This window comes from Bubalus bubalis, chromosome 2 (genome assembly GCF_019923935.1).
Source record: "Bubalus bubalis isolate 160015118507 breed Murrah chromosome 2, NDDB_SH_1, whole genome shotgun sequence".
Taxonomy (NCBI): domain Eukaryota; kingdom Metazoa; phylum Chordata; class Mammalia; order Artiodactyla; family Bovidae; genus Bubalus; species Bubalus bubalis.
The window spans coordinates 9512450-9580011 of NC_059158.1; the positions used below are offsets into that span (position 1 = coordinate 9512450).

Genomic DNA, 67562 nt, shown 5'->3' on the forward strand with positions numbered 1-67562 from the left:
TATAAATTTTTTTATTGTAGTAAAATATATATAATACAGAAGTTACCATTTTAGCTATTTTTAAGTGTATAGTTCTATGGCATTAAGTATATTCACATTGTTGTTTTAGAAATTCACATGAAGTACCATATATCACCACCATGAAAAAAGATGAACTTTTTCATTTTCCTCAACTGAAACTCAATGATCATTAAACAGACTTCCCATTCCCCTGGTTGGTGTATAAGTGACTTAAAATAAAACTCATTTTAAGTGTATATTTTGTTGGATTCTGACAAATGTATACTCTTGGGTATTCTACCATAATCAAAATATTCTCTCAAGGTCCTTTGCAGTCAGTTCCCAAATTCCACCTCTGACCTCTGATGTAGATTTGTGCTTTGTTCAAGCACACACTTTGGATATCCTGAAGATTGAAAAAACCATACCTCACTGTGGTTTTACTTTGCCTTTTAAAAACTGTGCATGAGCTTGAGAATGTTTCTGTCATGGTAGGTTCCCTTCTTCTTTTCTAGAACTTCATAAATGGGATCTTAGAGTGTATACACTTTGGTATCTGTTTTCTCTCATTCAGTGTAATGTTTTTGAAATTCACCCATGTCGGGTATTCCAACAGTTTGCTCTTTTTTATTGCTGAGTAGTGTTCAGTACTGCCTGGAAAATCCCATGGATGGAGGAGCCTGGTAGGCTGCAGTCCATGGGGTCACTAAGAGTCGGACACGACTGAGCGACTTCCCTTTCATTTTTCACTTTCATGCACTGGAGAAGGAAATGGCACCCCACTCCAGTGTTCTTGCCTGGAGAATCCCAGGGACGGGGGAGCCTGGTGGGCTGCCATCTATGGGGCTGCACAGAGTCGGACACGACTGAAGCGACTTAGCAGCAGCAGCAGTGTTCTATTATGGGCTTCCCTGGTGGCTCAGCGGTAAAGAATCCACCTGCCAAGCAGTAGACGCAGTTTCAATTCCTGGGTGAAGGAAATCCCCTGGAGGAGGGCATGGCAACCCACTCCAGTATTCTTGCCGGAAAAATCCCATGGAGAGAGGAGCCTGGAGGGCTACAGTCCATAGGGTCACAAAGAGCTGGACATGACTTAGCAGTCAAACAATCTAGTGAAACAAGTATTTCATTATATTTGGTAGAATATACCAAAACACATTTATTGATTCACTTGCTGACAGACATTTTGGTTAATTTCAGTTTTGCTTTTGATATTATGAATATAGCTTCTGTAAACACTCATGTGCAAGTCTTTGGGTGAACATATTCTTCATTTCTCTTGGGTACAATGAAAGGAGTAGAATAGCTGGGTCATGTGATTAGTGTAACTTTAAGAAGCAGTCCAGCTGTTTCCCGGTGTGCTTGTTCCATTTTGTATCTCCACCAGCTCTACATCCTTCCCAATACTTACTTGGTGGTGGTGTCAATTTTAAAATTTTGGTCATTCTAGTGAATTTAATTTGCATTTCTCTGATGAATAAAAATGCTGAGCATTTTTCAAGTGCTTAATCCAAGATTATGAAAACCTTTTCCTATCATTTCTTTTAGAAGTATCATCGTTTTTAGCTTTTAGGTCTTTGGTTATTTCAAGTTAATCTTGGGGTTTGGGGTCAATAAAAGCCAAGGCTCATTTTTTTTTCCATGCAATTATCCAGTTTTTGCAGGACATTTTGTTGAAAAGATATCCTCAGCTCATTGAATTACATTGGTACTTCTGTCAAAAATCAATTGGCTATATATGTGAAGATCTGTTTCTAGACTGTTTACCATATTCTATTAATTTGTATGCTTGTTCTTATATCAAAACCACACTGTCTTAATTACTGTAGCTTTATAGCTAGTATTGAAATCAGTTACTGTCATTCCTTCAACTTTGTTCTTCTATTTCAAAATTTTTTGGCTCTGCAATTCCATATAAATTTTAAAATGAGTTTGTCACTGTTTTCAAAAAACGTGCTGAGATTGTGAAAGAGATTTCAGTGAATCTATGGATTAATATTTTTTTCATTTAAAAAATTTCATTGTGATCTTAGGGTCTCTTGAGCATGAAGACTTGAATCCTTGTGTGTTCTGAGATAGTTTTATTGTGACTTTTTTTCACAACTATCTATCTCAGGAAAACTATCTCTGATAATTCATTGAGGCCTGTATTGAAAACATGTTTATCAGAGATTTTGCATTCATTTTTTCCAGGCCTCATTTACTGCTCTGGCCTACATTAAACACAAATTCCACATAGGATTTTTTGGAGAACAATGTATGTGAATTTCAATCTTAAACCCATGTAAAAATGAATTTATGACTGTAATTTATTCTCTTATCTTAGGTCTGGTTTCCTTGGAAACAGACCCTGAGACCTGATCTGAGTGCAAGTAGTTAATTTTAGAGGTGATATCTTGGGTAGCAGTAGGGCAGTGGAGAATTAGACAAAAAAAGGAATTGGATACGGTGTATTAATGAGATTGAAGTTACCATTGGACAACCGGGACTCAGTTTCACTAAGCTCCTGTTGCAGATGGTACACAGGTACATTAGATGTGCCTGACATGAGAGGTGAGGAAGCTGGGGTATTTCTCTACCCATTTGCAATCATCATTGGTTGCTCCCTGCAGGCAGTAGCTCCCTGGCTTCCAGACATTCAGATGAAAAGTGCTCGGGCAGTCAGTGAAAGCTCTCAGCGGAACACTTATACTCTTTTGTCCAAAAGGAGGATTTCTTTCTTAGGTTCCTTTTCATTAGGAAAACTCAAGTAGGAAGTATCTCCAACACAAACACGCTTCTTTGCTTCATCATTAGTCTGTTCTCTTATGATGATTAATTTTGTGGGTCAGCTTGACTGGGCCACGGGGACCCATATATTTGGTCAAACATTATTCTAAGTGTGTGGCTGTAAGAGTGTTTTTGGATGGGATTAGAACACCTTCAACAAGAAAGTCCTTTACTCCTGAAAAACTATTTTAGCTAAATCTCATTGTACATTACAGAAACATTCAACAGGAGGAACTGAAAAGGAGTAGTTCCCTGATGGCTCAGCGGTAAAGAATCCGTCTGCCAATGCAGGAGACGCAGGAGACGCAGGAGACATGGGATCAATCCCTGGGTCAGGAAGATCCCCTGGAGGAGGAAATGGCAACCCATATCAGTATTCTAGCCTGGGAAACCCCATGTACCGAGGAGCTTGGTAGGCTGTAGCACATGGGGTTGCAAACTCGGACATGACTAAGTGACTGAGCGTGAAAGCACAGTTATGTAACACTGAACTGCAGTGCCATTGGCATATAAAAGATAGTAGTTCCTATTATTTGGTTTCTGAATCTATGATCTAGGAATTTTAGGTCTTAGGAGGAGCACAAGGTTGAAAGTATAACAATGACATAATAAGGATATTGTATTGAGCTATTACCATGTGCCAGCTGCTGTGCCCATGTATTACCTGCTGTCGTGTCCAATCACAATTAGTCTCTGAAACAGCCTTGCAGTGGGTCACCTTCCTTTCCTCATTTACATATAGGGATGCTGCTGCCGCTGCTGAGTCACTTCAGTCGTATCCGACTCTGTGCGACCCCATAGACGGCAGCCCACCAGGCTCCCCCATCCCTGAGATTCTCCAGGCAAGAACACTGGAGTGGGTTGCCATTTCCTTCTCCAATGTGTGAAAGTGAAAAGTGAAAGTGAAGTCGCTCAGTCGTGTCCGACCCTCAGCGACCCCATGGACTGCAGCCTACCAGGCTCCTCTGTCCATGGGATTTTCCAGGCAAGAGTACTGGAGAGGGGTGCCATTGCCTTCTCCAACATATAGGGATACTGACGCTTAAAGAAGTTCCATAAATTTCCTAAGGTTACTCAGGTTGTAGGTTGCAGTCTTGTCACTAAAGACCATTCTGAAAATTTCACTCGCTCGTTAAACAAATGTTTATTTGATCTCTGTATACCTGGCACTCTGCTAGGTGCTGGATGTTCAACAATGGATAAAGAGAGTTTGTGTCCTCTTCCTAGGCTCATGCAGAAAAATGTCCAGTGCTTATTAAATGGCACTGCACTGGGGGCCTTTGGTAAGGAGGCTTCTGACATCTGCTTGTGTAAAGATGCAGCCACAGAGCCTGAGTGGGACTTCTTAATCCCTCAATGATTGCAAAGCCCTCTTTACCTGTTTTAATATCTGTGGATGACATTGCTTTCAAGGAGTAAACAAAGAAAGGCTTGGTGGCAGCTGGCATTTTGTGGCTGAGCCCTGATACCTAAAGTGGTAACAAGCAACAGCTTGTGGTCTCAGTGGGTGAAGGCAGTTGGTGGCTCCCTGGCCTTTTAGGAAGAAGCCTCAGGACCGCAAACCAAAGCCATCGAAAGTCCTTGGCTGCTAGGGTCTGAAGGGTCTCAGGCATGTTTGTGTCTGGGGGAGAAGGAAGACCTGGCAGAAATTCAGCAGGGCTAGGAGAGCTGGGTGCCCTGGCTTTGTTTCAGGAGCAGGGCATCCTAATACAGGCTCACGGTCCGTGTCCTGTCCTAATTATGGTGAGGGAGAGTCAGTTCCGCTGAGTGGCAGCCTCAGAAGATAACCCCCTCACCTCATCTCTCGTTCTTCCCCTTTCTAGCTGAATATTTGAAACAGCAAATGACGTGGGACCTCGTGAAGTTTCTTCCCACAGGTTTGTTCTCTGCTGGTGCTTTGGTCAGAATTTCTTCAAAATTCCACACAGGAAGGTGGTCATGAAGCAATGGGAGGTTTTAGGGGCGACCTCAACACAGATCAAAGTGCCTCTCAGCGATTTTTGGAATGTTTACCTGCAGGAAAGCCTTTGGTGATCACTATCTAGCCAGGAGACTGAGGGGCTTCCTTGTGATGTTTTCCCCAGCATGACTAGCAGACAGGTGGGCATCTTTTCAGGAACTGGATAGGGCGTTGCTGAGATGCTTTGTCCCACGGAACAGGTGGGACTGACCTCGGACAGGCAGCTGGAGCCAGAGGGAAAGAGCATCGCGTGAACAAGATGCCAGAGCCTTGCTTTAATCCCAGTGTGCTAGTCACTCGGTCATGTCCAACTCTTTGTGACCCCATGGACTGTAGCCCACCAGGCTCCTCTGCCCATGGAATTCTCCAGGCAAGAATACTGGAGTGGGTTGCCATTTCTTGCTCCAGAGGATCTTCCCGACTCAGGGATCGAACCTAGATCTCCTGCCTTGCAGACAGTTTCTTTACCGTCTGGGCCACCAGGAAAGTCAATTAATCCCAGAGGAGACAGAAAATCAGGGCCAGGACAGGTGAGACTCAAACCAAGAAACGGAGGAGAATCCAGGGGACCACAGACCACCTTCTACTGCAGAAAAAGCAACAAAAGGAAATGAGGGGAAGTCTGGAAGCTTCCTCACCTGGAGCCTGGGGGCTGGGGCCTGAGGTGTGATGGGCTGAACAGTGCCCGGGCAGCCTGTTCTCCCTGTCGTCTGACATTGATTAATCCTCTTATTCATTCAACAAATATTTATTAAGCTCTTATTCCTCGCCAGGCCCTGGGGACACAACGGCAAACGATACATGCCCTGCCCTCATGGAAAGGAGGAAGTTGGTCAATAAACAGACATGTGAAAATGCCAGCAGAGGCAGTGGAGAACCACAAAGGGAGCTTAGAGGGATGGAGATGGGGTGGCCTGGGTACATCTGCTATTTTTAGAGAAAGAATTCAGGAATGCTGGCTCTGATGATGCTCAGCAGACTCAGAAGGGGCAGGCTCTCTAGACCTCTGCAGGAGGAGAGCTCCATTGTTGTTGCGTTAGTAGCTCAGTCGTATCCGACTCTCTGACACCCCATGGACTCTAGCCCACCAGGCTCCTCTGTCCATGGAATTCTCCAGGCAAGAATACTAGAGTGGGTTGCCATTCCCTTCTCCAGGGGATCCTCTCGACCCAGGGATGGAACCTGGGTCTCCTGCATTGCAGGCAGATTCTTTACTGTCTGAACCACCAGGGAAGCAGGAAGAGCGCGTTGGGCAGAAACGTTACGGACCTCAATCCCAGGAGATGTGGAAGGGCCCAGAAACTTATACTGGCCTCCAGCATCTACACAATTGGCCCAGCTCACAAAGCATTGGTTCTGCCCTCAATGATACCTGATTAGAATGACATGCTTGCCTTCTTTAAAATTTGGATTTTCATTAAATTGCACAGAAAAAAATATTGGTAGCTTTCAAATTCATTGGCCTCACAACTGGATTTGGGTGGAAGGAGGCTGGCTGAGGTAAAAGGCTTTCCTGACCTCATAACATTTCAGATGAGACCTGAAGGATGGAGAGTCACCCAGAGCTTCAGGGAAGGGCAGGTGGGCCATGTTCAGAGGTTACAGTGCATCAAAGGCCCTGAGGAGGTCTGCTAATTTTGAGGTTCTCATTTCCAGGGTGGTACTCTACTGCCCTGAGTCTCTAAGCATGGGATGGGCATCCTCTCCTTAGTGCAAACCGAAGCCATCAGCCCATCTGCCCTGCAGCCATTCTAGGGTGTCTTCTGTTCCTATGCCCCAGGCTGCTATCCAAGATCCTGTTTATATATTTGATGCTGGTCCTTAAATTTTTAAAGACAGCCCACCAGCCCAGCGTTGAAACTATTCCATATGTCTCCTAAGGTGCCTTTTATCTCCCCTGGGTCCTGGGGTGGACTGGCCTTTTGGTCCTGAACGCCTGTTCTCTTGCTTCAATGCCAGGCTTGGCTAGGTTTGCTCAGTGACATCTGGAAAATGACTTTCCTGCCCCATGTTTCAGCTTTTTTCTAACTACATGCCATTCTATCATCTTTATACTTGTAGCTCCATAAGGGCAAGGACTATTTTGTTCATGGCTATTTCCGTAGCAACTAGAAGACTGCCTGCCATCCAGCAGCCCAGAGTTGCTCTTGCTGGTTCTGGTCACTGGCCGCTCATATCAATGAATGGCCAATGTCGTGCTCTCTGTGGGTTTCCATCTTGGCTCCTTTGATCCTTTTGATTCTGAGTCAATGCCTTCCTGGTTTATATTCTCTGTGACTCAGGGGCCGCCTTGTGATCTCCTCCTTAGTCTTTCTAGAGAGTGCAATCCTGCCTCTATGATCCACTCTCTATATATTTGCTATTTGAAGAGCAGGAATCTCACCTCTCACTCTCCAGATGTCATTGTATTAGCAATTCATGGACACCCTCCTAAAAAAAAAAAAAAATCCAAGTTCTCTTTCTCACCAATGTCCCATCCATGGTCTGGGAAGCCTTCCTGAAAGTCACGTCCAAACTGTGAGCAGACCTTACCCTTCGGCCTCAAAGAAGCATTGGAGGGCCATGTCACTGCTGTAGGGAAAGAAGTTTGCATTTAGACAAGGATGACCTGGGTGTGCGGCATCCCAGCTCTGTCACTTACAGTGGGGCACGCTCGGGCAAGCCCCTCCCTTCCCTGTGCTCCGCCTTCTGCTCTCGGAGGGCAGTCAGTGATGTCAGCCTTGCAGAGAAGCTGTCAACAATACATGCAGACCTGAAAAACGCAGAAGGGTCTAGCACGTGGCTGGCAGTCAGCAAAATTCCTCCCAACTGTACGAAATCCTCTGAAACATCTGCTCCCTCGTGTTCAGTGGAGTAGCACAGTGTCCCCAGCAGGGGACTCTCAGACCGGGTGGCTCTGTGTGCAAAATAAGGTATTTCCCGTGGGAAAACGTTCAGCATTCCGTGAAGATTCATGATCACTTCAAGCATATTGGAACAACACAACAATAACCTGTGCGGCAAAACTATGTTGTCAGTTATGTTTACGAGGTCCAGGCATTGTCTCAGGTACAGGAAAGCACAGCTTTACCCCCAGAGCATAGCCCTTAATGAACAAGTGGCACTAAAGCATGATGAATAGACGTGTTTCCCTCTGCCAGCCTCACCTTTGCCAGAGGGACTGGAAACATTTATCCTAACCCTTGCCAAATTCACAGAAGCTTTTCTAGTTCCCACCACTTTGCTACTCAAAAGGAAGGGAATGATCGCTTCCGTGGTAGGGTGTGGTATATTTAGCAGAGTGCTGAAAGCAAGTTCAACACAAATGACCGATGTTGGCAGATTGCACAATTCTCGAGTTATTTTTGTGATAGGCAATGTTTTCCTCCCTCTTGAGCTGGCTGATGATTTCCAGTGAATAGAAACGCGTCCAGCGCAATCCAGTTAGCCCACACTGAATGTCAAGCATCCATGGGAGGTGCTGTGTTGACACTATTTTCATGGACTCCCAGTCTAGTGAAGATGGAAAATGACATGCGGTTGGGATGTTTGTAATTTGCGCTCTTGGTTTGGAAGTGGGTCGTCCGCTCAGCACAGAGAATATAAAAATACACCGTAAGGTCACCACAGCTTCTGAAGTTGGAGCCATCACCTCTTGCGGAATCAAAACATGTGTAGACACATCATGAAAGTGTTTAATATTCTTCTACGTGACCAGGTGTGGGGCTTTCCTGTCCAGCCTGGATGAGCTATCTCGCTTTGGCTTGACAGAAACTCAGGTGTATGCCCGGCTCCCTGCAGTCAGTAGGTTGCTACATTCACCACCAGCTGCACTTTCTTTGTGATACAGCCAGCAAGAATGTGTTGAATGGTATTATTGACTACTATTGAATCTAACAGATATCCTATCTCCACTCAACAACCTTTATCCGCCCCAATGGATAGGGCTGAGGACAGTATCCTTGATGATGAGTCACGTGCACCCAAGAAGGCAGTCAGATTCCATCTTCGTATTCACTTGATGATTGTTCAGAGATTCCCAGATTCTTTCTGGGAAGCTGAGTGCAGGAGTCAAGGGGAGTTTTTTTTTTCAACAGTAGTATATTAAAAATATTTATTTACTTTTGGCTGTGCTGGGTCTTCGTTGCTGTGCACGGGCTTTTCTCTAGTGTGGCAAGCTGGGGCTACTCTCCAGTTGAGGTGCGAGGGCTTCTCATTGCAGTGGTTTCTCTTGCTGTGGAGCACAGGTTCTAGGGTACAGGGGGCTTCTGTAGTTGTGGTTTCTGGGCTCAACAGTTTTGCCTCCTGCTCTAGAGGACAGCTTCAGTAGTTGTGCGTGGGCTTAGTTGCTCTGAGGCATGTGGGATCTTCCTAGGCCAGGGATCGAACTCATGTTTTCTGCATTGGCAGGCGGACTCTTTAACCACTGAGCCACCAGGGAAGCCCCCCCAAGAGGAATATCTGAGTCAGTGAATATTTTCCAAGAGAAGCCTTGGCCCTGAATCTCCAGATTTCATTTTTAGAAAGGATTACATGCTTATGGTAAAAAAATAAAATAAAATAAACAATACACATTGAAGAATGAGTGTCCCTTAACCACTGAACCCCTAGTTCTCTCCCCCAGAGACAAGCACTGTTACCATTTTTCATGTGTCCTTCCAGACAGAAGCTACGCACAGAAGAGGAGCTTTGATTTCTAAAACGCAGTTTCATACATCAGCTGAAGTGGTTCACAAGACACCTTTTCCAAATAACTCTCCATGGTAACGCAACTTGGGAACACACACAACACAGACTCGCACGCACACAGGCAAAGTACACACACAAGCTCATTCTCTTAAGCATAAAATGGAGAGGAAATGATGCAACAGAAAGTGGCTAGGAAATATATTACCATAAACCGCAGTGGTTAGTGATTCTCAGATGGTTCCAGACAGCTTTTAGTACAGAAATAGCCCAGCGAGAACACGCCAGCCCACTCAGACTACAGACTGAACCCCAGGAACTTGCTTTTTGTGCGACCTTCCCTGTGAAGTTCAAGTCTAAACACATCAGAGCTTGGCAGGGCTGCAGGCGTACATTAGCTGACAGAGGAAACACTCTAGGTCCTCAGGCTCCCCTGGTTTCTTCCCGGTGAACTGGTAGATTCTTCTCGATGGCAGCTGCTCTTCCCCCATCCCCAGCAACATGCAGAAACCGAGAACCCCTCAAGTTACTCTGGGTCACAGAGTTGGATAAAAACCCACTTGACTCTCACACTCGGAAGGAAAGGGAGAAAACAACCCGGGAAGTAGCAAGTTAGGATATATATGTACATGTTTGGCAGAAATAAGAAAAACCGTTCTATCCACCAGACTATTCTGAAGCTAAGTGATAGGTACTCGGTGGTGGTTTAGTCGCTAAGGCATCTCCAACTCTTGTGACCCCATGGACTGTAGCCTGTCAGGCTCCTCTGTCCATGGGATTCTCCAGGCAAGAATACTGGGGTGGGTAGCCCTTCTCTTCTTCAGGGGATCTTCCCCACCCAGGGATCAAACCCACACCTCCTGCACTGCTGGCAGAGTCTTTACCCCTGGAGCCACCTGGGAAGCCCCAAGGGATGGGTAATGTTGTTCAGATTGGGAAGGTGTATTTGTCTTCAGAGTGGAGATGCCTGACTGGTACCTTGATGAGCTGTGGTTCTAGAGACTTGCCATAACTGAAATGTGAATGAGGACATTGGTGGACTAGCTTTTACCTAAGTACTATGCAGAATTAAAAGAGTCTTCATAATTATTAGTAAAATCAGTCAATCTATAGGAGCTTCATCAAAAGCCAGCATTCTAATACAGGAGCCACATGGAAGCCAATAGAAAGGATACCTTTCCATTATATCTTGGAAATACTCATGAGTGCAGGTCTTACTCCCAGTTAAGGAAATAGTTACTTATAGGTAGGGCTTTGAGGGACTCTGGCAAGATCACTTTCTGAGAAAATGCTGCCTCACTTGCTGACTAGGACCTGAAAATTGTTTACTAGTTGAGAGAGTCTTAAATTCCTCAATAACAGATCAAGTGTAATAAGCAAAGTTCCCTGCAAAGAATAGTGATAGTAATAATACTCATTTCCTGAGCACTGAATTATGGTAAGTTCTTCACTTACATTCATACTCAAGACTTTATATTTTATTTTAAAAATATCCCCTTAAAAAAAAAGATTTTGAACTTCTGATTATATGGGTCAATACATTTCCTTATGGGTTGACTTTTTGGTTACTTGGTGCTAAAAGCACACTCAGGTATGGTGAGTGTTATGACCTGTATGGCTCCTTGTGGCTCAGACGGTAAAGAGTCTGCCTGCAATGCAGGAGAGTCGGGTTTGATCCCTGGGTCAGAAAGATCCTCTGAAGAAGGAAATGGCAACCTACTCCAGTATTCTTGCCTGGGAAATCCCATGGACGGAGGAGCCTGGAGGGCTAAGGTCGAGTCGGACACAACAGAGTGACTAACACACACACACACACATGACCTATATTTTTCATCCGGGAGGGAAGGTAGTTTGCAATCGTTCAGACAGCTAGGAAGCAGAAGAGTGAGAATTTGAACTCAGCTCTCCTTGTTGGGTTTCCCAGGTGGAGCTACTTGCTAATGGAGGAGATGATGCAAGTTCAACCCCTCGGTTGGGAAGATCCCCTGGAGGAGGGCATGGCAACCCACTCTCGTGTTCTTGCTTGGAGAATCCCATGGGCAGAGGATCCTGATGGTTAGGTCCGTGGGGTTGCAAGAGTCGGACACGACTGAGCGACTAAGCGCGCACGCTCCGTGTGAAGTCCCACCCTCATAAGGCTGCCTCCAAAGGGTGAGATGTGCACTGTTCCTGAGAGTAGGTGGTTTGTGGTTTGGTTTTGGTGGGTTGGGGTCCTGAGAAAACATGAAAGGAGTGGGCATCTGGAGACCATGGAACGAAGAGAAGGCCCGGAGAGTGGGCGGTGGGAGGCTGGCAGAGGTGATACATAAAAGACAGTTCTCACTGAGTTCTGTTCAGGACTGGCCTGGGCTCCGGTATTTCTTCATGTCTCTGAGTTGGAAGATGCCCTCTCTCTCCTCCTTTCTTCCCAAACAGATCGGCACAGTATGTTGTTTTGCAAGAACAATCCTGGAAGACGGGAAGGCGCGTGTTCCTTCGAGGAGCAGGCTGATTGGTCCAGGCAGTTCTATTAATATAAACGGCAACCGCCCACAGCACACTACTCCAGAGACAGTTTATAATCACACAGGGAACAAGCTGCAGGATTCCAGCTGTCAATGCTGCTGAGACGTAGCAGCAGCAGATCTTGCAAAGACACTCGAGCCACGACATGAAGTCAGGATTTTTATAACCCGGGATCTCTGGGCTCCCTGCCCCCTCAGTGGATGCCAACATCTGAGGGGGATGCTCGCCTCTATTCCCACTATGCCACCCACTCCCACCACATTCCTGCCTCCTCTGAAGAGAGGGAGGAGGCCAATTTTAACCTGTAATCTGAAGCCCTGTTTAGGGCAGTCCCGAGGTGGCACAGCTAAAGGACACTTTCAGGCTTCAGGGGAGCAAGGCAAATGAGAAGGTAACAGCTCGTCTCTGCAACAAATATCCAGAGTTTACAACGTGTGCTCAGTCGCTCAGTCGTATCTGACTCTTTGCGATCCAATGGACTGTAGCCCACCAGACTCCTCTGTCCATGGGATTCTCCAGGCCAGAATACTGGAGTGGGTTGCCATTTCCTCCTCCAGGGGATTTTCCTGACCCAGGGATGGAACCCTATCTCCTGTGTCTCCTGCATTGGTAGGCGAATTCTTTACTGATAGCGCCACCTGGGAATAGGGGCAGATCACCCTTGATAAAAATTTCAGTGGTGAGTCGCTTTGCCTAAATTCATTTTCTCACTTCAATTTGTTCCTGTGTCTCTGCTGGAAAAGGAAGTTCGCAAGGTACTGTGACATTATGGAAATACTACAGGCTGGCGGTCAAAGGAAGGGGATTCTAATTCTGGCTTTTATCATTAACTAGCTGAGTAACTTCAGTAAGTCACTTAACCTCTCTGGTTCTCATTAAAACCAAAGGATCTCTTTCAGTAAAAAAAAAAAAAAAAAAAAATCCAGTGTTGGACTTTCTCCTAATTTTAAACTGATTCCTGTAGGAAACAGCACACGCATTTAACTGAAGACTCTCTGTGGGCTTCCCTCGGTGGCTCAGTGGCAAAGAATTTCTGCCTGTCAGTTCAATCCCTGGGTTGGGAAGATCTCCTGGAGAAGGAAATGGCAACCCACTCCGGTATTCTTGCTGGGAAATCCCATGGACAGAGGAGCCTGGCGGGCTACAGTCCCTGGGGGCACAGAGAGTCCAACACGACTGAGTGACTAAGCAACAACTGGGCAGTGCTGGGCATTATTTTGACACCAGGAAAGGACACCAGTTAGGGACCAGTTCTTCCGAAGATGTTTCTAAAAGGTCGCTGTGAGTCTGGAAAGGACAATAAACCACCAGCTTCCCTCTCCTTATTTTACAGACAAAGAAACTAAAGCTGAAAGCGATTCTGTGGCGCCCAGGCCAGCATGCCCCGGCCTCCTGATTCCCTGGGGAATTATGAAACGTTGATCTTGCCAACCCAGGCCTGGGTTAGTCCAGATTTGGAGGCGTGAGGATGCAATCACCGAATTCCTGTTAGAGCCAAGTGGTGGGGTCCACGAATGGTGGACGTCTCAGCCTTCCTGGCTGGTACTGCGCCCCCTTCTGGCCACACGCTGATTCGCTCCCTAGAAGAGGCCTCTGCGGTCAGCATGGGCCGCCTCTCCACCCTCGCCACCCACGTGGGTACCCTTTCTCCTGCCATCCTGGGGATGAGAGACCAGCAAGTCCTGACGCTGACTTTGGAGTACCCGGGCCAGGGGGTGGGTCCAGTGCCCTTGAGGAGACAAACTCACAAATGGCCGTGTTCCCGCTTCTCTCCCTGTACTGACCAGGAGTTGACTTTGCCCCTTGTAAAACATTACAAATAGAAGAAGGATGACTATATTATGGCATCTATGAAACCTGATAAAAAGTAATTTAGGACTTAACAGCAACCAAAGCATCACCTCAGGAGACTAGTCAGGAGTCATGAGGCCACAGGAGGAGCTGGCCTCTCAGATCCCAGCCAGGCCGCCAGTCAAGGCTGTGTGACTCACACAGTCAAAGGGACAAGTCTCAGGCCTCAGGGCTTAATCTGTAAACCGGAGGTGTAGAATGGACATTAAAAAAGACCAAAAAGCAAACCAACAACACAGCTTTAATGGAGCTAGCATGCAACTTACAAGTGACCCATTTAAAATGTGCCATTCAGTGGTTCTCCGTACCTTCACTGAGGTGCACAACCATCACCAAAATTGGTTTTTTTTTGTTTTTGCTTTTCCAACTTAATTTAGAAAAACAAATCCAGGTCTCAGTGCACTTGTGCCCCCTGTCCCCCACCCCTAGCCTCTGAAAATTTTTTTTTCAAAATTGGATTTTAGAATATTTTCATCAGTCCAGAAAGAAAGCCTGTAGAATTAGCTCTCACATGTCATCTCCCCCCATCCTCAGCCTCCAGCCCTCTGCAACAATCAGTCTACTTTCTGTCTTTATAGATTTGCCTATTCTTGTGAGGTTGTGTATATGTCTGTACAATACATATATATTATTTACAAAATTTAATATATATAATTACATATATATAATTTTTTTTAATGCACAAGAGATTGGGGTGAAAGCATAGTGTGACCTATAAGGGTACCAATTCTTCCTCCCTCCTCTTGGAGATCTGAAATCTTGCTTGGCTTGAGAAGAGGAGGAGACCCTCAGTTTCCATGGAAAGCTGAGAGCAAGCAAGAAGGGCCTTATACAAATAAAATAGAATTCAGATGAGATGTGAATGTTCCCAAGGGGCCTGGGTCAGGATCTGGGGAGCCCAGTTTTCTGGGAAATTTTTGAAAAGAGGCTGAAATTTGTTTTATTTTCTCATGTAGTGGTTGATGTTGGAGAAGGCAATGGCACCCCACTCAAGTACTCTTGCCTGGAAAATCCCATGGATGGAGGAGCCTGGTAGGTTGTAGTCCATGGTGTCACTAAGAGTCAGACATGACTGATCGACTTCCCTTTCACTTTTCACTTTCACGCATTGGAGAAGGAAATGGCAACCCACTCCAGTGTTCTTGCCTGGAGAATCCCAGGGACGGGGGAGCCTGGTGGGCTGCCGTCTATGGGGTCGCACAGAGTCGGACATGACTGAGCAACTTAGCAGCAGCAGTAGCAAATTGATTAAGAATGAAATATCCTAGTTAATGATCGGGTCACAGATAAAAGGGTGAACTAAGCAGGAGGGAATTACCTAAGGCCTAAACTTCAGATGAAGCTAAGGCTTGGACAGTGAGCTCCATGCCAACACCAATTCTTTGGTAGGAAGACCTCCAAAGAGAAGTATGGACAGTCACAATTACCCTGGGATTTATATGAAGGGCTGGTGTAGTATAATACTTATTTCCTCTACATTCCTCTAATATCTACTGCAATCTCTATACCAGCCATTCAAAGGATGATGATGTTCTTTTGCTGGGATATGGTATCGTCTGTCTTGGTGCTCTGGGGTGGTTGCTAGGGAGCATACTAAGGGGAATTTACTTGTTTGGGTGGTGGTGTAACTAATATGCCTAGCAATTACTAGTAAGTGATTCCAGTTACTACACATGGACTGCATTATATTTTCCATGAATGTATGGTTTTACAGTTTGCAGAACGTGTCCATGTGTTTGGCCTCACTTGATCCTCACCAAGTGCTCTCAGTTGGGTGGGGTCTCTATTCCTTGGAGTCGGGAGGCTTAGGCTTGAATCTGGAATAACCACTTAGTAGCTGGGTGCTCTCAGACAAGTTTTTCCACTCTCTCATTCTTGATTCCCTCAACATAAAACAGAGATCATTATAATACTTACTTCCTAGGGATGCGATGAAGATAAATGGCAACCCACTCCAGTGTTCTTGCCTGTAGAATCCCATGGACAGAGGAGCCTCGTGGGCTACAGTTAATAGGGTCGCAAAGAGTTGGACATGACTGAAGCAACAGAGCACGCCAAGGTTTTAGAACTGTGCCTCTAAGACAGTAAATGGACGCCCTATAATTATTCCCATTATCATTATTGTTGTTGATACTATGATTTTAGAAATGTGGGACTGAGGATCGGCAATGTTAGATGGCTTCGCCAGAGCAAAGCAAGTGGCAAGGCTGGAGGCTGAAACCAGGGCTCCTGACTCATTCTACCCGTGGTTGTGAAATCATCTGCCTGTAAAAACTGGTGTGTAGCGACCAGATCAAGATCTTGTGCTGCCCTGACAAAATAATCATGGTTTTATTCATTGGAAGGAAGACGTTAGTAGACTTTTGTCTGTCTCTCACTTTTTCCCTTAGAGTTTTCTTAAACTTTGTGGAACTGCAACTGCTTTGCTTCTCCCACTTGCTAGTGTTCATAGCCAAGTCAAGGCATTCACATAAATATTTATGCAGAAAACCGAGAATTCACTGTCCATTCTTGGTTCAACAGCCACTTTTTTTTTCGTTCCATGAGCCCCTGACCTTGTGATTTCATTTCATACATGCGTCAGTAGACTTTCTGCAGGTACACCTATCCTGGGTCGCAAGAAGGAATTACAGATACACCAATAATTTGCAGTATTTCACAAAGAACATATTGTTCTGTAGAGAGCAAGATGCCTTCTAAGTCCACCCACCCTGAACAAGCCTGAGGGCTGTTGTCTCAGTCATCCTTCCCTGACCTTGAATTCTACCAAATGTAGACTTATTTTTCACACTTCCTACGACCACTCAAATTTCAGATCAAGCAGTCCTATGGCTGTCTTTACTGTAGCCTGTGTTTTATTAAATTTTCACGAACATTGTAAACAACACTGTTGAATGCCAATCCAACAACCATTTCCAAACTCCTTCTTCCTTGCCCACCTCCTACCAGAGGGGCTGGAAAGCTAAACATTCCCTTTGGTAACTTTTCTTGCTACAGATGGCCATGTGACCTAGTCCTGGCCTACAAGACAGGAGAGAATTTCTGTGGGAGGGGCGGAAAACCTTCTTCCCTGATTAAAAGGAGAGAGACCTTTTATGAGAAGAATGCTCTTATGCATCTCTCTCTTTTTGTCTTGGATGCTTTGTGAGGATGTGATGCCTGGAGCTGTGGCAGTCATGTTGTGATCAGCAATCCATGGCTGAAGTTGAAAGCTAATGTACAGAGACCCTGATGCTGGGAAAGATTGAAGGCAGGAGGAGACAGGGACAACAGAGGGTGAGATGGTTGGATGGCATCACCGACTCGATGGACATGAGTTTGAGCAAGCTCCAGGCTTGGTTTTGGACAGGGAAGCCTGGCATTCTGCATTCCATGGGGTCGCAAAGAATCAGACATGACTGAGCGACGGAACTAAACTGTACAGAGGAAGGTAAGAGTGGAAAGGTGAAGGGTTAAACTGCCACCCAGTCCTGAGGATCACTTATTTCTAGACTTGAGTAGTAAAAGTCATGAGGTATAAATCACTGTTAGTTTTATGCTACTTACAGTTGAAAGCATCCAACTGATACAAATGTGAAAAAAAAAACAACAAACCAATTCTAAGTGCTCTCACTAAGTGCTCTTCTAAGTGCACCCCACTCCAGTACTCTTGCCTGGAAAATCCCATGGACAGAGGAGCTTGGAAGGCTGCAGTCCATGGGGTCGCTGAGGGTCGGACATGACTGAGCGACTTGACTTTCACTTTTCACTTTCATGCATTGGAGAAGGAAATGGCAACCCACTCCAGTGTTCTTGCCTGGAGAATCCCAGGGACGGGGGAGCCTGGTGGGCTGCCGTCTGTGGGATGGCACAGAGTCGGACACGACTGAAGTCACTTAGCAGCAAGTGCTCTCATGGGATCACTGAGTATTTTGATTCCCCCAAGCTTCCATCTTTTCCCCACCAAGTTTTACCACTGTTTTCACAGGTAGCAGTTCTTGAGGTCTGAGCTAGACACTGCCTGATCCAGCACTTCAGGTTCATGCAGGCCATAACTAGTATCAAAGATCAGAGAACTAGTGAAAAATATCTCTGTGCTAGGTAGACACTAGCTTTCATGCTGAGGGACAAGAGGCTGCTAAGCAGCAGTTTTTCTCCTAAGGGAATGGGTGTTGAGGAGTTGGAGATGGCCGAAAAGTTTTTTAAAAAGCCTTCCCCGAGAAGGTGTAAGTGCAGAAACACCATGCTGACCTGAAGCTGTTGTGTGCAGCTCTTGGGCTTTATGTTAAGCTGACTTGGAACTTCAGAATCATGAGCAATAGATCAGGGTTTACTGAAACACATATTGTGTGCAAAAAGAAAGAAATAGAACTGAAAGGAATAGTTAGGACCTTGTAAGATGTGAGCATGTATCAACTTCTTACCCCTGAGTGTTGGCCTAAAAAGTTCCCCACGTACCTGTGACATGCAAAACAGTGGAAGCTCACTGCTCTCTATTTAAAATTTAGAGATGCCGGAGCTCACATCCTGTAGCTGACAGCGGCCACCACAACCCCTTGATGGGGTCCTGGTCTGGTCCTCCGTGGAAACTGCAGAACTAGAGTAGAAACACGGCTGCCAGCAGAACGAACAGCGAGACTCTGCTGTGGAGTGCCAGGGCTTTAGAGTCCAGCGACAACGCTGTTTTTAGAAAATGCCTTTCTTTAAAACAATAATCAAAGAGCCGTGGTAAAAAGCAGGTTTTTAGTTTGTCTACGCGCCACACAAGTGGAAGGGGGACTGAGGTGAGAAGGCAGACAGAAGACTGACGTCTGGAACTTCAGTGGCACGGTTTTCACAGGAAGGCTGCGTTTGTGGATCATTTAGGGGCTTTGAGAAACCGGATGCCCGCCCCCGCCGCCCCTCGAATCTAGTCAGTTCTTGGTGACTCTCTAACTTGAGGAAAAGGTTTCTGGTTGGAGAAAATGAAAGGGGCCCAAAATTAGTTTCCAGGTGCTCGCTCATTTATTCGCTCCCTCAAGCCATTCCTCTGCTTCCCTCTCGAGCAGGCGTCTGTCACACAGAAGCTAAGCCTGTGCAGGTGACCCAGAAAAGCCCCACCTTTCAGGGGTGGCATTTGTGTCGAACAGGTGGGTCCTGGGGAAGGAGCGTGGAGACCCTCTCAGGACCCCTCCTCCCGTTGCTCCTGCAGCGCTTGCTTCGGTTTCTTCCAGGCCCTTTCGCGGTGGAACTCTCCCAGGCTAAGTCGCAGGGCGTGTGCTGGCAACTTCACCACCGTGAAGCTGGTCTGAGAGAACTACCCACCCCAGTAAGAAGTGGAAGTGTGAGGTGCCGGCGGGTGAGTTCCCATGGTACCTTCGTCTTGCTCTTCCTGAATTTTGATCATGTAGGCCAAGAAAAGCAAACTCGTTGCTCAAGCTCATCTGATTTGGATTTCTATCACTTGTAACTTGACCTTCAGCTTTTGTAGAAACTTGTATATAAACCACATTTTCCTTCAAACAAGGAGTTAAAACACTTCACCACAAGCATGCTATTAAGTCTTTTGAATATGAATTTATTTTTTAAATCAAATAACCACTTTCAAATGTATCCTGTATGCAAATCCAAATGTTTAGGTTTTAGATTTTTAAAATAATACATCATTGTTATCATATACAACTGGAAGGAAAAAAACAGTATAAACAGAGTGTAGGCAGAAGTTGTTCTAGTTTTTCATATTCAATGTGAACTAACAGAAGAGTATTCTAATCACATAAAATTAAATATTTTATTTTAGATCATAAGAATATTAGGCCCCCTCTGTCATACAGTACAATGTAACCAAACATTTGCTTAAGTAATAAAAGGGTTAAGGAACGATCTGGGTTATAATGAGAGCAACATAAGTTATAAATCTGCAGGAAGGTTGGTATTTTCCAAATGAAACCCTGATAAAAGGCTAAACAGGCTCAAACATTTTCTATAAAGAATAAATCACTCCCGATTAACATGTTTTTGCTCCAGTGTCAGAAAAGTCACAACACATGTGATGAACGTATGTTAAGAGCCAGTTTTCGAGACGTGAGTTCCATAGTGCCGTCTATATGACATTTGTTCAGGAATGACGCCAAAATTCTCAGAACACGGCATATCGGGGGGAGAGAGGTCCCTGCCAACGCTGACACAGCTAGTTGTTAGCAGGAGGAGAGGCTGCGGAGGAGCGTGGGACAGGAGGAAGAGCTCGTCACTCTGTGCGGCAGCAAAGGGCCGCAGCCCAGGCGGGCCACAGACCCTATGGCTCAGGAGGCTGCGTTTCAAAGAGCTCAGAGCAAGATGGCTGGCTTGAGTCAAGCCTTTCTTCCTGAACCAGAGACTTCTCGACTGGTACTTGACATCCTTAAGCGGAAAGACGAAGACCTTCGGATGTAGTTTTGTTAGCTACCGAGCTGGAAAAGTACTTAGTGGAGGGCTGAGACCAGCAAGGAAGTCAGAATTCACGTTTCCTCTAAAGAACCATACACACAAACAGGCTTGCTTATGAAGGGAACAGGAGAGGAGTCGGGCTGCAGCTTAAGCTCTTTTAAAAAGACAAAAAGCAGGGGAGTGTAGAGAAGGTACGGAGGAACCTTCTGAGCGGTTCGTGCATGAACAGGAAATAAGGACTCAGGCCACTTGACATTCACGGTTAGGAACCTGTGCCTGGAAGGGTGATCTTCAGGACCTCACTATGCCCAATTCCCCCACGTGCTAGATGCACGGAGTTTCGTCAGGCATCTTTTCCCTTCTGAGTGCTAATGCTGAATTTCCTCCAAGCCAGCTGAGCTCAGGAACGGTCACACGGAATCCAGCCCCAGCCACTTACAGGCTCACAGACGGCCGGGCGAGCACTGGGAAGGGTATACTTGCATTTCTGGCTCCTGTGCTTTCAAATAGAATGTATCTGACTAAATAGAGAACGCGGTCCCGAACCGGCAGTCCGGGCCACCAAGAGGAGAGTTCGTTGTTCCCCGAGGCTGGGGAGGTGCGGGCTGGTACTTCGGAGGACTCCACTGCAGTCAGTGATGGCCTGGAACAAGTGACAGGTGGTGCTGCCCGCCCTCACTAGGAGGAATGTCACATGGAATATTGGTGGAGGACAGAAAGTCATCCAGCTGAGTGTTATCTAAAAAATATTTTATCAGAATATAAGGTCACTTTGCGAACACATTGGTATTTGCTTTGAAACAGAAGTGCGGACAGTGCTTTTCCTCCTGGGACTTTATTTTGTTGGAGGGTGTGTGCTCCAGCCTCCTTCTGGCTCTCCCTAATCAAAGTTATGTTGCAAAGGTGGGCTTAATGGGAAGTCACTTACTTCACTCTTTAATACTTAGGGCAATTGTTAAATGAACAGGATTTTCTGGAGCACCTTCTCTGAAAGGGAGAGAATATAGTGATAAAGTACCTTTTGTGGCAGTTAAGGGAACTTTGGATCTAGCTGAAAAAAGATTATTTTTCACTTTGAAACTGACACCACGAATGCCAAAGCATTTGATTTTCATACTTCTCTGGAGCTCAGACTCTTTAGGTTACACAAATATTCTCAAACAAGGCAATGACTTACAAAGTTTAGAAATGGCATCCAAAGGACAGAGGACAACATTGTTACCACTGTGGATGGAAGAGTAATGATGGGTACTTTATTCTACCAGTGTGATCCATTTTTCCACTGGACCAGGTATGCATAGATATGCACACGCACGTGTGAGAAAGACAGGAAGGAGACATCTGATGTCATCATTTCTTGAATGCTTATTCTCTTTACAGGCAGGTCATTCAAGTTAGACGAGAATGTGCATTTCCATGCCCCTCCCAGTTGTATCTAGTAATCTGTTTTAAATGCAGAGGTAAGGTCACTATGAGGATGTCTTTAACAACCAAAGAAATCAACCCATATTAGGCTGATACCTGGCAGGACAGTTCTCTAATTTTCAAAGCCTATGACCTGAGCTTGTAATTGGCAAAGGCATCTTCATTAAAGATATTTCTGAGCAGTACCTACACTAGCTAACTATCTCAGTATTGCTACAGACATTGTGCCTTGTGCTTTCCTTGTATCGTGTACAAAGCTGAAGAAGGCCAATAGGGTGATGATCAAATACACTGAAGTTGACTTCCATGCTGAGAGTGAGCACGTTTTCTAGGGAGACAGTGTCATCCCTGGAGCATTATGATAGCTCTTAAATCAAGAGGGAGAGGAGGAGGGACCGAGTAAGGGGGAAGAAGGCAGAAGAAGTCTACACACCAGGAAGCTGGGACAGTCTCCATCCTAATCATAATACTTCATTAGGCAATAAGATTTTCCAGCTGGAAGGTGCATAAACAATAAGCAGAATAATAACGAAGATAATGGAAACCAAAAGAAAAAAAAATCTCTCTCTGGTGTCAAGTACAGTGTAGCATGAGGCTACCAACTGACTGGACTTGAAACACAACCTCTAACACAGGGACCGGCTGATGTCAGGTCTGGGTCAGCAGGTGAAGAAGATTTGATCGATGCTCTTGGTTTGGTTACCGTGATTCTTCAGCACTTAGTAAAGTTCCTGGGCCTCTACACGGAGACCCCAAATCCTTGATGAGACAGAAGATTTAAAATTGCAGAGTTATACACATATTTACTGTTGCTATGTCCTGCAAGTTAGACTGAGTTCACTGGTCCAGGGGAGTGGAGTCCTCCTTGCTTTGTCCACCACTCAGAGTTATAAAGTTAACTAAATAGAAGAGATGAAAGAAGCAGTTATGAAATTTCTTACTTCTTTGCCTTGGTTATATGTCCATCATTTGCATAAAATAAATAATATGCATTAAATTTAAAAATCAGCATTATAATTAGAAATGAGAAAAAAAAAAGTACAGCAAGAATCTGGTGTTCTTAAGGCAGAACAATAGAATGCTCTTTAAATAGACACTTTATTATATCCACAGGCGATAAAATCCCAGAGCTACTGTTAGGCACGTAAATACAGATCCTGGAAGAAAAAGAACAAATGTGCACAGTATTAGTTCTATTAAAAGTTACTTGCAGGAGCATCATTTTACTAAAAAAAAAAAAAAAACAAAAAAAAACAACAACAGGCATTTATCCTCCAAGAAAGTAAAACCAAACCCAAGAAACCTGGCTTGTTCACTGATGTGCCACACTCCATGAAACACCTTCCTATTAAAAAACCCGACATCTAATATCGTCATCTCCAAACTACAAATAATATCCAAGGAAACTTCTCAATAAACGTATAGAATCCCAAGAATTCTGTGGTCACAAAGTAAATGCATTGGAGAAGGAAATGGCAACCCACTCCAGTGTTCTTGCCTGGAGAGTCCCAGGGACAGGGGAGCCTGGTGGGCTGCCGTCTACGGGGTCACAGAGTTGGACACGACTGAAGCGCCTTAGCAGCAGCAGAGTAAACGCACATGTACCACAGAGGGACACACCCTTTAACTCTGTGAGCAAAATTCTGCTTTTAAATACTATTCTACTTCAAAATATTGATCTAGAATGTTAAATTTGGTTAAAATAATGGTTAAGTAATTTTGGTTTTGGTACGTGAATCTTTTTCCCTCTTTTGGCTCAAAAATTTCAACAGCAAAATAACTCCTTATAAGACGTGTCAGCCACTGAAGTAGAAAGATCACGACTCAACTGTGTGTGAAACATTCCATCTTGAATGTCACTAAAAGTAATTACCAATAACTACAGTTTGATGATAGCATCTCATCACATTTAAGATGCCATGAGTAGTAGTAAAGTCAGGTACTTCACAAAGAAAGAAAAAAAAATGACATTAATAGTATGATACTTTATCTACTGGAAACTGTAAGATGCCTTATGATTTCAGAGATGTTAATGCATGAAAAAAATGTGCTAGAATCAATGAAATGCAATATCTGTCTGTGACTCAATTTATACATTTATCTTGGGAGTTCCCTAGCAGTCCAGTGGTCAGGACTCTGCACTTCCACTGCAGAGCACACGGGTTTAATCCCTCGTCAGGGAACTAAGATCGTGTGTGGCTTGGCCAAAAAACTTTAAAATTTTATTTATTTTCAGTTCATTTTAACTATCTAAATGTAAGACGGCTTACCTGCTAAATATTTAATATTATCAAGCTTGTGAGACTCAAGCATGGTTTTCAGGCCAGCAACCTCAGTGTCTATCTTTCTGTCTGTCTGTGTGACGGCCCGATCCTGCTGGGCGTGCTTTTAAAACAAAGAGATTCACAGCATTAAACCACACTGGATTTGTCCCTGAGTCCCTTCCCGACAGGGTGCAGTCAAGGTACACCCATGGTCAGATTAAGGAGACCTGGGCAGCCTTGAGTTCTAGCTTCATGCTATATTCTGCCAGTCAGGGCCTTAGCTATCTCTAGGCCTGTTTCCTTCAGTTTGAAACAAAGATAAAAAGTAACATTGGCCCTGTCTTCACAAAGGCTGTTTAGAGAATCAAGTGCAGTTACTGATAGAAGAAAGCTTTTATAAATTATAGGCAGCTTTACAAGTAAGATTAAGATTAGGAAGCTGGTCTGTTCTCAATGGCAATGAATATACCTCCTCCTTCTGAATTCCTCTCAGTAAAAGGTATACAAAACATGCTTTAAGGAACCCTCTTACACTGTTGGTGGGAAAGCAAACTAGTACAGCCACGATGGAGAACAGTGTGGACATTCCTTAAAAACTGGAAATGGAACTGCCATATGACCCAGCAATCCCACCGCTGGGCACACACACCAAGGAAACCAGAATTGAAAGAGACACGTGTACCCCAATGTTCATCGCAGCACTGTTTACAATAGCCAGGACATGGAAGCAACCTAGATGTCCATCAGCAGACGAATGGATAAGAAAGCTGTGGTACATATACACAATGGAGTATTACTCAGCCATTAAAAAGAATACATTTGAATCAGTTCTAATGAGGTGGATGAAACTGGAGCCTATTATACAGAGTGAAGTAAGCCAGAAAGAAAAACACCAACACAGTATACTAATGCATATACATGGAATTTAGAAAAATGGTAACAATAACCCTGTATGAGAGACAGCAAAAGAAACACAGATGTATAGAACAGTCTTTTGGACTCTGTGGGAGAGGGAGAGGGTGGGATGATTTGGGAGAATGGCATTGAAACATGTATAATATCATATGTGAAACGAATCGCCAGTCCAGGTTCGATGCAGGATACAGGATGCTTGGGACTGGTGCACTGGGACGGCCCAGAGGGATGGGATGTGGAGGGACGTGGGAGGGGGGTTCAGGATGGGGAACACATGTACACCTGTGGCAGATTCATGTTGATGTATGGCAAATCCAATATAATACTGTAAAGTAATTAGCCTCCAATTAAAATAAATAAATTTATATTAAAAAAACAGGCTTTAAAAAATGAATGGAATCTTAGGTAATCTAAAAGCAACAGTGCTTGCTGACACTATTTCTATTCACATTTTTAAAAAGTTTTCTTTTTTTATAATTCAAATACCAAGTGTTTTATTATGAGGCTTGGCTATACTAAGGGCCTTTATGAGTTCTTTCCCAAATATAATAGTTAAACCAGATACATAGTTAACACCCAAAGGGTAGTGAGTTTGGCTGATGTTATAAAGGGTTTGTAACAATTCATTAATGTGAATGCGTAAAAGCATGGGAAATACTTCATTAAAAATCCCAGGGCAATAAGTAGCCCCCTGTGGTGAACCGTTCAGGTAATGAATAAGGAAATAAATGCATGGAGGAGTAATATATTCCAGAGGATGAGTTTAGTATTCTCTCATGGAAGTCTCTTCCAGGTTTCAGAGGTCCCGGGTAATAAGGATGGAAAAGAAGTTATACATGCCATAAATTAAAAATATAGTAAAAAAAACAAAACTCCATTCCTTATTTATTCTTCAATTAAAATAACTAAGTACTTTGTTAAGCACCAAAAAATTCCCATGATACTCCACTTCTGGGTATATATACCCAAAAGAATTAAAAACAGGGACTCCAACAGATATCCACAATTAGAGTACTATTCACAATGACCGTAATAATAATCAAAATGTAGTATGTCATAAGGGAATATTATTTAGCTTTAAAGAGGAAGGGGAGTCTGACATATGCTACAACATGGATGGACCCTGAGGACGGAAAGCCAAGCAAAATAAGCCAGTTACAAAAGGACAAATACTGTATGATCCCACTTACACGAGGGACCGAGAGTGGTCAAATTCACAGAGGCAGAAAACAGAATGATGGTAGCCAGCAGGAGGAAGGAGGAGCTAGTGCGTTTAACGGGCAGAGTTTCAGTTCTGCAAGGTGAGAACTGAATCTTTTCTTACCAGTGACACCATTTCTGTTTTTATTTCCAGCAGCTTCCTTTCGTTTAACGAATACTGAAACAAACATGTAACACAGGTTAGATTCTGATTTATTCCTTTATTTATTCCTCTCCTCCTTCTCTGATACCTTAAATATTCTGGTCTCAGTACTTCCAAGAATATGTACCACTAGCAGTCACCCGTAGGATAAAGCAGCCTACCTGCTTTCTCCTTTTGATCTTTTTTTAATCTTATTTATATTCACTCATTGCTTCACCATCTAGATTCCCTTTTGTCATCTTCTACCTCTCTCTTAGTTGGTTTCTTTTCATCTCTTTGCTGTGATGTCTCTAAGTCCCTCCCACTACTATGATAGCATTGCCTGGGACCAATTTAGATGGAAGCTGAGTCACAGGCTTTTCAGCTTTGGGAGGGTTGAAAAAAGTAGGGTAACAATTCAATTTAGGAGCTATCCCATCTTAACTACAAACAAAATTGGCACTATTTGAAGCTTAGACAAAAGAGAAAAGACATAAAGTTGGGAAAAAAATAATTTCAAGGATTATTATTCTGTGACATAGATGCTGCCTTCTGATTATAAAACACTATGTAAATACACAGATTCAAGAAATACACTAAACCATCACATGTTGGTTTTAATTGAAAAAAAACAACAACAAAAAACAAACCCATGTGGGCACTGTCACAATCCAATGTTATTAAGGGAATTGACTAGTTCTACTCAGAATTAAAATGATATCTTGCCTTTTTTGCTATTAATGACTGTGTGATTCTGTCAATACTGAGAACAAAATCAGGCATATTTCCTTAGTGGCAGGCATCAGGATTTGCTCAAGCAAATAAAAATTGGTAATTTAAGTGAAGAATTTAAAAAATCCTCAATAAATTAACACTTGTTATGGGGGGAAATTAATGCTTTTTAAGTCTCTAGAAACTTTCTAGCTATAAATGTCCCTCTATGACTACCAGGGGGATAGAGTATAAAAACAGCATTGCTTAGGAGTTTAAAACAACAACAACCCAAACCCCAAACCAAGAACTACTTGCAGGACCAAAGAATGCTCATCTCCAGGGTTTCAGACAGAGCTATGCACCAGATTACCACCAGGGGGCAGGGTGGAATGGGATTTTCTGCATCCCTTAAAATTCCAGCCTTCACTAATACTGACTCAGCCACAAGAGAAAAGACTAAATCTCGACACTGCTGATTATAAAAGTGGCATCTATCTGGACCCATCTCCCTCTACCCCAAAGCAGTCTATAGGCTATACTGCATTTGAAACGGGCTGTAAATATCACCACGGTCAACGCTGCTGGAATAGTATTCTAAGTGTATTAAACAAAAGAATGAGAGGGTTGGATAGCTCATCTTCCTCAGTGCATGTTAAACTCATGCTAGTTGCAGACTAGCATACTGCTGTCCCGCACTTCAGAGTAATCCGAATTTAGGATTTCCAAAAAGGACTTCTCAGCTAGGTTAATAAGTCACACAAATTCACTGACTTTAATCCATGCTCACAGCCCCTATCTCCCAATCTCTGAGATCTAGTTCTTCCTGACTTTGTTGCTAGAGGCATCTTCCTACATCAAGTGGATTCAGAATTCCTGCTAAGCCTATATATAACCCTTAAGGGCAAAGGTAACCAAAGGACTTTAAGTCATATGCTAGTGATCATTATATATTTCAGCAATACTAAGTGATTTCCTCTTCATGGTTAAAAGTGTTTCAAAACTAGAAAGGCAGGTAACACTGGCATAATAATTATTTTGTATATCATATGGGGGCTTCCCTGGTAGCGCAGTGGTAAAGAACCTGCCAGCCAATGCAGGAGACACAGGTTTGATCCCTGTGTCGGGAAGATCCCCTAGAGAAGAAAATGGCAACCCACTTGCCTGGGAAATCCCATGGACAGAGGAGCCTGGTGGGCTACAGTCCATGGGGTTGCAAGATAGTCAAACATGACTTAGCAAGTAAACAACAAATATATGTCATATAATATATATATATATATCCCTTCTGCTTATATACAACCCATATTTTGTGGTATCTTTTTGGTAATGAAAATTTTACTTTTCAGTTATTTTTCCTAACTGAAAATTTCAATTTAGCGTAACTTAAGGAATAATTTAGAATTTGCATTTCAAAACAATGCAAAAAACTCATTAAGATTTCTCTATTAAAAAAACTACATGAAAATAGTTTTCAAACCCTCAATTTTTAATGTAGAATTTAACATTATTTAATATTTATAATTTAATATGTTTCAAGTCAGATAATCAACTTAACTTTTGCAAAATCAGGACCAGTAGAGATTTAAGTTAATATCAAAGAGATCAAGATAAAACAATTTATTCATGTCTAAGTGACAAATAGTTTAGCATCTCTGAAACAAACAAGATTCAAACTTGACTTGATCAAGATTTTAATTTTAATGTTACTTTTTAAAGTCCTAATCCAAAATACAGTTGAAATAAAGAAACACCATGTGTAACAATCATATACAGGTAAATATTTAACAGTACTTATGAACTGTAAATAACCTTAGATTTGACCTAATGTTCCGTCTTGCAAAGAAATTAATTCATATTCTATTTTTAAATAAAGAAACATACCAGTTCTTTCACTCTGCTCTTTTCTAGATTGAAGTCCAATTTGGTATCTGTTCGGACTTTGATCACTTCATCCTAGTGGGAGGGCAAACATCAAAGACAGAAAGAAATCCAAAGTAAGAGATCCAAAGCCTGTGTGGACATGAGCCTGGGTCCACTGTCTCCACTACTTCACTGGAGGGGTCGAGGGTAGGGGCTGAAGGTGTGCGAAGAGATGGAGCTAGAGACGGGGCAGGTCAAGAGACTGGTTAAGCCATGTGTGCGGGGACTTCCTGGTTATTTATACAGATAATCCCCTTTTATGTTGAAGTCAGATCACAGTGGGTTACTGTTGCTTTTAACATCAAGATTCCCAGTACAATCACCTTGTGGAATTTATGAATCAAGCTGTTCTCTGGACAACTTTGGAAAGCAGAGATGGACTCAAGTCAAATATTAGATTCTGGTTCAAATAAAGCTTTCTGACACTCATCAAAACCTTTTTCTTATTTAACACCAATGTCCTTTCCACTCAAAAAAATCAAGCAGCTGGCATTAGTCGGCATTTTAAAATCACATGTAATTCTTTTAAAGACAGTCTCTCCTAAGAGAATGTAAGGATTCCATGTGGCTGTTTTAGAAAAATTTTATTTAAAAATGACTTCATTCCTTCTGGATCACAATTTTCTTAATGGATTTGGTTACAGACATCAGTAACTTATTCTTTGGCTATGTTCTCGGTTAAATCTTCCAATATGTACTTTTGAGACATATCACACAAATATTTAACACAGAAGCAAGTTTTTAAGAACACATAAATATTTTGGACATTATATTTATTACTGAACTTATGTAATTATAAACGAGCAAGCAAACAGGAATGAGGATCTTACCATTACTTGTTGTTTTAACCGATGGAGCTCAAGTTTTATTTTCTAAAAAAAACATTAAGAAGAAGTCAGTCAAGGATATGTTTGGAAGGTTAGAAGAAAAACCTAAAACTTGGTAATAAACACATATTACACCATGCGTTTATGAGCAAGTTCTTCAAGTTCTTTCCTCAATTCAACATGAATTTAGCCACGTTTAGAACACAACCATAACTGAACAGTCTCAGAGGCAGAAATGATCACTGGTCATGCCAGGATGGCACTACAATCATGGCGTGTCTTGAGGGCTTTCAATTCATGTTGAAGGCCACATACAACCGGTAACGCAACTGTCTTCAATAGTCTCATTTCCCTCCAGCGATGCTTTAGTACCTCTTTCAAGTTTCCTTTTAACTAATTCTGCCCTCAAATAAATGACTTCAAGACAGTTTCAAACTTTATCTTTTTTTCTAGCAAAAGAAGGAATCGTTCGCTAGGTGGGTTCTTATAAGATCAAGGCTAACAGGTGATAAATGAACTTCCTTCATGGGACTGTAAATAGGACTGAAAACAAAAGGAAGATGCGGAGACAGTACCTATTTCAACACTGATCTCATAAGCCCACACTTTAAGTAAGACATGAAGAGATATTTTACAGCACCACTTATTCATAATAACCCCAAACTGGAAACAACTCTAATATGCATCACAGTAGAATAACGCGGTGTGTTCCGATAATACTATGAACGATGAAAGAGAGTAATCTATTGCTGCAAGACACATTTGTGACTCCGTTGATAAAGTCACAACCAGTTAATGGCCATGTAAGCTGGGATGGTGATTTTTGCTGTGGGAGGAGTGACCAGAAGGGGATGACGGCAGGTCTTGGGGTGCCAGTCAAGGACCGCTTCTTCATCTGACTGACAGTCCATACTGAAAATTCACTGTGTACACTTCTTTGTACACTTTTGTGTATGCACATTATATCTCCAAATCCTAATAGAAAAGCACTTGATAAATATGAGTGGCTCTTTAGTTTTACCTCATTTTCTGATCTGAGGGCTGAAAATTCACTCTTCTCCAAAATAATCATATCTTTTTTCACATTGGCGATCTGAGACATTATTTGCTGAAGAGTGATCTCCTGGGAAAAGAAAAACAAAACATATAACCTCGTCTGGCCTAGGAAGTCCACCTCCTACCATCTCAACCTGGGATCATCTTAATGAGAAACCAGGACGTGGGCACATAGAAAGAGGTTCAGTAAGGTCCTCCTCCGTCTCGAAACAAGAAAAGAGGAAGAACTCCAGGCCAGTATCAGCACCAGATGAATCACAGTTAACAGAGTGACAGTCAGAGGACCGCCAGCTACAATTCAGGCCACATCTCCATTTATTAAAGCATTTTGTTGTTCAGTCACTCAGTTGTGTCTGATTCTTTGTGACCCCATGGACTGCAGTGTGCCAGGCTTCCCATCTCCTGGAGTTTGCTCAAACTCATGTCCACTGCATAGATGACTAGAAGAGTTAGTTTTCAAACTTAATGATTCTATAGAAGTTGAAAAAATAGCTCTGAATAAATATATTTTATGCCACTTTAGCCATTTGCCTCTCGTCTATACTAAAATTGCTACACGCTGGGACTTCCCTGGTGGCCCACTAGCTCAATCTGCTCAGAGCCCCAGCAAAGCTACCTGCTGCATCTTGGTGACCATATCTTTGTAGATGATATCCATGTTGGCCTCCATGATCTTGATCAAGGCAGATACGACGACTTCTGCTTGTTGAGTAGTAAACCCTAGGCAAACACACAAAGACAATTACTCAGGAGACTGTAGTTGTCAGAATTAAAGAAAAAAATCCTTCATTGAAAGGGAGAAAATACAAAGTTACACCTGCAGGTGAATGTCTGGATTCAGAAGCAGCTGGGAAGTGTAGCATGGCAAGAGGGTGGAGTCCAGTCCCAGGCTGTGATGTGTCTGTCACTTGGGACAAGTTGTACGCATGAGCGTTTACACGACTGTTTCCTCACGCACAATGAGGGGTGGGGCTGACTGAGCTCTGATGTCCCTCCTAGGGGTCAAAAACCATGTTTTCAGAGAATGTCTAATGACAGGAGATACCTGCTCTGCAAGGTCAAGTGAAAAGATGCAAGACTCAAAAATACAGATATTATACAAGTTATTGCTTTTATAATTTATGAGAGTCTAGGTAGCTGTTATTTTCTTCTGTGTTGTCTTAATTTTCTACAATGGATATGACTTCCTTAATTTTAAAGTGTATATATTAGTAAAAAATAATTACATTAAGTAGAGAAAGTTTGTTTATTTCCAGCACAAATCGGTCAAGTCAATGGCTATATAATAATAATTCAGCTGTTATTTAATGTTAAAAGACAAAATCAGTTCTTACATTTTTCCCTCCACAATCTTCCTCAATCACTAGTGAGGAAAGCCCAAATTGGAAAGAATATATTCTTTTATATTCAATAAATGACGCTGAACTGAATTACATAAAGACTCAACTTAGCAGTGCTACTATTTTTAATAACTACAGGTACTAACATATTTCACATTTAAAATTCTAATTAAAATGCTTAATTTTAAATACTTAAGATGAATAAGTACCTGGTATATAATTCTTTCTGTTAAATAGTTTCATTTATAAGAACTTCAGAAGAATGTACTGATTCTTACAATTAGTTCATGGCATATTTGTCTGGATAAAGTTATACCTGATTCAATCTGGATGAGATTAAGCATGGGACTATACTGAAAAAGAACAAAGAAACAAATTCAAAGAAGACAAAAAGACCTCCGAAAACCTATTCTTTTCACTTTATTCAAAATCCTTTTATTTTCAATGTGTGGGTCATGAATAGCTAGCAAAAAACATCACTCAAATGTTAACAGTTTAGCTCTGGCACTGGGATTCAGAGTAGTTTATCTTGGTTCTTTTCTGTTTTCCTAATTTTAAAAAAATCAACAAGTCTTTTGCAATTTTTAAAATTTATTAATAAGGGTTCATAATTAAACATAATTAGGCTTGGGAATTATAAAGAAAAGAAAAAGAGAAACCAAAGTGGACTTACACTGATTAGAAAAGAGATAAACTTTACAGTCTTATAATTTAGAACCACCTACAGGAGGAGAAAGGATAAGGAGAAGTTAAGCCTGAAAACTTCTGGGATACCAGATGCAAATAAATTCTTTGTTTTAATAGGAAAGAGAGGTGGGACAAAATCAGGGCCAGTGAGATTATGGACAGAGGAAGTTCTGTGAATCAGGAGACATAACTCCAGGGGAGGAAAAAAAGGATAAAGGACAGAGCATTCCCCAAGGGGTCCTTCCTGGTCTTACCCTAACCCAGCCATCATCCAGGTAAGCACTTTCACATCCTACACCTAGTGGGGTCCTTACATCACTGGTTTTGAAATAGGCAAATACTCACAGGCCAGGGTTTTAAATCAAGAAAAGTAGGAAGTACATATGTTGAAACATTCAACATCTATTATTTTTAATTTGTCAAAAATAAATAAATGGATTCTGAAAGGTAGGAGGAGAAACAAACCCCATCTTTCATGGGAGAAAAGCTTTGGGTCCACTGCTGCTACCTGGCCACAGTCACGCTTAACAAAATGAATGGCGTTCTCTTAACATCATCAGACATCCAGTCCATGTAGACACTCCTATTATCTCTGGAATGTCTTTTTTACAATTGGTTACTTCGAATACAAAAGGTCCATGAAAAAAGAAAAAAGGAAAGAAAAAGAAAAGTGGAAAGACTTCTGCTTATCAAGATAATTTTAGATGCCCCTCTTACTTCTACTTTTCTTTTTAAAATTCTGAGCAGAAAGAAGTCGTGGTGGAAAAGGCTGACTGTTTCAAGTTTGAGAAGAAAAAGCTGTAAAAATTATCACAGAGAATGTGACAGTTTTCCCAACGTGCATTCAGGACATTACTTAACACTCAGAAGGGCTCTCTGGAATTCTCTGGGAACTGAGAGGGGAGAAAGACTGTGAGGCCACGCAGCTGGAAGCTTGCAGAGCCTGAACCCAGAGCTGCTAACTAACCCACGTACGCACAGAAGGACCCACCCCATCACCGTGTTCTGGGAAGACAAAGCACATCAACACAGGGCAGCTTTTCAGATATGAACACACATAACCGGATGGATGACTGTACTATAGCACAGACTGGTTTATTTCAAAGGCATAAGCTATGGTATCTGAGATTCTGATTGTGAGAGGATATGTGTTCACAGTTTAAAGAATTATCAATATAATATGTATTAAACTTACACTGTGCATTTGTCTAGACAAGATTAAATATGAGACTGCTACCTACATACTAAGCGTACTTTGAATAACTGCCATACATTATCGGAGTAATCTTTTACATCAGTTGGTTCAACAGCAGTAAGAGAAAATGTCAGTCTGAATATTTTTTTAAAACCGCAGTAAGCTGAAATGATCAGTAACTGCTGCTCCGCGACATTTTAATTTCATGAAAAGTTTTAGAGCACAGGAGATGCACAGGAATAAAACTGTCCCTTCTGGCCTTAGACAGTTGTCCTAGGAGCCATTCCTGAGTTTTGCTGGTTTGTGTCTAATTTTTCACCTGTAACACTATACTTCCAGAGTGATGTTATACACACACACTTCACTTGGACAAAGGGAAAATGTAGGAGAAAAGTCTCAGTTGTGCTGATGAAGCAAAAATGCCCTTAAACAGAGAAAAAACAAGAACTTAAAAAAATGGAGACTGATCAAAAGGCGACCTGTAGACTTCAAAGTCAAAGGGAAATATGAAAAATTAGGTAAGACCATCAGGAAGCCGTGAGGTACAGGGTTTCTCGATGGCACTGAGTGGCGACTGGCAGAGGATTACCATTCTCCTCGAGCACACACACTAAGGCATGGGTGTCAAAGTAGAGCTTCCTGTTCCCAGAAGAGGTGAACTCTCTTCTTTTGCTGTCCAGCTGCAGGTTCCCAGCACAGAGGCTCAGCTCTAGAAAGGAAAGGATACTATGGTTCATAACAGGACCTGATGGTAATAAAAAAAAGCAACTCAGCATCAGGAAGAAAAAAAAAAAACAAGGCATATCTCAAAGGCCTGTTTTTTTAATTAACAACGGCTTTATTGAGACACACCTCACATGCATATGACTCACCCATTTGCAATGCATACTTCAGCTGTTTTCAGTATATTTACAGAGCTGTGCAGTTGACCCACAACTAACTTTACAATACTTTCATCAATCCCAAAGAAATCCTAGACCCTCTAGCTACCCTCTCTCATTTCCCTACTCTGTGCCCCCCAACCTCGACAATCCCTTAATCTATTTTCCGTCTCTATGAATTTGCCTACTCTGAACATTTCATTTGAATAGAATCATTAGGTATATGATATCTTGTGACTGGTTTCTTTCCCACAGGGTGGTATTTTCAAGGTTCACCCCACCGTGTTCTATGTCAGTATCTTATTTCCTTTTATTGCCGAATAATATTTCATTGTATAGATATACCAGTTTTTTTTAACGTAGTCACCAGTTAAAGGACTAACTGTATGAAGGTTCTAATTTCTCCACATCCTCAACACTGTTATTATCTGTCTTTTTTTTTTATTATAATTATCCTACTGGGTGTCAAGTGGTATCTCTCTGTAGTTTTGATTTGCATTTCCCTGACAGTTAATGATGCTGAATATCTTTTCATGTGTTTACTGGTCATCTGTACATCTTTGGAGAAATACACTTTCAGACCCTTTACCCATTTTTAAAAAATTGGGCTATCTTTTTATTACTGAGAGTTTTTTTTTTAATATATCTTAAGATAAGTTCAATTTATCTTTTTCTTTTGGTCCTTTTGCTTTTGGTGTCACAACTAAGAAGCCACTGGCAGATGTGAGCACAGAGATTTACATCTGTTTTCTAAGGGCTTTGCAGTTTTAGTGTTCACATGTAGGTCTTTGACCCATTTGAGACAGTTTTTGTATTCGGTGTGAGATGGGGGTTCAACTTCATCCTTTGACATGTGGATGTCCAGTTCTCTCAGCACTATTTTCTCCCTTAAATTATCTTGTGACTCTCATGAAACATTCAACCGATTTTAAGTGGGTGGGTTTATCTCTGGATTCTCCAGTCTATCCCATTGATCTATATGTCTGTCCATCTGCTAGCGCCCCATTTTCTTGATTACTTGCAGCTCTGTAATAAGTTTTGACACCAGGAAGTGAGTTCTTTTTGTTCTTTTTCAGGATTGTCTTGGCTATTTTGAGTCCATTGCATTTCCATACAAATTTTAGGATTATATAGCATCAGTTTTTGCAAAGAAGCTACTTAGAACTGTGATAGAGATTGCATTAAATCTGTAGGTCAATTTGGGGAAGCAGTGCCATCTTAAAAATATTAAAGTCTTCCAACCATGAACATGGAATGTCTATTTATTTAGGTCTTTAATTCCTTTAATAATGTTATATATAGATTTCAGAATATAACTTTTGTGCTTTTGTTGTTGTTAAATTTAAGGATTTTGTTCTTTTTGATGCTACTGTTACTGGAATTGTTCTTTAGATTTTTCAGACTGTTTATTGCTTGTATATAAAAATACAACTGAGTTTTGTTCTTGTACAGTTTGTATGTTGATCTTGTATCCTGCAATCTTGCTAAATTTGTGTATTAGCTGTGAAAGTATGTTAATGAATTCCTTAGAGTTTTCCATGTACAAGGTCATGTCATCTGTGAATAGTGATTAACTTACTTCTTCTTTTACAATCTGGATGCCTTTTCATTTTCTTGCCTAACTGTACTGGCTAGAGCTTCTGGCACAGTGTTCAACTGAATAGTGACAGCAGATATCCTGGTCCCTGACCTTGGGGGCAGAATAAACTTGTCTTTCAGCATTAAGTATGAAGTTCACTATGGATGTTTCAGATGTCCTTAATCAGGTGGGCAGGTTCCTTCTGATTCAGATTTGTCATGAATGGATTATGGAATTTCATCAAGTTCTTCGTTTTTTCCCATGATGGCGTGGTTTCCCTCCTTTGCACGGTGATCATGGTGTGCTACACACATTGATTTTTTCATGATAAGTGAACCTGCTGTTCCTGAGGCAGAAGCCCACGTGGTCCTGGTGTTGACTCCCTCTCACATATCGCTGGATCTGGTTTGCTAGTATTTTCATAACAGATATTTGTCTGTAGTTTTCTTTCCTTGACTTTGCAAAAGTCTACCTTTGGGGAGGGACTTCCCTGGTGGTTCAGACGGTAAAGCGTCTGTCTACAGTTCGGGAGACCCGGGTTCGATCCCTGGGTTGGGAAGATCCCCTGGAGAAGGAAATGGCAACCCACTCCAGTACTATTGCCTGGAAAACCCATGGACAGAGGAGCCTGGTAGGCTACAGTCCATGGGGTTGCAAAGAGTCGGACACGACTGAGCGACATCACTTTTACTTTCACCTTTGGGGAGACATGTTCTAACAATTCATATATTACCTGTTGTACAAATTTCTGTGTGTTTAACCACAGATCCAACCTGTTTTGCAAATGTGTTTCAAGATGCTCATTTGATTTTTTAAATTTTTTTGGCCGCTCTTCATGATATGTGGGATCCTAGTTCCCTGACCAGGGATTGAACCTGCAGCCCCTCTACATGAAGGGTGGAGTCCTAACCACTGGACAGCCCAGGAAGTCCCTCCCGGTGCTCATTTGAAAGAGGCAGCATAGTAATGGTTTCCTGGTTTTTGTATTCCACAAACCATAAAAGTAGTTTTAAAAAGACAGGGAACAACTGCAAAATGAACTTGTAATTTTTATCAAGAAAGGCCATTTAAACATAATAGTTTCTTATTCTTACAAGCATACTAAAATTGACAGTAAAAGAAAAAGAGAGATGGACAATATAAAATAAAAATCTTTCAATTAAATGTAATAAACATAGCTATACAAAAACCAGTCCATCCTAAAGTAAATCAGTCCTGAATACTCATTGGAAGGACTGATGCTGAAGCTGAAACTCCAATACTTTGGCCACCTGATGCGAAGAACTGACTCACTGGAAAAGACCCTGATGCTGGGAATGATTGAAGGCGGGAGGAGAAGGGGACGACAGAGGATGAGATGGTTGGATGGTATCACCGACTTGATGGACACGAGTTTGAGTAAGCTCCACCAGTTGGTGATGGACAGGGAGGCCTGGTGTGCTGCGGTCCATGAGGTCACAAAGAGTCAGACACGACTGAGCGACTGCACTGAACTGAATATAAAAACCTACTACATCTTTGTTCTTACTTGTCTAAGATGCCAGGAGTAGAAGAGTGAGAGAAGACAGAATAGTCATCTATTAATTCAGAGTTCAAAGGTTTTCTCAGGAGCTCTCCTAAACATCCTTCAGCTGATCAACTCTTATTCTCATCCCCTAAACATTCAGAGGAAATTCCAAGGAAGCAAAAATGTGACATGGACAGGACCCTACAGATCTGATGCTTTTCTGTAAGACGACAGCAGGGGTTCCCAAGTTACTGGAAAGAGTGGGGTGGCTGCAGTCACAGTCTGTACCAAGATAAGGGTCAAAGAACCAATAATCACTTTGCACCAAGCACTGTTTGCAGACCAACAAAACGTCAAATGCAGCAACTACTGTGTGTATGTGTGTGGCAAACAGTAAAAACAAAACAAACAAACTTGAGAGTTGCTTATATTCAAAGAAGCACTCGCCTATAGCATAAGGCCCTTGACAAGGCACACAAAGCTCATCCTAATTTAGCCCACTCACCCCTTTAGCTTTTGTTCTGGCCACCTAAGCTATTCTGTTTCCCGCACTGTCAGACGCTGTACTCCATCCTTAAGCTTGGCTTGCTCCCCTTTCACAACTGGTAAATTTTAAGCATCCCTTTTACCCCTCTTCATCTAATCTGACAGTGTGCTAAGCACCCATTATGTTCTGGGCGGGGCAACATGCTACCCTGTAAGGTTCTCTCTGCTAACTCCTCCCAGGTAAGGGAGCAGCCTGTATTCCTTCCTTATCTGTGTTCTCAGCCCAGGACAGACAACCTCATCATAGCACTTATTACATTTATTTCCATGTCTGTGTATCATTCCAAACTCCCCAAGAGCGTTCAGTCAGTTATTTTTGTATCACTAGCATTTAGCAGAGGTCCTGGTACATTGCAGGCCAGAAATAACTTAACAAAATATCCAACTGTATGAATTTTTAGATCCAGATCTACAGACTGTCTACAAAGAAAGTTTGAGATGAACTGATTTCTCCTCTTCACCTACGGTTTTCCCTTTTCACATAAGTGAGGTCACTTAAATCTGGCACCTCTTTCTTCATCCTTTATCTCCAGCCCTGGGCAAAAACCGGCCTTTATGAGAAGAGAGCCCGACACAGAACAGCCCTAGCTGGATGGCAGGTGAATGAATGAATGCACCTCTTACAGGGCTCTTTATAGGCCACCCCACCCATTTCAGAACTGTGCTGGACTGTTCCATGGGTTAGAGAGCTTAAATATATTTGTGTCTAGAACTGGCTTGATGCAATTATTCTAGTCCAAAATTTCTTTCTTCTGATAACAATAATCATTCATGTAATTTAAAACAATATTGCAAGCTTATTTTAAATAAATATTATCGGCTGAAAAATGGAGACGACCTAGTCATGTGTCACTTGACGCTACAACCCCGGCTGATGGAAGGTGAAGTCCATCTTGCCTCCGTCACAGGGCAGGGCCTAGGGACACAGCAGTACTCTGGCACCAGAAGCAGCTCTGGTCCACTTTTCTTTCTTTATTGTGACAACAAATTGAGGTCTAAGAACTATGAATTCCCAGAATTAATAACCAGGAAACAAGGAAACTGAGCTATGATATGTAATTCTCCTTTGGGGACCTTCTGAGCGACTTCACTTTCTCTTTTCACTTTCATGCATTGGAGAAGGAAATGGCAACCCACTCCAGTGTTCTTGCCTGGAGAATCCCAGGGACCGGGGAGCCTGATGGGCTGCTGTCTATGGGGTCGCACAGAGTCGGACATGACTGAGCAACTTAGCAGCAGCAGGAGCACATCAAAAGCATACACAAAAGAAGCCCAAAGTTAGCCCTGGACAGAGGAAGAAACTCAGCACAAAGTTTCTATTCATCAATCATCCTTAGGTCTAAGTAGCTCTAGGGAGAATCCTGGACACCAAACAGACCACTAGGCTGAAGACCAAGAAACAAATTCTCATTAGCTGACGGGATCATGAGAAGAAAAGAAATCACTAGTTACTAGCTTGTCAAAAAAAAGAGGAACAGAAGGCAAAGTACAGAAATAAAGACTCACACTCACTGTGGCACACTGCCAGCTGACCACTCACCTCCCAGTCTCCTACACAACTCTCCTCACGCTTTGCAAGAAACTAACCAGTTTCTTCCCCAGCCAAAGATATTCTTAAATTTCAGAAGCAACCAACATTTACCGAGCATTTCTGTTGAGGAAAACATTTTTTAAATAGCCATCAGTGTGGTTAGGGAGAGCCACTGATGTATATGTATAGATTCCCCAAAGTTAGACTTTTGCTAATAAATAACAATAACCTCAAATGATTTTTTTTTTAATCAACAGTTTTCAATCTAGTACACTGAGTCTGCTTAGACTTTCCTCATCTCATACAAGGGAGTGATTGATCTCACGTTCTCAAAGAATTTAATCAAATGTCAACTTCTCAATGAAGCTTATTACGAGGACTCCATTTAAATAACTGGAGGACCATTCCACTTCCCAACATTTACCCCCTCTATTTTTTCCGACACCATTGATCAGATGTTATTATATACACATATATAATTATATATAATATATGATATTTATATATTATAACGTTATTATATTATATATATATATATATATATAATCTCCTTTGCTAGAATTAAGCTCCAAGAAGGAAAAGAGTTTGTTGACCAATACACTCTGAGTACTTAGAAAAATGCCAGGCAGAGTAACGAACCAAAAGAGGGTCTGAAATTAAACTGTGAAACAATCCCTTCGCCTCCTATAGCTTCGCGCCTCCCATCGCAAGCCTACACGCCGTGTGTGCACCCGTCCCGGGGGATCTGCAGAAGTACGCACCCACTTCCCGCAGCCATCAGTCACAACCTGCGCCGGACACCTGGCGCCCGCCTCCCGGAAGGATCGGACCTTCCCGTGTGGGGAAGCCCAGGTTAGCGCGTGGCCCAGACGGCGTGACCGGACAGACCCCCGCCCGGGAGGAGACCGGCGACCTCGGCCGGCCTGCCCAGCTCCCGCCGCCCCGGCCCGGCCCTCACCTCTCCTGGAGGACGCCAGGGCGGCCACCCGGCCCAGGCACCGGGGGAACGCGCCCGCCGCACCCGCGAGGCCCGGGGCCAGGCCCGGCTGGCTTCTCCACACGCCGCCGCGCCCGGCCGGGGGGCCGGCGCGCGGGCGCTCCCAGTCCGCGGGCGGCCGGCGCGAGGCCGCGGCCGCCCGGCGCGGGCAGGGCACCAGCAGGAGGAGGAGCAACGGGGAGGCACGTGCCGCGCCGCCGCGGGCCGCCTGGGCGCCGGGGCGCAGCGCCCCCGGACCGCCGGGTAGCGCGGGCAGGAGGCGGTGCGCGGGGATGCCGCGGCCACCCGGACCTCCAGCGCGGCCGGCGGCCAGGAGGGGCAGGAGCCGCCGGCGGCTGAGCGGGCACTTCGGCCTCTCGGCCGCGACGGAGCCGCAGTCCATCCCCGACGCGGTCACTGGCCCAGGAGCGCGCTCATACCAGTCGCGCGCGGCCCCCGCCCGACACCTACGGCAAAAGCGAGCACGGGCGGCGGCGCCGAGCCCGCCCTTTCCTGCTCGCCAGGCGAGGCTCGGGGCCCGCGCCGGGGGCTGGGCTGTGCGGGTAGGCGGGGCTCCAGGCCCGCGCCGGGGGCGGGGCAGGGCAGAGGGGCGGGGCCCCGGGCGCGCGCTGGGGGCGGGGCTGGGAGGCGGGGCTCCGGGCGCGCACTGGGGGCGGGGCCGGGCTCGTCTACCGGAGCCAGCACCCGAAGAGAGGCGAGTCTTTAGTTCGGTTCAGTCGCTCAGTCGTGTCCGAATCTTTGCGACCCTATACACTGCAGCACGCCAGGGCTCCCTGTCCATCACCAACTCCCGGAGTTTACTCAAACTCATGCCCATTGAATCGGTGATGCCATCCAACCGTCTCATCCTCTGTCGTCCCCTTCTCCTCCTGCCTTCAGTCATTCTCAGCATCAGGGTCTTTACCAATGAGTCGGTTCTTCGCATCAGGTGGCCAAAGTACTGGAGTTTCAGCTTCAACACCAGTCCTTCCAATGAATATTCAGGACTGATTTCCTTTAGGATGGACTAGTTGGATCTCCTTGCAGTCCAAGGGACTCTCAAGAGTCTTCTCCAACACCCACAGTTCAGAGTCTGGTACACATCAAACCCTCATCCTGCTTCGTAACGGCGACCAGGGAGACCAGGAGGTGGTCGTGGGACTTCACAGAGCTGGAATGAGCTTGGAACTGCCACGATTTGCGTATTTATTACACTGATGTCCTTATAAAGACATTAATTATCCTGGGCCCCTTTAGAATCCCGTGGAAAGTCCGCCGAACTGCCCTGGGTTTTCCTGACTTTCCCGGTCCGAAGTCCCTCAGAGTGTTGGCGCCGAAGTGTATTTTAATAATTATTAACAGGGTCGAGGGTGTAGCACTTAACGTAGTCAACGCATTTAAATCTAAACTTTAAGAGCTTTTGTTTCCGGATTAGTGGATCAAGTGAGAAACTCTCAATCTGGGAATTTAAAACGTGGGGGTTTGAGTGTTAAATGAAACCTACTGGTATAAAAGGATATCTGATACTAGCAATGTTTAGTTCAGTGAGCTTTTTGAATGCCCGCTGCACCTGTCTCAGTTACTGGTCCATTGTGTGAACTCAGAGGTGTTCCTTGAACGAAGGAATGAAATGTCCAAGGCACCAGCCTAGGAAATACAAAAAAAAAAAAAAAAAAAAAGATTGAAAACAACATTTTTATTTACATAAATCAATAAACTGTTTTTGTTTAAACCTGATAGAGTAAGGTTTCTGTCTCTTATCCTAACACAGAAATCTTAATAAATGGACAGACTAGATACAGGGATTAAAAGGCCAAACGAAAAAGAAGTATCTACAAATTAAGGCTTCAGGCAGGGACCAAACAACCCACAGGGCTCATAACTTTCTGACAAAGTTGGATTGGAGAATATGTTTGGACATGGGGCCCTCCTGCTGTCTCCCCACAACTGGACCTGGGGACTTCCATGAGCCAATTTGGGTTCACAGAGCAAATGCTCTGAGACCCACCAGCTGTGAGATCTCTAGGCAGGCCTCACACACTCCGAGGTCACCAAGGAGAAGAGAGTGAAGGATGGCAGGGCTGTTCCTGGAGGCCCTGGGCCTGGCCAGGGTGTGGTTACCATGTGGTGACCTGAGGGTGATGTCTCTGCAATGTAACTACAAAGTAAAGGGGCAGGGATAAACAGATCTTTGTGGTGGTGAGTTTTCTACATTGTACTTGAAGTGCTAAAATACTGAGTCTAAATAGATTTAGAAAAGTTAAAAAAAATATGTACACCGTAATCCCTAATCTATAAACGTATTATCTGAAGAGATATAGTCCAAACACTCAATAGGTAAAATGTAATAATAAAAAATATTCAAATAACCCAAAAAGAGACAGCAAAGGGAAAATAGATAAAAAACCAGAGGAAACAAACTGAAAGCAAATTTTCTTCGAAAATACTGGAATTGCTCTTTTAAAAGAGAAATGCTGCTACTGCTTCTGCTAAGTCCCTTCAGTCGTGTCTGACTCTGTGCGACCCCATAGATGGCAGCCCACCAGGCTCCCCCGTCCCTGGGATTCTCCAGGCAAGAACACTGGAGTGGGTTGCCATTTCCTTCCCCAATGCATGAAAGTGAAAAGAGAAAGTGAAGTCGCTCAGTCGTGTCCAACTCTTAGTGACCCCATGGACTGCAACCCACCAGGCTCCTCCATCCATGGGATTTTCCAGGCAAGAGTACTGGAGTGGGGTGCCATTGCCTTCTCCGAAAAGAGAAATAATTACAATTAAAAATCAAAATTTTATTTCAAAATTAAAGTTGACAGTTTATTTAATTTGTATTCATTGGAATACAATCACGTAAATCCTTTTGTATTGGAAAACGATTTGCAGTTTTAGTTTTTAATGTCCACATAGTTACCAGTGTAAAGAATTAGAATCATGCCTCACACATGTTATATCTTGCATGTATGTGTGTATACACTTAACAATAATGTGTGAGTTGTTTACTATTGCAAAATAGTAAATTGCTTAGATACCATGTGCAACAGTTGTGAGTATTGTCAATCAAAAATTAAAAGAACCAGAAAGCCTGCATCTACATCTGACACCATGTAATGTCAACCAAAAACACTGAGAAAGTCTGGAAATGAAAGTTTGGTTTTTGTTTTTGTTTTTTTGCTGTCTTCAAAATTGCAATTTGGGAGACACTTTTTAAGGTAAAACCAAATGAGTGTTCCAAGGAAGAGAGTCAGAGGCTTATAAAGGCAAGAGTCACAAGGCTGTATGCTAATATGAGAAAGGAAATATTTGCCTGAAGTTATTTTAAAGTTGGGCTTCCCTGGTGGTTCAGATGGTAAAGAATCCGCCTGCAGTGCAGGAGACCAGGATTCCATCTCTGGGCTGGAAAGATCCCCTGGAGAAAGAAATGGCAACCCCCTCCAGTACTCTTTTCTGAAGAATCCCATGGACAGAGGAGCCTGGTGGGCTACAGTCCATGGGGCCGCAAAGAGTCGGACATGACTGAAGCGACTTAGCATTCACACACACATATTTAATGTAGGCAGCCCTAACCAGACCTTCAGTTTGCTTGGATGGTCTCATCTTACATCTTTACTGATTTTCCTGTGAGACCTATTTGTCTTGATGTCTGTACTTCAGCTTGAGAGAGTAGTTCTTGGGCTCTATATACTTGGCCATAGCCTGAAGCTGTAACACTCATGGGAGAGAGCTCAGCTGCTATTGCCTCCAGCCTTTCTTAGAGAGATTGTACTCTCAAATCGTTCTGCGATCTTATTAAGTATCTTGCAATAGACTTTACGTCACCATAATGGGCTAGATATGAGAAAGAGGTAACAGAGGAGTAATTCTATTTCCATTAGAAGGAAAAATTTCCCTGAGTGTATGTTTCTGTTAGAATGAGTCAGTCACACCTGGCTATGCAAGCTCTCATTTTACCTGCCTTCCCTCAATAGCTGGAAAATAGCATTTTTGGAAGATTAGTTTTGCATCAGTAGTCAAGATGGATTGAAATGGAGGAGAGTGGACTCAGGGAGATTAAAGAGGTAACTCTTATGGTAATGTTGGGGAGAAATGAATTAGGTTGAAGTGCTGAGTATATATAAAGAGTAATATATATATATGTTATTCTAGAAGCACATGTATTAAAATATTTAACAGTGATTATTTCTGAAAGGGGGTTTATAGATGGCATTTATTTTTCTTTGTATTTTGTTTTTCAAATTTTCTACAAATGAACATGTATTGCTTTTATAATTGAGAAGAAGCTGCAAATAGGAAATATTATAGTATATAGTACTATCTTTTATGCAAATTTCCATGAAAAATTATTTAAAAGTTTCATTTTAAATCTTGACCAGAGAAACTTCAGTGATTTGTGTATTTCACATTTGGCTGGTCCAAACTTAGAAGACCTGTAAGTGTAAAATATAAAATGAATTTCAAAGACTTACTGCAAAAAAAACCACCAAAAACAGAATACAAAATACCTCCTGTATTTTCAGACATTGATTACATGTTGAAATGATAATTTTGGATATATTAGGTTAAATGAAATATGTTATTAAAGTTAACTTCATGTATTTATTTTTATTTTTTTAAAACATGCCTACTAAAAAAACCCCTTTAAATTACATGTGTGGTTTTCATTTGTGACTATGTTTTATGGGACATAAAAGCTGGTCTGTATTTTATCCAATTTTTAATAAACCAGTGAAAACCAATTGACTTAAGGTGCTCTATTTTTCCAGTGTCACCCATTCAATAAATGGCCTTATCCTCTCTGAGCCATTTTTACTCACATTTCTGACATCACAGGGGTGGGGATATTTTTCGCAACAGCCACTTTCTCCAACTTTCCAGATACCAACTGGATGTCTTAGAATTCAATTCAACAACTCTGGGAAGTTGGTGTCAGACAACATGCATTTCAGAGCTCAGTTTCTGAAGCCAATTTCAAGTCTCAGGTTGTTACTTGTTTGTACTACTCCATTTTATACAAGGGACTTGAGCATCCATGGATCTGGGTATCCACAGAAGTTTCAGAACCAGTTCCCCGTGGATACCAAGGGATGATTGTACTTCTGACTAAATAAGTGGCTATGTTCACCAACCCAGATGCTGTCAGAATTCTGTCATTTAAGGGTATTTATGGAGTTTTCGGAGAAGGCAATGGCACCCCACTCCAGTACTCTTGCCTGGAAAATCCCATGGATGGAGGAGCCTAGTAGGCTGCAGTCCATGGGGTTGCTAAGAGTCAGACACGACTGAACGACTTCAGTTTCACTTTTCACTTTCATGCATTGGAGAAGGAAATGGCAACCCACTCCAGTGTTCTTGCCTGGAGAATCCCAGGGACAGGGGAGCCTGGTGGGCTGCCATCTATGGGGTCTCAGAGTCGGACACGACTGAAGTGACTTAGCAGCAGCAGCATGGAGCTTTCATTACTTAGGCATGATTGATTAATTCATTGGCCACCGGTGATTTTTCTCAGCCTCTAGCCCCGCTCCCTTCTCTGGAGGTCAGCGGGTGGGGCTGCAAGTTCCATGCCTTGGTCTTTCTGGAAACCAGCCCCCGTCCTGAAGCTATCCAGGGGCCCCCAGCCTCCAGTCAGCTCAGTGCACAAAAGACACTCATCACTTTGGAGATTCCAAGGGCTTTAGGTGCCAAGAATTGGGGACAAAGAACAAATCTACTTATTTCTTATTATATCACACCCTCTGTTCTATCTGCTGATAGCATCTAGTTCTTCTCTCTGCCCCTTCCAAGGGTCTCCTGGATTTTGGACACACACAGAATTATACCACAGCTCAGGTGGGTTTCCTGCTGAAACTTGTCATCTCATCATTGCTGGGAACAGTATTCATTTTGCTATTGGGTCACTTTTACCCGCCCTTCCATTGCTTCTCCAAAACCGTGCTAATACAAGGCTGTTTTGATTAACAAATGTTTATGAAGTTTGAGGATAACTATAGCAGGATCAAGATTGCCAGGAGAAATATCAATAACCTCAGATATGCAGATGACACCACCCTTATGGCAGAAAGTGAAGAGGAACTCAAAAGCCTCTTGATGAAAGTGAAAGAGGAGAGTGAAAAAGTTGGCTTAAAGCTCAACATTCAGAAAACGAAGATCATGGCATCCGGTCCCATCACTTCATGGGAAATAGATGGGGAAACAGTGGAAACAGTGTCAGACTTTATTTTTCTGGGCTCCCAAATCACTGCAGATGGTGACTGCAGCCATGAAATTAAAAGACACTTACTCCTTGGAAGGAAAGTTATGACCAACCTAGATAGCATATTCAAAAGCAGAGACATTACTTTGCCAACAAAGTTCCGTCTAGTCAAGGCTATGGTTTTTCCTGTGGTCATGTATGGATGTGAGAGTTGGACTGTGAAGAAGGCTGAGCGCCAAAGAATTGATGCTTTTGAAGTGTGGTGTTGGAGAAGACTCTTGAGAGTCCCTTGGACTGCAAGGAGATCCAACCAGTCCATTCTGAAGGAGATCAGCCCTGGGTGTTCATTGGAAGGACTGACACTAAAGCTGAAACTCCAATACTTTGGCCACCTCATGCCAAGAGTTGACTCATTGGAAAAGACTCTGACCCTGGGAGGGATTGGGGGCAGGAGGAGAAGGGGGCGACAGAGGATGAGATGGCTGAATGGCATCACTGACTCGATGGACATGAGTCTGAGTGAACTCCGGGAGTTGGTGATGGACAGGGAGGCCTGGTGTGCTGCAATTCATGGGGTCACAAAGAGTCAGACACGACTGAGTGACTGAACTGAACTGATAACAAATGTTGAAAAGGACTTCAAATGATGTCCCTCTCTGTAAGTTTTCCCATCACTCTCAGCAGTGATGAGCAGGCTCTGTCCACATGTGCATACCCCCACTGGCCACCCCCAACTCTCTTTCTTCTGGAGTCCATTTCCCTTTTGTAGCACTGGCTGACAACTCCAGACTTTCTTCATACTTTATTGTGCACAGTGAGCTTCTCAGGTGGAGCTAATGGTAAAGAATCCTCCTGCCAATGCAGGAGATGAGTGCTTGATCCCCAAGTTGGGAAGATCCCCTAGAACCCACTCCAGTATCCTTGCCTGAGAAATCCAATGGACAAGGGAGCCTGGCGGGCTACAGTCTGTGGGGTCACAAATAGTCAGACACAGCTGAGTGTCTGAGCACAACTGTGTATCTTGTCTAAAAGTTTTCCACATAGATTCTGCTTGGCTAGTTTTGCATTTCGAAACCAGATGGGCCCATTTGGGGTTTTCTCAAGGATTAAACTGTTCAAATTTTCATGAGCTCTTTACAGTAACCCCATTTTATTTTGTTATGTAGTTTTGTTTGTGGAGAGACAGGTGGTGTAACTCTCAGTATGAGCCAAGCTCTGTTATATTAACATTTCTCAGGTAACAGACAGACTTTTGTCCTGGAATGTTGTCTGCCTTCCAAAAATTGAGATCTAATCACTTAACTTTTGTATTCCAAAAATTAAGAGCTATTTGCAAAATAGCACAGTGTTAAAATTGTGGGTGCCCACACTGACATTTACTAACTATATGACCTTAGGTGATCTCTTTCTTGTTCTCACACTGAATTATCCCATTCTTAAAAAGAATTCTGTCATAATAATACCATCTACCTCTCAGGTAAGGATGAAAATGAAAGGTCAAAACATACAATCGTGCCTGGTCTGTAGTATGTGATTAGTGAGCAATACTTACTTTGTATATTAATATTAAAGCAAGCTAGCATTGCATTTAATTGTTCTGCAAGCACGCAAGGGGAATGGTGCCACCAGGAGCCCCACGGGCAGCAGCTGTGGTACCACCTGCGGGGCTACAGAAAGTTTGCTGAAGTTCTGCTTGTAGACCCGCCCTGCAGGGACCAGAGGGAAGGGTCCTGGTGGTTAAGTAAAGGGGCACATTGATCGAAATCCCGGGAGACTCCTGGCTAGATGTATGAGGACATCCTGTGAGCTCTGATCCAACCCTGCCAAGTGAGTCACTCAGGGAAGCAGCTGGGGTGTGAGTTCAGAGGTGAAAAGGAGGAGAAATCCGGAAGATCAGAAAATAGGCTTTCCTTTCTTCTTTTTGTTTTTATTTTCCCTTGCATTATTCCCTTGAAAGTAAAGCTCCTAGGAAATGGAAATCTCATGTGCAGACTTTGTGCAGACCAAAGCGGAAATGTCTTATCCCAGAAAAAGTTGACCTGGGCAAGACATACTTTTCTACGTGTGGGGATTTTGTCCCAGGGACGTCAGGACTTGATATAGGCGTCCTTGGCATGTATACTAACTCAAGATGACTGAGCCAGTAAGTGGTTCCTACTTGTGGAGAAGGAAATGGCAATCCACTCCAGTATTCTTGCCTGGAGAATCCCATGGACAAAGGAGTCTGGTGGGCTACAGTCCATGGGGTCGCAAAGAGTCAGACACGACTGAGCAACTAACACACACACACACTTGCAGAGAACAATTCTTGGAGCTGCATGGCAGAACTTTCTGGTATAGCAAGGGCATGAAATGACAGGGCATTCAGTATCCAAGGAGAACTGAATGGAGGCTTGTGATTGGTTTAAAACTGATAAGAACATTGGGGCTACTTCTGCCATTTTCCCTTATGCGTCTCAATCCTAGATGTGTCGGGTTGTTCAGCCAAACTTGGGATTCACGAATTTAGAGCTAGGCTTCATCACGGTCCTTTGAAGGTGAGCAATGTTGTAGAGGCTGGGGTATCTGACGCCTTTCACATACTGCCTTACATCCTCTCAGCCCCAACTCTGATCTCAGTAATGGCTAGAACAAATAGTTGCCTCTGGGCTGGGGCTCATTTCTTGCTGAGAGCATCTCACCTTGAGCCTGAACTGTGTCTTTTATTTTCTGCCTAGAGCTTTTCCAATGCAATGGTCCAGGGTGACCATGGGTCTTTGCTCTGCATGCCTGCTTGGGAAACCCACCAGATGGAAAGAGCAGGCTTCCTGAGTTACTACGTGGAGGGCTGCCTGCTTAAATGCATGGTTGGTCCATAGTATGAGTAGGAAGCGACACCTCTAATATGATAAGCCTGTGGGATTTGGGGGATCCTGGGATATGTGTTAGCATACCCTGACTAATACACCCACTGTACAGCTCCTGGACTTTCCCCAGATACATATTTCCAGCCAAAAAGGGGGTGGGGGACCGTGAGGTCCCAGGCAAAAATGAGCTCACAGACAACAAATTAAGCAAGCTGCCCTTGTCACGGAGATAATTGATGCTCACCAAAAGTCCATGTGCTGATTTATCATGTTCCAGCTTTCTTGGCAGTTGGCTTGGGGCCACATGACTAGTTCTGGCTAATGGAGTGTGAGTTCTCCATGGTACTTGGGCTATTGTTTTTATGACTTACAGTGAAGACCTCAAAGATGGTGGGGTTGCAGTGTGGAAGCAGCCTGGGTCACAGTCTGAGAAAACCAACTAAAGTTGCCTGTGAGTGAGAAATACAGCTTTGTGTGTATTAGTTGCTGAAATGTCCAGTATCACTTGTTACTGCAGCACATTCTACACTATCTTCTCTCTTTCTCTAGTCACTAAGTCATGTCCAACTCTTGCGACCGCACGGACTGTAGCCTGCCAGGCTCCTCTGTCCATGGGATTCTCCAGGCAAGAATACTGGAGTGGGTTGCCATTTCCTTCTCCAGGGGATCTTTCCGACCCAGGGATTGAACCCAGGTCTCCTGCACTGGAGGCAGATTCTTTACCGACTGAGCTACAAGGAAAGCCCATAGGAACTGAAAACAATTGATCAAAAACTTAAAATAGAGAATATTTGGTAAATGACATAGGAATGAAAGATTATAAAGGAGAATCTACTTGATATAATGATTATATTTTGAAAATGGTTAAAACATCCAATTTGAGGGCTAGGATACACAACAGAAAATATATAGCCAAAGGACAAATTAGTGAACTGCCATAACAGATCCAGAAACACCCCCAGAGGGCAAATTAAATTATAGTGAAAATAGAAAGTAAAAGGGGAAAATAAAATAAAACAAGAGGGGTAGGCAATACCGATAACTGATTATCAGATCAGATCAGATCAGATCAGTCACTCAGTAGTGTCCGACTCTTTGCGACCCCATGAATTGCAGCACGCCAGGCCTTCCTGTCCATCACCAACTGATTATAATCAACTATAAATGGAGGACTATAAGTAACTTGAATCTGCAACTGTTTTTTTTTTTTTTTTTTTAAAGTAAAGTAAATGTAGGACGGGCATCAGGAAATTTAGAGTCTGGCCCCAACTCTAACTTGCTATGTACCCTGGATAAATCATTCAGTCTTCTGAAGCCTCAGTTCCCTAACCTACAAAATCTTAAAGAGAAAGAGTCAGATGGCCTGGAACTGAATCCTAGCTTAGTTGCTACCTTGGTCGACTTTCTTACCTTCTTTATATATTCATTTCTTTATGCATCAAATAAAGGTAACGATATCTAATATTATCCTTGAATTCAAAAGGTACTTCCTATTCCTTCCATTTTAGAAAAAGGCTGCATTTAAAATTCAGATTCTAGTTCAACACAATTATTTCACAAGTGAAAAAGTTGAAACATGGAGCCATTAGAAAATAGAGAGGAAGAATACTCACTAAGTGTCTGAACTGTAACTGGAGCTCAGTTGTCCTGACACGGGACTGTCAATCTCTCTAGCAGTCACTGGTTGCTCATGCGTGACGCTAAGTTTAATCATTAGAAGAAATGACCTCCTTTTGTGGAAATTTCATCTTTCATAAACTATTCAGTTTCTCATTGAGCCTGATGGCGTGGTCTAATTTCACAGTTAAGGAGCAAAGAGGCTGGGGAGGGTTTGCACCGGAGCACACGGGAAGCCGGGGCCAACCATAGGGTGAGAACTCGTTTTTCCTTCAAATGAACCTGACAGTCAAGTAAAAGAAAAAATGTGAATTTCCCTACCAAGCCAGTAATAAGAATGCTGCTGTGTCTTTACTTTCCTATCAGCAGCACTGATGGCATTATTTTCCATGATGCGGGCAGTAAGAGGTAATTGCAAAATTGGAAACTATGAAAATGTGCAAGGAAAAAAAATAAACACGAGCACCGCCATCAAAACAACATTAGTCTCAGCTCTGGTAAATTTCTTTCTAGTTCATTTTCCATTGAGACATCTGACTGCACACATTTGAATATATAATTTTATATCTTGCATTTACCCTTCATATTATAATGTAAGGATTTCATGTTATTTCATAGTCTTCTAACACTTCTTATTAAAAGGTTGCATAATATTTTGAGAATGGCATTTTATTTCACTGTTTTTTTCTGGTAACCGCTTGGGTTGTTTGCAGCTTTCTGCTAATACAACAGAACTGTAATAGACATCTGTATAGATGAAGGTTTTCTGTATTAAAGATTACTGGACCAAAGAACACGAACAATGTTTGTGGCACATGGTAACTCTCTAGAAGGATCATGCTCTGCTGACGTATAAACTATCGTTGAAAACTTCCAGTTTATTAATTTTAAATGTATTATACCTATTTATATTTAAAAGGAGACAGAAGCATTAAAAAATTACATAAGCGATAGGTAATGCTTATAAAAGTTTATAAGATACAGAGATGAATAAGGTCAAAAGTGAAATTATCCCATAATGTCATTTCCTAGAGTCATTACTCTCTATAGTTCGTTGCCTATTCTTCCAGATTTTGTGATCTGCACATACTGACCTTTATTGCTGTTATCATTACTATTAGAGACATGCATAGTGTCTTGCATTTCACTTTTTTCATTTATCGGTAGACGTTAAATATTGTCACCTTGGCACATGTAGATCGACTTCATCCTTTTTAATAGCTTCATGGTTGGAACATAACACAATCACTATCTCATTTCCTTTGATAGACTTGTGGGTTAGCTTCAAGTTTTCTCCTCTGGCAAACAAAGCTGCCATGAGAGTTCTTGTCTATATGGTTTATTTTTAAAGAGCATTTACTGCTGTGCTAATGTGACTTTGAAAACAATGGTTGGCAAGATAATTCTCGCTGTGTGGGGAACATACCATATGTAAACCTCATTTAAATTTTAAAACTAGAATTGAGTCATTTCCCTTAAAACCAGGTTAAAATCACAGTGATCTCTTTTTCTTGTGTACGAATGAATCCTCTTGCTCCAGATGGGACATGAAACTCCTTAAATTGAAATTCTGTGCACAGGGCCTCTGATGGCCCTTAACAGATGGAAGGACAATCTCATCTGGATGGTTATATAACTCAGTGACTCTCATGAAAGCCTTCGGAGAGCCTCAGACAGAAGGTGGACTGATCTAGGCTTGGGGCAGAGGCAGGTGAAGAGGCTGGAGTCACTAGTTTCTTTGTGTGTATTTATTTGCTAGTGCCGATAAGACTGGGGTCTGAGATCCAAGCAGTATAACACAGTCTGGTCGAATGACTAATGTTGGGAACTCAAATCTCCCATTTGGATACGATTTGAGTTGGAACTCAAAGTTTCCTGTTAAATGACCTTGGGATGATCATTCCATCTCTCTGAAGCCCTCATTCTCACTAATATGCAGATAATGCTTCCAGCAGGAGGGTATCATATTAATATTTGCTGCTAAGTTGCTTCAGTCATGTCCGACTCTGTGCAACCCCATAGACGGTAGCCCACCAGGCTCCCCCGTCCCTGGGATTCTCCAGGCAAGAACACTGGAGTGGGGTGCCATTTCCTTCTCCAATGCAGGAAAGTGAAAAGTGTAAGTGAAGTTGCTCAGTCGTGTCCGACCCTTAGCAACCCCATGGACTGCAGCCTACCAGGCTCCTCCGTCCATGGGATTTTCCAGGCAAGAGTACTGGAGTGGGGTGCCATTGCCTTCTCCTATTAATATTTAGTCATAGATATTTATGAAGAATTGATGCTTTTGAACTGTGGTGTTGGAGAAGACTCTTGAGAGTACTTTGGATTGCAAGGAGATCCAACCAGTCCATCCTAAAGGAAATCAGTCCTAAATATTCATTGGGAGGTCTGATGCTGAAGCTGAAACTCCAATACTTTAGCCACCTGATGTGAAAAACTGACTCATTGGAAAAGACCCTGATGCTAGGAAAGATTGAAGGCGGGAGAAGGGGACAACAGAGGATGAGATGGTTGGATGGCATCACCAACTCGATGGACATGAGTTTGAGAAAGTTCCGGGAGTTGGTGATGGACAGGGAAGCCTGGTGTGCTGCAGTCCATGGGGTCGCAAAGAGTCAGACACGACTGAGCGACTGAACTGAACTGATAGGTATTTATTCAGCTGTATCTCTTGTAAGAGCTAGAGATACAGTTGTAAACAAGAGATAATCTATTTTCTTTTTCCCCTAAAGGGGAGGTGGCTGCCTTCCTCACCTGGAAGTAATCAGCTAATCTGCTTGAATTTTGTCAATATGCCGCACTGAAGTTTAGCCTTCATGTATCGCCTCTTCTTGGTATTGTAGGCTGATGGTGAAAGTGTTAGTTGCTCAGTTGTGTGCGACTCTTTGCAATCCCATGGACTGTAACCCTCCAGGCTCCTCTGTCCGTCCATGGGATTCTCCAGGCAAGAATACTGGAGTGGGTAGCCATTCCCTTTTCCCGGGGATCTTCCTGATCCGGGGATCAAACCCAAGTCTCCTGCAATGCAGGCAGATTCTTCACCATCTGAGCCACCAGGGAAGCCACAAGCCAGGCTAAACTGTGGCAAACTTACTAGCCAAATCAAACGAACTTATCTGGACATATCCGTTCAACAAGATACTATTCCTCCTGCCTTGTATCAGGCCTGCATTGCTGAAGTCAGCACTCTTTCTTTTTAAAAAAAGCAGATTTATTTATTTATGGCTGCGACCAGTCTTTTTTGCTGCACACGGGCTTTCTCTAGGTGCAGTGATGGTCGCTCTCTAGCCATGGCGCGTGGGCCTCTCTTGCTGTGGAACATGGTGAGCTTTCTCTAGGTGCAGTGATGGTCGCTCTCTAGCCATGGTGCGTGGGCCTCTCTTGCTGTGGAACATGGTGAGCTTTCTCTAGGTGCAGTGAGGGTCGCTCTCTAGCCATGGTGCGTGGGCCTCTCTTGCTGTGGAACATGGTGAGCTTTCTCTAGGTGCAGTGAGGGTCGCTTTCTAGCCATGGTGCGTGGGCCTCTCTTGCTGTGGAGCACGGGCTCTGGGCATGCGGGCGTCAGCAGTCGTGGTGCACAGGCTTAGATGTGCCCTCAGGCCTAGCTGTGCCCACAGTTCGAAAGCATCAGTTCTTCGGCGCTCAGCCTTCTTATGGTCCAAATCTCACATCCATACATGACTACTGGAAAAACCATAGCTTTGACTATGCGGACCTTTGTTGCAAAGTGATATCTCTGCTTTTAAATACACTGTCTAGGTTTGTCATAGCGCTTCTTCCAAGAGCAAGTCTCTTAGTTTCATGGCTGCAGTCACCATCCACAGTGATTTTAGAGCTCAAAAAAAAAAAATCTGTCACTGTTTACACTTTCCCCCCTTCTATTTGCCATGAAGTGATGGGACTGGATCCATGATATTAGTTTTTTGAATGTTTAGTTTCAAGCCAGCCTTTATACTCTCCTCTTTCACCCTCATCAAGAAGCTCTTTAATTTTGCCATTAGAATCATATCTGCCTATGTGAGGTTGTTGCTATTTCTCCTGGCAATCTTGATTCCAGCTTGTGATTCATCTGGCCCAGCATTTTGCATGATGTACTTTTCATATGTACCCTGTTAAATAAGCAGGGTGACAATATACAGCCTTGATGTACTCCTTTCCCAGTTTTGAACCAGTCCCTTGTTCCATGTTTGGTTCTCAATGTTGTTTCTTGACCTGCATACAGGTTTCTCAGAAGACAGATAAGGGTAGTCTGGTATTCCTATCTCTTTGAGTATTTCCCACAATTTGTTGTGACCCACACAGGCAAAGACTTTCGTGTAGTCAATGAAGCAGATGTTTTCTGGAATTCCCTTGCTTTTTCTATGATCCAGCAGATGTTGGCAGTTTGATCTGTCCTTCCTCAGCCTTTTCTAAATCAAGCTTGTGTCTCTGGTACATAGTAGGTGGGAAATAAATTTTGGGAGGCTAGATATCTAAAAATATTTATTGTCTAAACTTTAGGCATTCAGAATACCTTTGGTGGATATAAGTATAAAATACTACTTCTGCTTTCAAGTATCTTATATCTGCTTAGGATATAGGCATATTAACCAGAAATATGGATGCTTTAAGAATTGTGTGCACAGCATCTTCTTTCTCTATCGCCCCAATTAAAGTCACCATTTCCAGATTTCTTGTTCTATTCATCTACCCTATACTTTTAAATTTGCCTAAAATTGCAGACCAGATAAGCCAAAACATATTTTTGTTTCTGTTTTTGGTGAATCAGAGGTTACATTTCCCATCTTTTTCAAGGATATCTTTGGAGGCAGAACTCTTAAATGTTTTATACTTATTTGAAAAGCTGGTATAAATATTTCAGGACACAGTTGAGCTTTTCTCATTAAAGCCCATTCTTCCCTTTCTGTATGCAGAAGTTTCTAGCTGTGGAGTGGAAGTACTATTTTCAAATAATTGTGAAGAGCCTAATACCATGGTAACCATGACAAACAGACTTTTGCTATAATAGGTTTTGATGAGCTTATTTTAAATCAGAACAATGACAATTTTTTAACCTAATTTGATCTGTGTTTTTCAACTTGCTCTCAGTTAAAGGCTGTAGTGGGCTAGACAAGTCAGAATCAATCTATTTTTCAAACCAATAATATAATCTGTGAATCACTGTTCTCAGGAAGATTTGGTGATATTTGTTGTAGAGTTGGTAGCTATCTTTAATCTTTTTTCTTTTGTTTCTGCATAATATAAAAATCAACAAATAAGCAAAAAATCTTCCTTGGTACTTTCTGTAGAATTACATTTAAATGCACGTAAGGGATGAGAGAAATTTCCATTTCCCCTTGGGTCACTTTTAATGTCCTACCCATAGGTGGCAGCAAGCGACTACTCTGCTAGACCGCTGGGCCTTTGCTGTTCAGAAGCTAAATTGTATCGGACTCTTTGCAACCCCATGGACTGCAGTACACTGAGCTCCTCTGTCCTTCCCTATCTCCCGTAGTTTGCTCAAACGCATGTCAATTGAGTTGGTGATGCTATCTAACTATCTCATCCTCTGCTGCCCCCTTTTCCTTTTGCCTTCAATCTTTTCCAGCATCAGGGTCTTTTCTAATGAGGCAGCTCTTTGCATCGGGTGCCCAAAGTATTGAAGCTTCAGCTTCACCATTAGTCCTTTCAATGACTTTTCAGGGTTGATTTCCCTTAGGATTGACTGGTTGGCTCTCCTTGCTGTCCAAGGGACTCTCAAGAGTCTTCTGCAACACCACAGTTCAAAAGCATCAATTCTTTGGCTCTCAGCCTTCTTTGTGGTCCAACTCTCACATCCATACATGACTACTGGAAAAACCATAGCTTTGACTATGCAGACCTTTGTTGGCAAAGTAATGTCTCTGCTTTTAAATATGCTGCCTAGGTTTGTCATAGCTTTCCATCCAAGGAGAAAGCATCTTTTAATTTCATGGCCGCAGTCACTATCTGCAGGGCCTTCTAGTCTCTTTCTATCAGCCCCGTGTTGTAAAACCCTGGTAAAGGAAAGAACGTGGAAGATGACAGATTGTATCTCTGACGGATGCTTCATTTTGTTTTCTGAGATGTAGCCCTCGTCTTCAGAGCTGGAGAATTCCATTCTGTTTTGATTCTTTTTCTGTGGCTTTGGAGAAGAACCCCAGCAGCACCGAAGTAGCCGTCAAGGTCAAATAGGGAGGGTCAGGCTGGATGGGAAGGCCAAGGTCATCCAGGGAGTGCATTTGGCTGAGGCCTTCCTTGAATTGCCCAGGGCCTCTGCCTCCTGCCTTGACTCATTCAGGTCAAGCCTTATGAATTGGAAGTGCCTCTGACAATTCAGCATCCTCCCTTGGCCCCTGTGGGTCTGGAGTCTCTCTCTCTTTTTTCTCAACCTCTCAGCAAATTGTATTCTTGGGCAGCCCCTGACTCGAGTCCTCATGTGTATCACTGGTACCTGGAGACTAGAGAGCCAGCATGCACATGATTTTAGACAGAATAATTTAAAGTTGGCATAAATGGATTTGTAGGTATATTCCTTTTATTCTGTGCTTATTATTTGACTAGCACTGTGCCAAATACTATATATACAACTTTTTACTATCCACAAGAGCTCTGTAAATTATAAATTATGAATCTCATTTGACCAGTGTGGAAATGGAAGTGAATTAACTTGTTGACGTTTATAAATCTGGTTTAAACTGCTTTGGCTGGTTTAAGGAGGCCCTTTCTTGAGACATGGGAAGACTTTGACCTTCTCATTCAGTATGTACAGATTGCTTCCATGTGCATCGTGAAAGATGTAAATGTTCCGTATCTTTGAAGACTTTATAGTGGGAGGGCTTACACACATCAAAAAGACATCAAGGCAGCAGAATTTGAGAAAACCCAAATTATGGTAAGTGGAATCTTGGGGAGATACTGGAATAAAAGAGTTTTCATAGAAACAGAAGAGGCCTGGGTAGAAATGTAAGCTAAATAGGAGACGTATTGAACACAAGATGAACTTGTCCTATTCTTTCAGTTTCTTTTGATTGGTATAATGTTTAAAAACATGGCTAGTATTCCCACCTGGCAAGGGCTGAGTTGTAGGAGTAATCTAGATCATTTCAAAATCTCAAGAGAATGCAGGAGCTGGATCTGCTCTCAGAATATCTCTCGTGATGTAAGTTTCCTGAAGCATCAACAAGAGGTATTTTGTAAGAACTCATAGCTTACCAGTGGCCAATAAGCACATGCAAAAATGCTCAACATCATTAGTTATTCAGTTCAGTTCAGTTCAGTCACTCAGTCGTGTCTGACTCTTTGCAACCCCATAGAGTGCAGCACGCAAGGCCTCCCTGTCCATCACCAACTCCCAGAGTTTACTCAAACTCATGTCCATTGAGTCGGTGATGCCATCCAACCATCTGGAAATGCAAATCAAAGAGATACCATTTCCCACCCATTAAGGATGGCTAGAAACCAAAAGTCAGAAAACACCAAATGTTGGTAGAGATGTGGAGAAACTGGAATGCTTATGCATTACAAATGGGAATGAAGAATGGTGCCACCACTTTGGAAAACAGTCTGGCGGTTTGATTAAATTTAGAGCTACAAAATGACCTAACAATTCCACTCCTGGGTTTATATCCAAAAGAAATGAAAACATACATCCACACAAAAACTTGTACATGCATATTTATACCAGCATTTTTTCATAATAGTGAAAATGTGGAAATAACACAAATGTCCATTAATTGATAAATGAAGATATCCATAAAAAGGGATATTATTTAGCAATGACAAGGAATGAGGCACTGACATGTGTTACAACATAGATGGACCTTGAAAACACTATGCTGCAACTGAAAGAAGCCAGTCATAAAAGACCATATGGTGTGTGGTTCCATTTATACGAGATGTGCAGAGCAGGTAGATCTACACAGGCAGAAGCAGATTAGTGATTGCCCTGGGCTGGGGGTGGGATGTGAGGGGACAGGGTGATCGCTAAACAGCATGGTGTTTCTGGGTGATAAAAATGTTCTAAAATTGAGTGTCATGATAGTTGCACAACTCCGTAAATACACTGATTCATACAATGGGTGAACTGTGTATGTGTGAATTACACCTTAATAAAGCTGTTAAAGAGAGGAAAAAACAAAAAAGAATCCATAGTCCCCTATGGCTACTTATGTAAAACTTTGAAGCCTTTTCATATGTTAATTTTTGTGATCTCAAAAGTCTCATGAGGTGGAAACTTTTAATCTTCCTTATTTCACAGGTGTGTGTTAGTCGCTCGTCGTGTCCGACTCTTCTGTCCATGGGATTCTCCAGGCAAGAATGCTGGAGTGGGTTGCCATGCCCTCCTCCAGGGGATCTCCCCCAACCCAGGGATCGAACCCAGGTCTCCCGCATTGCAGGGGGATTCTTTACCATCTGGGCCACGAGGGAAGTCCATGAATACTAGAGTGGGTAGTCTATCCCTTCCCCAGGGGATCTTCCTGACCCAGGAATTGAACCCGGGTCTCCTGCATTACAGGTGGATTCTTTACCAGCTGAGCTAATATACAGGAAAAGAAGGCACACTTAGGGTGCAGCTGCCACATATGCCCCAGCTGGGGCTCTCCACTGAATCCCGTCACTCAGATACAGAAGGCCTAGCAAGGACAAAGTCTGAGCCATCTGCATACACAGGAAGACAGTCTTTTCTTAAACTCTATATTTATTACTTTTGAATCTAGGGGGAGAGGTAGGTCAGACTGCATAGATGGTGTTGGAGGAGTATTAAATAGAAGAAAATGATGGAGCAGGCAATAAAATTGGTTGGGGATTTGGGAATTTATGAGAGAGAAAGTGAAATAATATGCAAACACGTCCACGAAATAGTGCCTGTCTCATTCTTCATTATGTATTATCAGAGGATTTCAAGGCAACTAAATTTGCAGAGAGATCTTGCCTGAAGTTAGAGGGATTCTTTTTTATAGGAGAAACTCAGGTATTCCACATGCCATTTCTGCTTCACTGTTAAATCTAGTTAGGAAGAGGGTGGGTAGCAGCAGGCTATGGAGAAAGATGGGAGAGCAGGGATAAACCTTAATATCCTATTAAGTGACTTAAAGGCGTGTGTGCATGTTCAGTTGCTTCAGTCTTGTTCGACTCTTTGCGACCCCGTGGACTGTAGCCCACCAGGCTCCTCTGTCCATGGGATTCTTCAGGCAAGAATACTGGAGTGGGTTGCCATGCCCTCCTCCAGGGGATCTTCCAGACCCAGGGGATCTCCTCCATTGGCAGGTGGATTCTTTACCACTAGCACCACCTGGGAAGCCTGATTTAAAGGCAGAGGACCAATGAAAGCCTTCAGAATTAGCGTATGATCAAATTCGCCATCACCGTTCCCTGCTGTTCTTTCTCTTATTCACTAAACCAGCCTCCTAGAACAGACCTCCGACAGCTCTGAGGTTCCCCTGTCTCTTTACAATAAGGGCAGTCATCTGGTCCAAGGTCTTCTGAGTTTCTGCTGAGCCTGAACTATCTTTCTGTTCCCTGGCATTTTCGTCCTCTTTGAACTGTTCAACTTCTCTGTCTGTTCCATCGCTGTTTCTTGAAAGGTTCAAAGTGGAGCACAGCTTCAAAGAAGACTCCGATATTCGTAGTCTTACACTGGAATTGTAACCTTGACGGCTTCCCTTGGGGGAATGTCTGTGTCTGTGGGCAACGTCAGATCGCAATGTGTTCAAAAGAACGTGGCAGTGAATGCAGGACACAGAGGAAGAGCCACCCACGCAAAAATAAAGGAAATAAATTTGAGGTGAGACAGGACCACTGAGGAAGAAAGGCTAGCAGGAAGTGTCCTGGGAAGCAGTGGTAAAAGGTAAATGACAGTTGTGGCTGGACTAGCTGCTGCTGCTGCTGCTGCGTCTCTTCAGTCGTGTCCGACTCTGTGCGACCCCCATAGACGGCAGCCCACCAGGCTCCCCCGTCCCTGGGATTCCCCAGGCAAGAACACTGGAGTGGGTTGCCATTTCCTTCTCCAATGCACGAAAGTGAAAAGTGAAAGTGAAGTCGCTCAGTTGTGTCCGACCCTCAGCGATTCCATGGACTGCAGCCTTCCAGGCTCCCCCATCCATGGGATTTTCCAGGCAGGAGTACTGGAGTGGGGTGCCATTGCCTTCTCCGGGCTGGACTAGGAGGAAGTGTCAAAGGTTGAGTGACTCAGTTTGAATGAAAACTCACAGTGACATACAGATGGAGAGGAATTTTCCCACAGGTTGGGATAAGCCTCCAGGCCCAGTAATTATACATAAGCCACTATTTAATTTAGCAATTGATGTGAAAAGAATAAATAGTGATAACCTTTCAGCTTAATTCAAGTAAACATAAGATAAATGTTTTCCGTAACCCTGTACAAAAATATCCAGGACAATAAAACAAACTATAGCTTAAAGCGGGAAGACAGTCTTGGTCTTTTAGATTCTGTTCTTTATCATCATCCTGTTTGATGATGCCGAAAATTATAACAACAATAAAAATAACAGTGGGCTATTATTAATATTTGATTTGGAGTAATGCGAAATCCTTTCACTCTTATTAGTACTGATTAATTATCCACAAAAATACATTCTTGATTTTGAACAAGATGAAGAGCCGTGTACAGCACTTGGCAGGTAAAGTGGGCTGCCTACTCGATAACCATGCACTGTTTTTCTTACTCTCAGAACCCATTTCTTTTTTTATCTGACAAAGTGCCCAGCTCCTGGGAATGATGTCATTGGCCTACACCAATCAGGACTTCAGGATTTCCCTTTAATAGTGATTGGTCCAGGGATGAACATGTGACCCAGTTCAGTCCACCAAGACAAGCTACTGAAGAATTCTGGGAAAAAGTTCCTCTCTGATGAAAAGGAGCAGCAGGATGAGAAAGGCCTTTTGTCACACCCCATTTCTTCCTGTTTCGATGTGGTTGTGTGAAGACGTGATACTTGCAGTCATGCCAGTCATTTGGGGACCCTGCTAATTACTAGGAGAGGAGAGCAAGGAGACAGCAAGAGTCCTATCCTTTGCTGATGTTAGAACTACCTTCCTGTAGGACTGCCTTCCTCTGGATGTCTTGTTTGATGAAATAAACACAATTATTTGGACTACTTTTATTAAAACATTTTTTTTTTGGACCATGCCCCCATGGCATGTGGGATCTTGGCTCCCCCACCAGGGATCTAACCTGTGCCCCTTGCATTGGAAGCACAGGGTCTTAGCCGCTGGACCACCAGAGTAGTCCCAGGATGACTTTTAATCAGTTATTTCCTTCCTGTTAGTTGAAGGTGTCTTACCTGCTCTAAGTTGCTGTGGTCTGAATGCTTGTGCGCCAGCCCCCTCACCACCGCCCGCCAAATTCTTACATTGAAACCTTCTGCCCCCATGTGATGGTATTAGGAGGTGGGGCCTTTGGGAGATGCTGAGATCATGAGGGTGAAACCTTCATGAATGGGATTGGTGCTCTTATAAAAGAGACCCCAGAGATAGCTCTTCTCCTTCTGCCATGTGAGGTTAGAGCAAACGGATGGTTGTCTATGAACTGGGGAGTGGGCCCTCGCCAAGAGGAATTTGCTGGCACCTTGATCTTGAACTTTTCAGCTTCCAGAACTACAAGAAACAAATGTCTGTTGTTGAAGCCACTCAGTATATGGTATTTTTGTTACAGCAGCCTGAAAGGACGTAGATACAGGTACTGTAATCACTGCCCGTTTTGCCGCTGCAAACGTGCAAACAGTCCAGATGAACATCTGGGGTGTATGCCGCTAGGTTGTCTCAGCGCCCCCTGAGACTGAGCTGTCTTTCTGCTCCCTGGCATTTCAAGCACTTTAATCATCCGATTTTGCACACACGCGTTTCAGTTTTTACAAATAAAGTCCCTGAAGAGAAAACAAAACCAAATTAAAAGTTTGCCTAAGCAAATTGATCCTATAAAATCCTTTCAGAGTAAAAGCTGACAAAACAAATGTGTTGCTAGCGCCAGGGTGTTCTGGGCTGTTAAGCAGGGCAAAGGTCCAAGATGGAAAAAACCCCCAACAAAGGAGCCCACGTGAGTAATTAGGGACGCAGGAAAGGAAGCTCAGATTGCAGAGCCAAAGCTGGGCTTCTGTGTCAGTAAGAGCCCCTTCAGGGCAGGGGTTTAGTTGATTTCCAGGCCACGTTTTACAAATGGGCACCTCTTCAGTCTGCTTTTGCCCCAAATCCCCAACAGCCAACCACTTCCTCCTGCACAAAACAGAAAAATGAAACAAATCCTCGGTGGGCACTCTTGTCTGACAACTAAACACAATGCCACATGAACTTACACCTGGGCTGGGAGTTCTGTGTGGGAGCAAATACTTACGTCATTAAATCCACAAACTGCCAGCGAGGGCGAGACATTAGGCTAGGGAGAGACAGGCCATGCTAGGGGCTATGAGGGATTCAAAAGAAGACACGCACTTTGTGGTTTGGGAATTTTTATTCTTGACATATGCAAATACTGAGCTTCCCTTGTGGTACAGAGTCCTCCTGCCAATGCAGGAGATGTGGGTTTGATTCCTGGATTGGGAAGATCCTCTGGAGAAGGAAATGGCAACCCACTCCAGTATTCTTGCCTGGGAAATCCCATGAACAGAGGAGCATGGTGGGGTAGAGTCTATGAGGTTGCAAATGAGTAGGATACAACTTAGCGACTGAGCATGCTCATGCACCCACCCACCCACACACACACACACACACACACAGGAAAGCACGCAAATACCACTCTGGCACAAAATGCCAGGCGATTAGCTCTATAAAAGAGATGTGAGGTCATGGGCTATGGGAGCTACTAGGTAAGTCCATCCCCCCCAAAGGATGAGAGATTGCTTCAGTGATGTGGGCAGCTGAAGTCAGCATTGAAGGGTGGGGAAAGTTGGAGAAAAGGGCACTTTAAGCTGAATAAACCTGTCACTACAGAAGGACAGTATGTTTTAGTTCAGCTGCGATATGAAGACGAAGACGTAGGCGTTATAGTGGGAAAGGTGAGTTAGCGCCAGAGCACAGAGAGTGAAAGAGTTGGGCAAGGATGTCTCTCTGTAGACAGCAGGGAGTTACAGAGTGCTCAGGGGCAGAGCACGGCATGTTCAAAGCACTGCTTTAGGAAGATGGAGCCAGAAACAACGAGTCCGGTGATGAGTGATGCTAAGGGGAGACTGACGATCACGTGACCAGTTAAGAAGCTATTATGATATTTCAGATAAAAATATACTAAAGTCTTTACTACAATTATGAGAATGAAAGTGAAGCAGGAGGGTGGGTTTGAAATTCAAATAAAAAGATGGAATTGACAGAATGTGGCAAATTGCCAGAAAGCAGAGGAAAAAGTTTACCCTGGGTTTCCTCCCTAATGTTTCTGAGAGGACAGAGTACCTCCCAGGCAACAGGTTTTGTTTTCATGAAAATCAAACTGTTCTAATGAATGTCTTTCCTGTTAAATGAGTGAACTGAAGCCCCTTGTGATGCTGTGATCCCCGGCAGCCTACACAACAGGCAGCTTTTGGAGGATTCCTGGCTCGCTGCCTTCCTCTGGCAAGCTGTCATTGAGGACGGTAACAATGGCACTGGTCTTGGCGACACTGGACATCCATCCATGGGAACCTGGACCGGGACCAGCCGGCCTCTTAACTTCCAATGCACTTCATTATTAATCACACGCGGCTTTAATATTTGCTCAGCTCTTTTGAAGGCAGTCTCATGGAGAATGTCAAACAGCATTCAAGAAAGGATGTGTATGTGTGTATGTGTGTGTGGTCAGCTAGAAAATAAAGTCCCAGCTCTCCAGCTTGGAAGAACAAGGGTCCCCCTGAGGCTTGTTACTATTGAGAGTCGCCAGGAGGTGGGAAAAATCCAGGAGGGAACAGAGGCTCTGTGAGTTCCTGTTCACCAGGCAAGACTTTTTTCCAGGACTAGATTTTATTGTCTTGGGTTTTATTTACTAAAGAAAATGATTTTTCTTTACAAAAGTCCATCCAGTCTGGTCTTTGCTACTGTCTCAGTATCATTTCTGTCACTGGCTCTTGAACACCCTGAATTCTGGCCACACTGAATCAAGGGCTCAGAACTTGATACCCTGGCTCAGCATCTTTAGCGCCTCGCATCTGCTGCTTCCTCTACCTGCAATGACCTCCTTCCTTCATTATCTCAAGATAATGGGAAACTTACCTCCTTGGTGGCTGTCAATACCTGAAGCCTGATCTGCAGACTGCTACAGAAGGCTCACCACCTGTGCTACGGGTGTGCTCAGTCGTGTTTGACTCTTTGGGACCCCATGCACTGCAGCCTGCCAGACTCCTCTGTCCATGGGATTTTCCCAGGTAAGGAGGGAGTGGGTTGCTATGGTGGGTTGCTATTTCCTACTCCAGGGGATCTTCCCGACCCAGGGATGGAAACCAACCGAGTCTCTTGTGTCTCCTGCATTGGCAGGCAGGTTCTTTACCACAAGCGCCACCTGGGAATCTCCCGTGCTACCATTACTGAGACTTTTATCTGCCCTGTGCACCCTGCCTTCCCTCACAGCTGGGCTGCCCCTTCTTCATCTCTGGATCCCTGGCCTTGCTCAGAGATTGCACATGGAAGGAATAAAACCTTTGAATTAGCTAATATTTGTCAGCAGTAAGACAGGCTAGTGTCTTAGTGGAGTATTCTTTCCTTGATGTATCTGTCCTAATTTTTTTTTCAAAAAAAGCTGTGGCCTTTCTTTTTATTAGAGGTTGATCTTTTTGGCACCTTTCCTGGTCTTTGTCCAGCCCCTCTACTGATTTAGATTTCTATGTGTATTCTGGTACAGCCCTTTTGATGGTAAGGTCAAGAAGTCACTCAAATAAGATCAAGGAAAAGAAAAGATTCTTATGAGGATGTGGCGATTTTACAGCAGCCAAGGGTAGAAAGCAGTTTATGGCTGGATCTCTGTGAGCTAGAACCCGGCACTGGGAAGCCGGCCAGATCAGAACCGACTCACCAGGTGTTGGCTGAGTGTCCAGCCATGCCGGTGTTGTTCTAGAGGTGGAGGGTGGTCAGCCTGAAAGGGCCAGGCAAGTCCCTGTGGTCTGGAAGCTTGCATTCTAGAGGCAGAGGTGGTGGGAGACACACATATGAATGAACGACAGTTTTAGAAGGTGGCGTTTTGAAAATATTAAAAGAGGATGCTGATATGATGATGAGAAACTGGGTGTTCTTGCAGATTGGTCGGGAAAGCCGTCTTTGAGTGGGTGACACTTTATTGGGTGGCCGAAAGACACGAGGGAAGGAGGTCTGGGCAGGGGACTCAGACAGGAATAGACTTCATGTATTCAGACAGCAGAAAGCAAGCCCATGAGGCTTTAGGTCTCTTAGCGGGTCACACAATGATGTCTGTTTCTCTGTTTGCAGTTGCTTGTCCTCCTCCGGCCCTGGGATGAACATGGCGGTCTGCATTGGCCATGCATCATATATCCCAGCTTTGTCCACTTCCACCCACTCGTCCCCCACTCTTCTTTCAAGAGAGAGAATCTAATTGGCTCAGGTGACCTCCCTCAGCACAGAACCTTTCATGGCCAGAAACCTAGAAGGCATTCTTGGCACAGTCCTCTCCTCCATGACCTGGAGGAAACCTTCAGAAGAGGTTTCTGTTCTTCTAAAATGCCTCTTTAATCTTTTTACTTTTTGCCATTTCATCTGTCACCACCCACCCAGTCCAGCTCAAAATCATCTGCCACTTGATCTGGTAAACTGATACACATGTGAGTTTCCCTGTTTTCATCTTGCTCACCACAAATCCATTCTCCATCAACCAGAGGGATGTGCAAAAAGCTGCTAATTGGGGAGATAGCCTCGTTTACGATTAGAAGCTGAAGGGTGGCTTTTTAAAGCCTCTATCTCCTGTTGGGAAATTTGATACACCTCCGGGTTCTCTGGACTGTCTGGTTCTGGGAATGGTATGGAGGCAGAAACATGGAGAAGCACACTTGCCGCCCACCATTTTGGAACTCACAGTCAGCTCACTCTTGTTAGTGTAGCCTTGATCTTGTTCCCTGTTCTAATAACCGTTCTTCCTCCCATGAACGCCCTCACAT

The 67562-nt window shown here is 43.4% G+C and overlaps 1 protein-coding gene across 2 annotated transcripts; it reads right to left on the bottom strand.

Moving 5' to 3' along the window:
• Window positions 1-19265: 19265 nt before the first annotated feature.
• Window positions 19266-41302, bottom strand: MCUR1 (mitochondrial calcium uniporter regulator 1). 2 transcript variants are annotated; one of them, XM_044927308.2, is made up of 9 exons: window positions 40822-41302; window positions 34409-34528; window positions 31214-31317; window positions 30563-30664; window positions 29545-29586; window positions 28676-28747; window positions 26063-26116; window positions 23830-23944; window positions 19266-22458 (listed from the first exon to the last, which is right to left on the bottom strand). In XM_044927308.2, the coding sequence occupies exons 1-9, from the start codon at window positions 41240-41242 to the stop codon at window positions 22397-22399; spliced, it is 1092 nt and encodes a 363-aa protein (XP_044783243.1). In that variant the 5' UTR covers window positions 41243-41302; the 3' UTR covers window positions 19266-22396. The 2 variants fall into 2 exon arrangements, with proteins under 2 accessions (XP_044783243.1, XP_006057882.2); XM_006057820.4 differs by having other exon boundaries at window positions 19266-22716; window positions 40822-41299.
• Between the last annotated feature and the right edge of the window lie 26260 nt (window positions 41303-67562).

Bases quoted from the DNA above. Each gene is read 5' to 3' on its own strand.
- MCUR1 (XM_044927308.2), bottom strand. From the start codon at position 41,242: ATGGACTGCGGCTCCGTCGCGGCCGAGAGGCCGAAGTGCCCGCTCAGC. The intron at 28,748-29,544 runs GTAAGATCCTCA...CCCTCCCACTAG, and splicing joins GGTTAAAACAACAAGTAATG to GATGAAGTGATCAAAGTCCG. The intron at 22,459-23,829 runs GTAAGCCGTCTT...TCTTCTATTTAG, and splicing joins TAATATTAAATATTTAGCAG to TTAACTTTATAACTCTGAGT.